The sequence below is a fragment of the Sus scrofa genome, chromosome 14 (genome assembly GCF_054392235.1).
Source record: "Sus scrofa isolate SSC_HxYL_T2T_F1_AM1 chromosome 14, Sscrofa_HxYL_maternal_Yorkshire_Landrace_v2.0, whole genome shotgun sequence".
In the NCBI taxonomy this organism is placed as follows: domain Eukaryota; kingdom Metazoa; phylum Chordata; class Mammalia; order Artiodactyla; family Suidae; genus Sus; species Sus scrofa.
This window is the reverse complement of record NC_139396.1, coordinates 159,961,429-160,032,310: the sequence shown is the minus strand read 5'-3', so window position 1 is coordinate 160,032,310 and position 70,882 is coordinate 159,961,429. Positions and strand designations below refer to the sequence as shown.

Below are 70,882 nucleotides of genomic sequence, written 5' to 3'. Positions count from 1 at the left end.
ATATACGAAGAGACACTGAAATGATTTTGTCTAAAGGAAAAATACTACAGAAGGGAGAATTCATATTACACCTTTCAGACTTTGGGGTTAGGGCTAGAGTTAGAGTTTAGGCTAGAGTTATATGTAATCTATAAAGAAAGAGGGGGGACTCTCTTTAAATCCTTACTCTGGGATGAACAGATAATGACTATTTTCTGGGGGGCAAGGATTATTTTATTTATCCTAAGGGGAAGGAAGGTCACAGAGGGGGGGCAGCCTTGATGCAGCCAGGGCTGGACCAGGGGGGCTGTGCTGCTCCCTCCTCTTCATTTGACCCTGTGCCCTGAGCCCCGAGGATATCAAAGACACCGGAACAGCAGACACGAACAGACAGACAGACCCCAGCTCTCTTGGCTTACCGTCTCCCTGGGGAGACAGAAAACAAGCAGATAAATAAGACAATGCACATCTGATGGCAGAGCAGCAGGGAGAGACAGACAGCCGGGAAGAAGGGGTTCCCTGGGGCAAGGGGGAGGAACTTTAATCGCAGTGATAACTGGGGGAAGGTCCTCAATCTCTCAGAGCCTTTATACATGGTTGGAGACCTCTGGCAGCTCCGTCTCCATGTGTTGGGACCACTGAGCGGTGGCGGGGGACGGAGCAGCAGGGCAGCAGGTGTCCAGCTCAGGAGAGACCTTCAGTAGGACGGTACCTATGGCGTTCAGATCTGCAGAACTGTCCAGGGTATAGCTCACAATTTGGACTCCACCTCTCCCTTTGCACCATCTCACCAGACCCACCCACCCAACGCCCTGGAGCTCAAGGAGCCTTAAGACACCCAAGATAGATGCCAGAGCTGAAGCTTCTGGCTCATGCGTGGACGTGGTCAGCCAGTGATTCAAGTAGGCGGTCAGCTATTCGTCCTAAAGATGTGCATTACACACCACAGGTCAGTTAGGGGACAATCAGTCCAAGTCCAAATCCGTACTATGTTGGAGGTGCTTGGGGACAAAGACTGAAATACAACGTGATGACCAGCGAGCCCAGGGAGGCAGCGTGTCACATAAAGAGCACTTCCTTTTGTCTGGGGAGTCCATGGAAAGTTACCCTCCCCCAAAAAAAAGGCGATACCGGACTTGGGTTTTAAAGGATGAAGAAGAGTTTTTCAGGCCAAGAAGAGATGGAAACTCATTCCGTGAAGGGAGAAGAGCAGATGCAAAGCCACCGGGGGGGCGGGGGACAAACCCGGAATGTCTGAGCAGGGCCACGTTTTTCCGTGTGGCCAGAAGGTGGGGATGTGGGCGGGAGGGACCCAAGAGAAGGTCTGAGAAGGATGTTGGAGGTTCTGTGGTGCCACACGGGGCTGCCGGAGCCAGTCCTGCTTCCCACAAAGACCTTCGACAGGGAGGTGGGAGGGAGGCCGTTGCAACCGTCCAGAGATAAGATGTGAGGCCCACCTCGAGGCAGCGCAGTGGAGTCAGGGGAGGTTGGGGGAGGGGGGCTGGAGAAGCAGGAAGGTTGACTCTGAGACCCTGCCTCACACCGGAAGTGCTTCGTTTTCTATGCCTATGATACCACATCCCCATAAAACCAGCAACTTAAAACACACACCTTTACTCTCTCACAGTTCCAGTGGGTCACGAGTCCAGACCCAGCCTAACTGGGCCCTCTGCCTGGGCCCCAGGAGGCTGCAGGCAAGGAGTTCTCATCTGGTGGTGTGACTGGGGAACGACCAGCTTCCTTGTCGGTTGGATTGAACCCTTGGCAGGATTCAGCTCCTTGGGGCTGGAAAACTGGGTTTCAGGAGGCTGCCCGTCATTTCTGGAAGCGCCCCTAGGAATGCATCATGTAAGGACCCCCACAAAACCTCTTGATTCCTCCCAGCCAATGGGGTGACAGAAGTTCCAGGAAGACTGGCGTTGCAACCTTAGGTCCCAGAACCGTGGTGTCACGACCTTCCCATCACCTTGGCTGCAGTCTGGGGTTGGAAGGAAGCCACAGCCCCCCACCCACACTGCAGGGCCCTGGGGCCAGGGATGGTGGGGCCAGGGATGGCAGGGCCACACCAGAGCCTGCCCACCAAAGGAAGGCCACCAACTCACTGATAATGTGGGGCAGGCGCCAGGCATCACCAGACAGAAGCATCGCTCTTGTTCTAAGTGGAGAGATGGAGAACAGAGAGGGAGCAGAGGGTCCAGAGATGACAGGTGGGAGGAGGGGGCTGGGAGGCCCGCGTGTGGCTGCAGCCGCGTGGGCAGGGGCGGCTCTCCCCTGACCCCAGATACTCTCCAACCACAGATACAAATGGTTTCCTGCCAGGAACCAAGCGGGAGAGTGATCCACGTGGCTGCTGAAACAGACCGCGCACTGCCTGACTCCACGGATGGGAAATGTCCAGAAAAGACAAACCCACGGAGACAGAAAGCAGATGAGGGTGTGCCTGGGGCTGGGGTGGGAGCGGGAGGGACTGCCAAGCCGCCCGAGGGCTCTTCTGGGGTGGATGGAAAGTCCTAAATGTTGGATTGTGATGATGGTTGCACAACCTGATAAATCCACTAAAAATCCCTGACGTGGAAACTGAAAATGCATGCATTTCATGGTGTCTCATTTGTACCTCAGCACAACTGCTGGAAAAACCCAGCTGCTAGAACTGACCCTGTGCAGGCGGGGCAGGGGACACAAGGTGGCTGTACCACCAGGCGGGTGACGCTCTGCCCACAGGGACACAGGCCTGTGCTCCTCCCAGGAAATGCTGAGAGGACGGGGCTGATGTGGCCCCGGGGGCCCCCGTTTCCAGAAAGAGCCGCACTGGATGAAATGCCCCTCAGAGCAGCACCTGTGTCCCCATGTAACCAGCAGCCCCAGCACCGTCCCTGCCCCCAGAGAGCCACGCACACAGAATCCCTCACAAGGACACCACTGCTGCCGTGGAGCCATGTCCCCAGGCAACCACGCCCTGCTGGAAGGTCAGCCCCGGCCTGGGCCACCCCGATCAAGCGGGGGCTCGTCCTGTTCCAGGCGTTGTCTGAGCTTGCGACCATCCTGTGTTAAACCCGCCAAACAAGTGCCGCGCCCAGATGGTCCCCAGATTAAATGTCCAGGAGGTGGGGCCACATCTGCCTCCCCACTGCCCCCCCAACCACCACTGCTGCCCCCTCACTGTCCCCTCCACCGTCTCGTAAGGTGCCTTTGCCCTCCACAGACCAGCTCCCATCTCCAGGCTCCAGTCGGCCAGGAGAACCCGCTCACACGGCGCTTGAAATCAGAAACTTGACCTTGCCCCCAGCACAAGGAAGAGGCTGTGACCAGGGGGATGAGAACGAGCCACAGCGTGTCCTACCATCGGATGCTCGCGTAGCCTCCGTGACCCGGTGTGCTACGAATATTTGCAGTGCGTATATAACATCTTTTACCGTGTTGACTGCTCCTTGCCAGGCCGGAACGGCTGCCCCCATTGCACTGATGAGAAAACCCAGGCTCCGAACCCAGCCCCTCCAGACACGGGCCCACAAGGCCATCTCCAACCGGGATCCCCCAGGGCCCCCCCCCCCACAGCTGGGGCACCTGTCCACGTGCACATGTGAGGCATGTCCCCCACCACAGCCAGCTCACACCTCTGGGTCCCACCAACCTGCTCAATACGCCACTGCCGCCAGCACAGAGAGCGTTGCCACCTTCTGACGTGATCAGCATTTCTAACACGCTCCATGCACCTGTGTCTAGGATTAGAAACAAGTCAGAGCAAGCTGCGAAGCAAACTAAAGGCAGGTTTACAGCTACACGCTCCTGCTAAAGGGGTTTAAGTGGGGCCCAGCCTTCCGAGTCCCAGTGGCGGACGGTGGCAGCTTGGGACTGATGGCTGGGAACTGAATCCCCCCCTCTCCAACCTGGGGGGGGGCCTGGCCCAGCTCATCCAGGGCCCTGATGTGTGGCATGAGAAGCCTGGGCCCCCCACACCGCGTGACCTGCTCAAGGTGACCTGAGGAGTCGTGGAGGCCATGTGGGCCCCAGGCCGGTCCGTCCACTGCTCTACATCTGCCTGATTAACTTGTAGCTGAAGGCGGAGCTGTTTTGCAGACACCTGACAAAAGTCGTTTCCAACTAAGTTCTGTGGAGTCCTTACACATGACCTGTGTACTTTCTCGCCTGGAATTTGATATCTTGGGAAACCTGCCAAGGACCAGCCACCAGGGAGCGTGAGCATGTAAACGGGAAAAGGAGAATCAGAGCGGGGAGCTGCTGGTGCTCACCCCAGGCCGCAGGAGTGTCTCGCCCCGAGCTGGGGACAGGGCCTTGCAATGTCCTTCAGGGTCCCCACATGGCCCAGGACGGAGCTCTGCAGGACTGGCACGGCCCTGCCCCGGGAGGCGGCGGGCCCCGCGCGTGGACGGCCCTGGCTTTGCTGAGGAGCTCCCGTCCGGCCCCACAGAGGCCATCTCTGGCCCTGCCGTCACCTCTGTAGGTTGTTTCTCATGTTGTTTCAGAAGCAAATTTTCTAAACTCATCCATCAGTCAAACTGTGTCCAGAGTGATATTAACAGCAATTATCATTGTCAAAGCTCTTTAATCTTTTTCTGAAGGATGGCTTAATGTATTACACCATAATGGATCGGCATGAGGTCACTGGAAACCACAGGACACGTGTAAAATGACAATAAGATACGAGATGAGGCCTCACCCAGAGTCTAGGACCTACCTACAGCTTGCAACGAGCCTCTCTTCCTCTCTTGTTTGTTCCTGCATCCCTTCCACACACCCTCAGGGGCCCTTGCAAGTTCTGGACCCCGGCAGGTGTACCTGCTGGTACCAGAGATTCGCATTTAGGGTTGGTGTTTGTTGCTCAGCGTGCCTGGTGATCCCTGGTGAGCCACAAGCCCCCCTCCTACCCTCTACACCTTCTAGAAGAAAGCTTGGCGCTTTCCTGGGCAGGGGCGAGGGGTCCTCTCTGCCCACACACAGGGAGGGGCCCAGGGAGCCCCCAGCAGAGAGGAGGGCAGGAAATGGTCCAGAGACAGGTGGGAAGGTTCCCCCCACCCCGCATCCGAATCCAGAGAGGCCAGCTCAGGAGGCCAGACCAGGAGGGAGTGGGCCCTGCCCCGGGGCCTGCAGGCGAAGAGATGGGGCTGGCTCCAGGACCCAAGGAGCCCCGCCTTGTGTCCCGGCTTGGCGTCTGCTGGTCGAGGGGAAGGAGGGCCGGGAGGGCCCGCCCAGCTGAGAGGGAGAACAGGGGGACATGTCCACACTGGCCTGTCCACGTGCTGCCTGGCTGACTCCCCCCTTCCGCTCTCGGGCCCTCTGTGGCTGGCTTTCTTGAGTAAACCTTCCCATCAGAAAACAGCACCATCATAAAGTCATTTCTACGAGGGAGTTCATTTACCGCGGTCCAGCCCAGGCTCAAAGCCCAAGGAGACCCCGCGCTGAGCCTCAGCTCAGATCCAGAGCGTGGGCAAGATCACAGACCCGGCCCTCCCCAGCTTCCCCGAATTAATTTATTCCACGTACAATCTTCTCCTGGTCTAGAGGGAATCCAGTTTCATGGAGGTCCTCTTAGCAGAGGATTTATCAAACCAGAGTATATGCGTGGTATGAACATCAGATCCATTATCTAAGCTGTTGGTTTTAGTCGAAATGTCAAGAAATGATTTAGTATAAAATCCGCCACAAAAGCATTTATTAAAAAATCTTTTGCTGCTCCTCATCTACAAACATTTCCTACCCCGCATACAAATGTCAGCGGTTCAGCCTAATATACTTCTTCATTTATTTACTGTTCCTTCCTGCTGGAGAAAAGCCAACGTCGCCGTCCCTGGCCGACTGCAGCTCGTCACACGTTGGAGACCACTTCTGGCCCCCAACCCCCATGTCAACCAATCCATCTTATTGGGGTGCTGTTCAATATTAAGGTCATGCCTTGTTTGGGGAGTGGGGCCCTCGTCACACAGAGCTTTTACTTCAAGATGCAAGTTGATCAGTGTGTCACCAGGACTTTGCATTCCATGTTGAGTCGACCCAACCGAAGGATGTCAGATGCGCTTTCCTGCAAACATAGAAGGTGTCAAAAACTGACACCACCCCTGCTCGTCCCCTGCCTCAGTCCCCAGACCCTGGCGAGGCCCCCATGATCTCATTTTGTGTGGACCGAATTCTCAAAGCAAAGCCGGTTCCCAGGGACCCACAGAACCCGGCCTGGGATCGGCTCCCTCCCTCGAAGACGAGAACGTGGGGGCCTTGCCAGAGGGCTGTGTAGCCTGTCGAGGTCACGCAGCTGGTTGGTGACAGCATCGGCCCTCCAACCCTGGATTCATGGTTTTAGATTAAACGGGTGTCATTTGGCCCCGCGGCGGGGGAGGGAGCGGGGATTCCAACAGCGGAGAGCGCGGCCAAAATAAGCAAACAAATAGAGGCCACTGAAACTCTGGGGGAGCTTGGATTTCAGAGCCTCCATTGTAAGCACCGAAAACCACATTTCACCTCCAAGTAACCCTCATCTGCTTTCTATCTTCCAAATCTGCGCCCGTCACGTCATCCTTACAACGGGTTATCGAGGCCTTCGTTACGGGACCCGTGTATCCTAAATTGGCAAGACAAACATCCAGCTGTTAAAAACACTCCGAGGAAGGATGGGCTGCGAACATGGGAGGCCGGGAGAGCCGTCCAGACGCCTTGGCCGTGGGGACTCTGGCTGCGGTGCGAGTGCACCCCGAGGGCCAGCTTGGAAATCCAGCCATAAACATGCACACTCGAGCTCCCTGCATTTGGGGTGCCTCCCGCCCTTCTTTGGAGCCCGACAGCACCAGCCCTCGCTCCCCGCTGGTCCCCGGCCAGCAGCGAGGGGCTCACACCAGAGCCTGGCTTGCTCCCACTTGTAAATGCTCTGCAGATAAAGCGGAGAAACGGAACAGAGGGACGGCGAGGGCCAGCGGGGTCCAAGCCATGTCTCTGGCCCCAGAAAGCTGCTTTCATGCTTCCCCCGCTGCACTGGGCTGGGGGGTTGGTGGCTGGGCCTGAGGCAAGCAGCATGTGCCTACATCTTGGTGGGCACAAACCCAGAACCCCCATCTCCCCTCCACTAGCCCTGCGTTTCTACTTAGGTCCCTTTTCCTAATTTCCTATTTTCCTCTCTTTCCTTCTCCCTCCACATGCTGAAGACAACACTGATGATAGCAACGGTAAGAAGAACTCACGTATCGGAAGGACCACGGTAGTAAAAGCTAGCATTCCTTCAGCAGCTCTGGGCACTTTATTAATTTATTCAGTTCCCCCATGGACGCAAGGAAGCAGATACGATTGTTAAGATCTGTTTGTTTTTCCTCGCCAGCACTTCCCAAACTCGTTGGCTCACATCTGCCTCACCACCCGACCCACAAGCTCAGAGAGGCAAGCCTGCTGTGTTCACTGCTGTATCCCAGTGGTGCAAGATTTGAATTGAATGTCGAATTCAACATTTGAATACAACATTTGAAAACATGCAATTCACATGAGGTCCCCTTTTACAGATGGAAGACTGAGGCTCTGAGAAGTGGCGGACCCCAGGTCAAGCCAGGCAGGAGATGGGCATCAGAACCAAACTGCAGTGTGTTTTTCTGCTCCTTTGCTGGACCAGGGCTGTCTGCTTGGCCTCTCAAATGCCACACTGCAGGGCAAGCCCCTTGCGTCGCTTGATGTCTCTGCAGGTAATTTCAAGCGTCTCCAGCTCTGATGGTGAATTTGGTCCATGCCTCTCCCAGTTTATCCTAGAGAGAACGATGCCTGAGATTCAGGCCCGCCCTGCCCCTGCCCCTGCCCCTGCCCCTGTGGGCAGGTGCGATCTCAGGCTGCCCCTGGCCCTTCTCTGAGGGGCTTGGGTGCCTGGACACCCTCGAGCTGCCCTACTCGCAGGAGTTCTTTCCAGCGCGAAATACATTTGTAGCACTTAAAGAGAGCAAGCTCAATTATTTAACTCTACCTAGATTTAGTTCAAATATGAGAGTTCCAGTGTACATCTGAGACTTCTGGGAAATTGATTTTTCTGCTTAAGATCATTTCATAGGGTTTAGCATTTAAACCAAATCGGGCGCAAACTGATCTCTGAGTAGATACTGGGCTTGTTTTTCTTTTGCTAAAGACCAACCCAGTCTCGAGTCCCGCTCTCCGCCCGGGCGCTTGCTATAGGTCCGCTATGATTTTAACAGAGCACGGCGGGCCACCAAAAGCCATCTCTAAAGGAGCCACCTCCGGCTTCTCTCGTCGCAGTGCTGTCGGAGCCGCTGTGCTAAGGGAGGACCCAGGAGCTGGGAACAGCCTTTAGCACGCAGCTGACCTCCCAACCACCTTTCCGGGAGGCCTCCTGGAGCCAAGGGGGCTTTTTCTCTCTCTTTTTTTTTTTTCCTGTTTCTTAGTCATTTTCATTTCTTTAATTTCCTCCTGAGAGTCGAGCACTGATTGGCCAGGGATTTTAACTGAAACCTCTCCCCAGAAAACACCACTGATGGTTCCAGTGATGGAAAAACATCCTGGACGCTTATCTTGAAATCTACAATTCAATTCGTCCGCCTGCCCTCGTCAAAATGCTCTAATATTTAATGTAAACTGTTTTCCGGTTCTTTGGAGGAGAAAGAAACTGTGTGACCACGTGAGGACGAATGGTCTTAAACAAGTTTCCAATAGTGACCGACTGCTTAGAAATGGACACGGTGAGATGTAAAATTAAGAGAATCTGCAAGTCTGTTACCGACAAAAGCAAGACATTGTAATCTACTCTGCTTCATTTAAAAAAAAAAAAGGAACAAATAGCAGGGGTCATGGAGGGGTCAACACCCAGTCACGGAGTCCTGGTGCCACTTTACCGCATGCCAGTCCTGAGTGAGTTTAAAAGGGGAAAAAGTATATATGTTAGGATCCGTCTAAAACGTTATAATTATTCCAGTGAAGACGGAAACGTGAGACTGGGGCGGAGCCTTGGGAAACGAGCTTTAAAGACAGAACAAGGTGGGGGCCTGCGAGCTTAATCCCCAAGGGAGCAGGGCAAACCCCCAAAGAAACCCTTGGTGACCCACGCTTGATTCACGAGGCATTGTATGGGGATGGATCATTCTGGAGACCTTGCAGCAGTGGTCAATGCTACAACTGGGTTTCGCTGCAAGAAAAAATCCGGGACAATTCTAGGCCACAGGAGCCACAGAGAAGAGACAGCTGGAACCCGGGTCCCAATGCCTTTCTTTCTTTCTTTCTTTTTATTTATTATTATTATTTTGTGTCTGTGTGTGTCCTTTTAGGGCCACATCTGTAGTAGCACATGGAAGTTCCCAGGCTAAGGGGTCAAATCAGAGCCACAGCTGCCAGCCTGCACCACAGTCACAGCGACATGGACTCTGAGCTGTGTCTGTGACCTACACCACAGCTCACAGCAATGCCGGATCTCTGACCCACTGAGCAAGGCCAGGAATCGAACCCCTGTCCTCATAGATACTAGTCGGATTCATAACCTCTGCGCCACAATGGGAAGTCCCCAATTCTAACATCTATTTACTCAACTGTTGATGGAATTGTGTCACCCCAAAAATTCAAGTCCTGAGCCCCGGTAACCTGTGACTGTGGCCTTTTTCAGAAACCAAGTCTTTGCAGATGTCATCGAGTGAAGGTGAGGTCAGACAGCAGCGGGCTGGGCCCTGAGCCAGTGCCTTTTCCCTTGAGAAGAGGGGGATTTGGACACCGCGATGCAGGCAGGAGGGGCACCTTGCAAAGAGGATGCAGAGGTTGGAGCGAGGCGGCTGCAAGCCCCGTGATGCAGCCGACAGCAGAAACTCGGAGAGAGACACAGAACAGATCGTCTGAGTCTCTGCCCATCTCTGACGGCAGCCCCGGGCAGCTGCCCCACGGGCTGTAAGCAGAGCCCGAGCAGCACCATCCTGACCCTGCTCTGTCACTGGCCGGGGTTGGGCACTGACCTGGCACCTAGCAGGTGTTCAGTCAATCTCTGTGGAATGGGTGAGTATAAGCGTGTCATTTTGCAGAAAAAGTTGGCCTTAAGAGACGCTTCCCAGGGCAGGTAGCACGAGGGCTGTCCCTGAACCCCTGAGCCTGGACGAAATCCTCGAAGCATCCATCCCCATACAACGCCTCGTGAACCAAGCGTGGGTCACCAAGGGTTTCTTTGGGGGTTTGCCCTGCTCCCTTGGGGATCAAGCTCGCAGGCCCCCACCTTGTTCTGTCTTTAAAGCTCGTTTCCCCAGCCCTCTGCCCCATTTCACCTCTTCTCTACGTCCCCCCACCCCCCATCCAACCACAGTCCTTGCCAGCAGCTGGGCAGAGAGGTTGGTCCAAACCCACTTAGCCGAGTTTAGATCCACAATTCCTTGAACCTACTAACTGTTTAGAGGGGAAGGGGCTAATAGAGAGCCTATTATCCTGTAAGCAAATTCAAATCAGCGCAAAGGGCCTTACTGACTCACTTCTCCAAAAGCAGCCAGGGGGGTTAAGGGCAGCTGGAAAGACCCACGTTAAACTCTCAGGCAGGGAAGCCAGGCTGCAGCCTGCGGGCCAAATCTGGGCACCGTCGGCTTTTGTATGGCCCACAAACTAAGAATGGTTATGACATTTGTAAACGGCTGAAAAAAATCAAAAGAAGAATAATATTTCATGACACATGAAAATGATCTGAAATTCAAATTTCAGTGCCCATAAATAAAGTTTTATTGGAACACAGCCGCCCTTGTTCATTTACATATTGTCTACAGCTGCTTTCGAGGCACAGCGGCAGGATGGCGTGCTTTCGACCGAGACGGGATGGCCTGCAAAGGTCCAGAACGTCTCATCTGGCCCCTTGCAGGAAAGGCCTGCTGATCCCTGCTCTAGACTCTTTGCAGAACCTTCCAGAGTACCCTGGTGGAGCCAGCTACACCTGCCATCCTCAGATGAGGACAGAGGTGTCTGGGGATGAATAAGGAAAGCACAGCAAACATTTTCTGGAGGGTTCTCACATTTTCTGGTACCTCATCCTGTGAAGCTGGTTAAAGAATTTGCACACACACAATAACTCAGCTGCAAAAGAGACCATAAAAACTGTCTTATATCTTGCAAAATATATATAACAAGTAACAAGCAGACACTATCTTAGGGGAAAAAAACAACACAGCTTTGGTACCCTGTCAATGATCATTTCTGTGACAGAGATTTTACTCTCCATTCAAAAGGGGTTTTTTGGGGGGAGGGGCGGGTGTTGGGGCATCACGTGATGCAGCCAAAAATCACTCTGGGCAAAAGACCCAGGGGACTGGCTGGGAAAGGCCAGCAGCCAGCAGGGTCTCCTCTGAGCTCCAGGGCACACCTGCACCTTCACATCTGGCACAACCATGGACCCCCCCAACCCCAACAAAAGAGGCATTGGCAGGAAACATGCATTTTAAAAACAGAAGATGAGTTTTCATCAAAGAGCACAATCTTAGGATGGTCCAGTCAGTGTTTCTTTAAGAGCCTTTATGTTTTGAGCGCCGTAATTGGACCATTAATGTAGAAACGTCCAAAGAGAAAACCCCAGGAGTCAAGTCAGGCAGAGAATAGATCAGCTGTACTTTTCCTCTGCAATCTGCACAAAAGACATTTTCTAACCAAGCCAAATAAGGGGGGAAAGCACGCGTTATACAGATAGATCTAGAAATGCACCCATAAATGTGCTTTGTGCAAAATTTCAAATGGCTTGGTGACAGCTCTGCGAACCTGTCTGGGGATAATTTTATGGAAAAGCAGTCAGAATGAAATCAATTAGAAAAGCAAGAAGGATGTATGTTCTGTCATTTTTAGTGGGAAAATGGCTGCTTGATTCTCCTTGGCGTGCTCCCTCAGAACCACTTTCAAGTCCCGTCAATTGAGCAGGGAAATCCACAGCCTGAAGTTTCCCACACGTGCCTCCCATCCGTTACAAGTTCATCTTTCATCCGTCTACGCGGAGCACAGGTAGTCTGTGTCGACGCCATGCCAGGCAAGGAAAGGCTTGCAGTCTCGCCTTCACCCAGGCGCTCAGGGTATCTCTGAGCAAGTCGCATCCTCTCCTTCCTTGAGCCTCAGTGTTCTCATCTGGGCAATGGGAATGAAACCCGAACCTGCCTTTTCCATCTCGGGTTGTCAAGAGTGTCCTATCGAGGCTGAAGAAGTGAAGGCTGCTCAAGCACTGGAGAATATTCTTACATTCGTCTCTGAGCTGTAACAAAATAAAGACCAGGTTGGGAAAAGCACTTCTGAACATCTACACGAATAGCTTCTCGTTTTCCTCCTCCGTCTAAATGGGGAAATGCATTTACCACCTAGAAAGAAGTAGGCTGACTGCTGAACACACAGAAGGAGCCCCTTCCAGTCACTCTGTAGCCCCCAGCCAAGTGGGAAAGGCCTAGAAGCTGTCAGATTCTGTTTTTCTGCTGCCTCCAACCATAAAATGCTCACAAAACAACAAGAAAACTGTATCGACACAATCCCCCAGATGGATCGGAACAGGAGAGAGATTTTGATGGGGAGACAAGAGCAGAGAGCTGACTCTTCTTAATGATGAGGATTTATATCAACCCAGAGTATCTTAAACATCTCAGCCCTAGAAAACGCCAGATAAAAAGGGCGGCCAAGGCCTTGGATTTGTGGGGGAATTAGAGGGCTCGGCCGTGGCCAAGTTCAACTGAAAAGAGCAGCAACACAGAAGTCTCTTCGGCAACTGCTCTTGTGGACGGGCGTGAGCTAATATCGTATGAATAGAGATGTTTTAAATGTATTAAACATTGGTCCCTTTTTTTTTTTTTAGAAATTACACTGGCTGTGGCTTCCTTAAACATTATTTGAATAAAGCCTCATTACTCACAGTCCAAAGAAGTTCATTAGGAGGCTATCACTTTGGAAAGGAATCAAGAAGCTCGCCTTTCTTCTCAGCAGTGAATTACATTAGCTACTTCCTAGTTATTTAAATCTTGAAATAAAAGATGTAAACGCTACAGTGACATCTTAAGATCATTGGAAAGGCAGGTCTTGCATGCACAAAAATGCCCAGCTGGTCTGCAGATAAAACAGATTGATAATTAGTTGCAAAATGTAACATTTCATCAAGAATATTTTGAATAATCCAATTTATCTTTGTCAGATATGCAGCACATATTTTTCCGGGGAGCAGCTTTGTTCTTTAACATAATATTATAATTTCAGGCTGCTAATGAAGGCGCCCGCCGGCCGGCCGGGCCTTGATGTGCGGCGTGGCGGGGAGCGCGCCGCGGCCCGGGGACCCGAGCGCCCGAGCGCGCCGCGCCCTGCTGCCGCCACCTGCCCGCCGTCGCGCGGGCTGCGGGCCGCAGGCCGCGGGCGATCAAAGGGCCGGCGGGCGGCGGGGAGGGCGCCCCTGGCGGGCGGAGCACAGGCCGGCGGGCGGGGGCCCACCGACTCCGGCTCCTAATTAACCGATGCAAGCGCGAGCTCCCTGCCCCCAGCGGCGACGGCGATGCTACGGCGCAGGCGGGCTCGGGGAACGGCTGCTGGGCTGCTGGGCCGCCGGGCATCCCCAGGGGCGCGCCCCGGGGTGCACCCTGCGTGGCCTTCGCGGGAGCGGGTGGGGGACAAGGAAAGCTGCGGGCCTCCGGATGGCCTGCAGGAGCTGCAACCTCATCTTCCAGGGCCTGACGGACCCCTGGTGCCAGGAGACAATTAGGGCCCACGCGCTGGTTGAGCCTTTCTGGGGGCAATTGATCACTTCTCATAAGGCCTGTTGGAAGCGCCAGGACGCCCGTGTTTACACGGATGAGTGAGAGCTACTTAGCATGCGTCTGGAGAGCCCAGCGCTGGCCCAGGAGGCAGCCTCCTCTTAAGACCAAGAGAGGCCCCTGCGCTCTCCAGGAGACCCTGATTGAGTTGCGCTCAAACTGTAATTTCCTCCAGTGTCCCTGGGGCTCTGTAGCCACCGCATCCCCAGGTCACCCACATTCCAGCAAACGCTGTCAGGGGAGAGGATGCCGCTGGATGAGGGAAAGTGTTGGCAGGAGCCTGGAAATGAACTCACCCTTCCCAAAAGGGGGCGTGGCGTTTGGCAAAGCAGAGAGAATGCCCTCCCAAGGACTACCCTTCCAGGTTGACCTGGGCAAACAGCCCCCTGGCACGTGCTCTACCTGTAAAACCTTTCTTTGCGCGAGTGTTTATTTTAGGGCTACGCCGGTGCCCTGTGGAGGTTCCCAGGCTAGAAGTGGCATCGAAGCTGCAGTTGCCAGCCTGCACCACAGCCACAGCAACGCCAGATCCAAGCTCTGGCTGTGACCTACACCACAGCTCACAGCAACGCCGGATCCTTAACCCACCGAGCAAGGCCAGGGATGAAACCTGTGTCATCCTCATGGATGCTAGTCAAATGCGTTTCCCCTGAGCCCTGACGGGACCCCCTGTAAATGCTTTCCTTCATTTAAAATGTACCCTTTCAGCCCCTGTTTGCAAACCACACGCCTATGCTGTTACACCTACGCTGGCGTTGTTCTATAATATTTGGCATTTTCGAAAACAAAGTCCCCAAGATGAGAGCTGTGTCCCTGAGTGGAAGTCGGGATCCGTGAGGGATGAATGCTCCTTTCCTCACTGTCCACATTGGCAAGGACAGTGCCAGGCGCCTCGAAAATCCTGCAGCACAGATCTGAGGACCCCCAAGGGTCCAGGAGGCAGACCTTCCTTGTGATGCTACCAGATGAGAAAGAGTGACCTGGAGTGGATTCAGCAAATTCAGAGCACTTTGGAAAAGAGACGGAGTTCTCTTAGAAGATTACCCCATAAGGAGGCCTTCTCTTTATTCGGTTATTTCCGCTCCTGTAGTCGGGGACTATTTCAAATACTTGGAAGTCTCAGGGACCACGGTCGGCACGGTAGGCTGAGTCTATTGATCGGAACCTCTCCCGGGACGTACCGCTCTTAAAATACGCTGTGAATGTCATTCAGCCTGGAGAGGGCTGCTCTGGAGAGGGGTCCTGGCCAATCCAGCTGCGCCTTCTTGCTTTTATTTCTGCCAGGCTGGGTGGGTGGCAAGCCTTCCCCAGGAATTATTTATGTTGTCCAGACTCAAAGGTCGGTCCAATGTCATCTCTTGGCCTGGGTAAATTCTGATGCTCCTGATGTTCTCCAGGGTTCTGATCACCGAAGGTTCCCCACGGATTCCGTGTGATCCTCCTGCTGCCTCTCCCTTTTCCGAAGCCGTTGGAGCGGGAGACAACCTGGCCACACTCTGCAGCATGGGCAGCAGGCCAGTGTCTCTCAGGTTTCCTGCCTGTCCCCAGCGGCCCTGCTCTGTCACCTTCCCCTTCCTTCCCCAGGAAGCAGCTCCTCCGAGTCCTATGGAAGGTGGAGGGACAGGGCTCCCACTGGTCACTGTCGCCTTATGTTGGTTCCTAGAGGGGGGCTGGTGTTCGTATCTCCATGAGGCCCTATTCCTGGCATGGAGGCCTCAGGTGACCTACAGGCTACATGAGCTGCTGTGAGTGCCCCTCAGGGGGCGTCTTCCCTAAGCTGCCACCAGGAAGCCCATCGGAAAGGTGGGGGAGGAGTTCCCATTATGGCTCAATGGGTTAAGGACATGACGTCTCTGCGAGGATGCGGGTTCGATCCCTGGCCTCGCTCAGTGAGTTAAAGATCCAGCATTGCCACGAGCTACGGTGTAGGTCACTGACGTGGCTCGGATCCAGTGTTGCTGTGGCTGTGGTGTAGGCTGGCAGCTGCAGCTCCAATTCGACCCCTAGCATGGGAACCTAGGTGTGGCCTTAGAAAGAAAACAGAAGAAAAAGAAAGAAAGGGGAAACCCAGTTTCCACGGCTTTATCTCATGGTTGTTCAGGCCCGCCAACCCCTGGCGAGGTGCCCAGGGCTGCTTCAGCAAACCATGAGAGGGTGACCCTGAAGCCCAGCCCTCATCTTCAGCACAAAGCGGGGACACCGAGGCAGCCCTCCCCTCAGCCTGGGGCCAAGCACCCCCGTGCAGTGTCCCCACTCCGAGGGGCCTGGTTGGCTCTTCTCGGCTCTGTGCCCTGCCCAGCAGGGCATCCCTGGGGCTGGGGCAGGATTCTGTGTGTCTGACCCCCCAGTGCCAGCACCAGCTCAGCCACAGAGCAAAACTCAATGAATGAGGAGTGGCCGGAAGCAGGCTGAGGCCTCCGGGAGCAGCAGACCCATGAGATGGCCAGTTCCCTTCGGACCACCCCAGCGCACACCAAATCCCACTGACCCTTGAGCTCCGGAGAGGAAAGTCTCCCTCACCCCTGCCCAACCCAGCAGACAGAGGAGCCAAACACAGGTCCCTGTCATCAAAGGGCAAAATCCAAAAGTAGGACATGACTGTTCCCGAGAGATTCTGTCCCCCCAGCCCTGAGGCAACCCACCCACATGCAAAGAGCTTCTGGGCCTCCTCGTCCCCCCATGTCTCCTTTCCCCAGACCCCTGTGCTGCTCAGACACCTCCATGGCTCCCAGCCGCTGGCTTTCAAGGCCCCACACTCAGCTGCCCCAGCAAACCTTGCTCCATCGTCTTCCCCGACGTGAACCCTTATTGGAGACGAGCGGCCCACCTCCATCCTGAAGGCCCTCCTCTCCTCTCTCAGCTGAAAGCTCTCCTGCCCGTCCTTGAAAGCCGGGCTCGAACCCTCATCGTTCACACACCTGCAGGTTTGGCCATGATGATGCTGGCCCTGCACCCGGCCTGCCTTGAACTACTCGCCACTGGCCTCACCAGCCCGTGGGCTCCTTCTGCTGGCAGATGGACCTCTCCTCTCCTACCCCCGGAATCTGCACACGGTAGGTCTTCTATAACCATCTGGGAGGGGGTGGGTGGATGGCTGCCCCCTGCGGTATAGACACCAGGAGGCGATGAGCAAGGCCCTGAGCAGTGCGGGTCCTGGTTTGGAAGCCCAGCTCACAGACCTTTCACTTCTCTGTGTGCGTGCATAATCAGACTCTTTGGTCTAGTTTTGTCCCTTTTCTGTTTTTATGTCAGTTGTGTCCCTAAATCAAAGACCTCTCCTATAACCCTCTTCTCAGAGCCCTGCTGGCTCCTGTTTCCTGCCTCCTACTTTTTTTCCTCCAGTCCTGAGGATAAATAAGGCATGGCTGCATCTACAGGGCCATGTCCCAGCAGGGCACTGGGCCCTGCCAAGCTGGCCAGAGCCATCTTTTGAGCCGCATTTGGAGACCAGCCTCCTGGCCTGGCCTTGGCCCTGCTGGGATCCGTCCAGCTCTGCATCTTTTCCCTGCCTCTGCCCCAAGTGCCGTTTTTCTTTTCTCTGCCTCTCGATGCCTTATACATTCTGCAAGAATCGCTCAGGGTGCCCCACAACCACCACCACGTGACCCAGTTGGAATTATCTCCCAGCTTAACCATCGTCATCAGCGATATGGCTCTTTGAAACCATGTCGTGGCTTATCTCTTACTACAGTCGGTTGTGGAATTTGCTCACCCCCCCCCCCACTAGACTGTCAGCTTCATGAAGACAGGGACCAGATGCCCTGCTTACTTAGCATGTCCTAGGCCTCAGTGAAGAGTTGTCTGGATGAAGAAAGGAATGCATCCCACACATTGAAGCCTTCAGATGGGCGCCATGGAAAGGTGTCCAGTATATTAGGTTTGCGTCCAAGAATGCATCTCTAAGCATGAACAAAGAAAGAAGAAGGAAAAAACATTTCAACTTATCACAGAAATAGACATTCGCATGAGTTGGGGGATGAAGGTGAGCTCTAAGGTGATCTAAGGTGAAAATACTTTGTGGGGAATGTCCAGCAGCTCCTCGGGGTTCTCCTTGAAGAGCTTAAGCTAAATACATTAAATACGGAAAAGCAGAGCAAACGCTAGGGACGGGTCCAGTGCTTTCTCTTTCAGGGACATATTTGCTCAAGATGACAGGGTGGTGATGTTGCCCTGTCATACCCGGTCCCACAGACCTTTGTGGAGTGAATGACTGAGTCCCCACAATGGCTATCTGCAGGGCACAGGTGTGACTCAGGGGCACCCACCCTTGCGTGGCAGTGACAGGTCCCATCAGGGTCGCCTGCTCCAAGTCATCCCAGCCTCCTCCTCGGATCCTGATCCCTTTGTGGGCAAGACCCCGAGGAGCCCTAAGGGCAAGGGCATTTATATATAGAGATTTCGTGAGCTGACAGCAGAAAGAGACCCCTCAGCATGGTACAAAGGACTGCAAAGTGTTGAAGGTTCTCGAAAGACTCCAGACAGGTTCAACAATAAGGGCTGCTCCGCACATCACCCTGGAAGAGACCCGGGCAGGTAGCTTCCATCCCCCCTTGTCCCAGGCACACACCCTCCTCTACATCTGCCCTCCGCAGTACCTGCCCTTGCTCTGGAGACCCCCTTCTCCCCAGGGCTCCTTCTACAAATGCCCCTCAGTCTTCAAAGCCTGAATCAGATGGGACCCCGACTGGGGAGGCTTTCCAGACACTTCCAATCACCCTTTCTTGTCTGCACCCCCAAGGAAAGTTGCACCAGAGGCTCACCTGAGCACAGGTACTCATACATGTCAGCCAGGCTCGTCCCAGCAGCTGATGTGTCCATCGCTGTCTCACGAGCCAAATCGTGCTTCCTGAAGAGAGAGCAGCCACATCTTCTGCATCACAGCATCTCCAGGTCTGGCAGCATCTCCGCAGGATCAGGTAGGTACTTGACAGAGGCTTGGGAAAAGAAGGGGAGGGCAGAGGGGCAAGGATTTAAGAGTCATCCATAATAGAGTTTCTTTGTTCCTAAGTTCTTTGTAATTCTTCTATGTCTATGTTTGTCTCTAAGTTTTTTATCTTCATTTTTTTATCTTTTCATCTTATCCAAAGCAAAAAAACAGTTCATAAAGTTCAAGGGTTTTGTTTGTTTTTAATTGAAATATAATTGATCTATAACATTCTATTAGTTTCAGGAGTACACCCTAATGATTCCATATCCGTATACACCGCAAAATAATCCCCACCATGAGTCTGGTTAACATGCATCACCATACACAGGTAGATATTTCTTTCCAGTTATTTTCACTTGGCTGTTTTTTAAAGCACGTGAATATACAGTGAATATTTTCTCCAGGAGAAAGCTATACAAAAGAGGAAAATATTTTAGATTTCTGCCCGCATATCCCCAGCTGCCCTCAAAAAGATCAGACCCAAACATCCAGGCTTGGGATCACAGAAAAGTGAAAAGCAAGACAATGTATTCGGGGGGCTGGAGTACTAGGTATTCTTCTGTTTAGACCAGAGATGGGGGGCACTCAGGCAAGTGACCACTGGCGACCCCGAGTGTGGGAATCATAGAGGAGGACAGCAGCATCGCGCTGCAGCGACCCTGGGGGGCAGGGACCGTCCGCATGAAGCCTGGGGCCCTAAACAATGTGCAGCTGGAGACGACGGACTTTCTTCAGGGCCCCAGCACTGTCGCATGATGACCTGGGATGGGCAGTGGACCTCAGGGTTGGGTTGAACACCACAGAGCCTGTGCTGTAACCAGCCAGGGACACGTGCTCCTGTCCATAGCATCTCCCCAGGATCTTTCCTGTGCCAGAGAAAGGACTGAGTGCCTCTTTGTCTTCCTGTCACCTCCTCCCAGGTTCCGCCTGGAGCAGGGCGCCCCCCCCCCTCTAATAACTCCTTGTAGTTTTTCTTTCTGCCACACAGTGGGTCATTACCTACGCAAAGCATCTCTTTGCTTGTCTCATTTTCTATCTCTCGATGGACTGTCATCCCAAGGGGTGGACATGTCTTGTCTCGTGCACCCCTGTGCCCAGGACCTGACACACTGCTTTGCACATAGTAGGTGCTCAGCCAACAGTCACTGAATGAAGTCCTAGGTCTTGCCAGGGGTTGACATCTCGCTCTGCTCCCTCTGGAGATGGAGGGGCAGCCCCAGGGGAGCCACGACCGCGTCAGGGTTGGGGCGGCGCCTCTGTCGTGCCAGGAAAACGCCTTCAGTGGAGCAGATTCATCCCTCTCCCAGGACCAACGATTTCAGCAGATCCTCAAAATATAATTTTCGAAAGAGAAATTAGTATTGCCACAGACATCCACGCCATCCACTCTCACGTAGGTTGCTCAGAGTTTCGCGAATGCCAAGGAAGGAGCTGATGGGGGCTGCAGGCCCCAGTGGGGGGGGGGGGGACTCTATGGGGAGATTATCAGCCGTGCAGCCCCCCCACCAGGGGGGGAGGAAAATTGCCCTGATTGCCTGGAAAAGTCAGGCCACTGCCAATCTCTGCTCATGTACAGGAATGTATGTCCACAATGTATGGACAGCCCCAAACACCGAAATTAAAGAACGGTTTCTTTCCAACAATTCGGTCTGCAGCTCTGACTATTATCTGGGGATAAATCAATTTGCAGCAGCTGTAGACAGCCATTTCCGTGAGAGTCTTAGGCAGCTTAACCGGAGAAGCGTGTTAAAAGTTAAAGGACCTTCGTCACATTAAGAACATGAATTTTTCTAACCATAAATTTATTTCACTGAATTCCTGAGCTGTAAAGTCACCCTGCACTCTTCCTTGTAAATCAGAGGGGGTGTACCCACTTCCTGATGTTTGCCAATTTGCTATTTTTCCTGTAATTATGAAAAAATGCAATTCACTGAAGTTACAAGCCCAGAGGAGATCGCGGGATTGAGTGGAGTGGTTTCATATCTGCCCGGACTCCGTGCTTTCTAGAGAAGGGGAGTGAAAGGGCAAAATGACAGTATGACCTCAATGCGGGGGCCGTGGTCGCCAGGCTCCTCAGAGCGGCTTTGCTGGTGCTGCATAAATGCACAGGGCCATCGGAGTTCCCATCGCGGCGCAGTGGTTAATGAATCCTACTAAGAACCATGAGGTTGTGGGTTCCATCCCTGGCCTCGCTCAGTGGGTTATGCATCCAGCATGGCCGTGAGCTGTGGGGTAGGTCGCAGATGCGGCTCAGATCCCACATCACTGTGGCTGTGTGGTGTAGGCTGGCAGCTACAGCTTCGATTCGACCCCTAGCCTGGGAATCTCTGTATGCTGCAGGTGTGACCCTGGAAAAGAAGAAAAAAGACAAAAAAAAATTTTTTTAAATAAAAATAAATGCACAGGGCCATCAATTTGTGGCACTTAGTAGTGGAAGGACACAAGGTAGGGAAAATTAACAGAAGATACAAACTAAAAGTACTGGGGAGATCTGTCTGCTTCGAAGTATGTGGGAAGACCGCCGACCAGGACAGCTGATGGGGTACCCCCCCCCCCGGGGCATTGCACCGCCTCCTTCAGAAAGGCCATCTCTTAAGCCTGGCATCCCTACTGTGTAGGAATTAGGCCAAAAACAGAACTGACAGGAGGTCCGCGGCAGCAGGTTCCCGAGTCTCTAATGGCGACTGGAAAAAGGATCCCTTTACCCTTCTGCTTATTTTCTAAAGGATAATGCTTTTCATGCATCTGGTCTTCTTTTTTATCTTTCAGGACTCCTCCTAAATTCCCGTTTGGGGCGACGACTGGTGTCCATCTCAGGAAATGTCCCACCACCCAAGGCCGCTGGCTCCGCAAAGGCACGAGGACAAATCACAGAAACACAGGCAGGTCAATCTCATGCTTTGTTTATCCTACAGATGCTCTTTTATAAAAAGTACCTGCATTGTTTTTGAGAAACACACTGGTATCCATGAGGAAGAGAAATATTAAGGAAAAGGTTAAAAAAGGAAAGTGCTTCCGTGGCAAAAGAGCCCTTTGACAGAGGTCTGGGACATGGTAGAGACTCAATAAACACTTAAAGAATTAACTTTAAATGAAGTGAATCCGACTTTTTTAAAGGGGGCATGTCATTTCAGTCCTATACACATGGAAAACCCCTCCATGTCCAGATTTACCCTTAGAAAAATACAAACAAAAACACAAAAGCCCAATAACTCCCCCTTAATTTTAATCAGAAAATAGGAAAAAAAAGAAAAGAGCCATTTTGTGGAAAATGAAGCGTAAGAGGGTTTCCCAGGACAGGGCGTTTCCCTCCTTCCTTTCCTCCCCACCCCGGGTTCAGCGCCCAACAATCCCAAAGGTGAGACAAACGGACTTCGGATCGCATCGTCCTAATGCCCCCGGCCTTCATGTTTAAAATGTCATCCAGAGACAGTTTCGGGTTGGCAGCCACTGATGGAAAGAGCAATAAATACGCCTTCCATGTGCACACAAGCCCTGCACGCTGAAGCCTCTCGAAATGCGTTTCCACCGAACGCCGTGGGACTCACTCTTGGAAGCCACCCCATCCGGCGCCAGGCACCCCGCACATCAGCCTTTAGGAGGGAATTGACGAGCAGCTTGCCCAATTGGAGCTACAAGGGAATTTCGGAAGACAGAATGTAATTACCTGAACTGGAATCTGGCCAAGGTACTCGGGCTGTTAAAAAAAAAAAAAAAAAAAAGTCAAGGAAAAAAATCACCTTAATTCTCTTAGCTGATAAAAGCCAAACGTGGGCTTCTTTCTGCTTAGGATTTGGCAGCAGAAAGTGTTTAAATCATCACCCGAAAATAAATAAAAATAAAACTTTGCCATTGCTCGCAAGCCCCTCGGTCTCTCTCACACACACACTCACACACACACACACACACACACACACACACACACACACACACAACTGCTCACTGCAGATTCCTTTGTCCCTACGAGGTGGGAACGCGCTCATGGAATCATTTCCTTCTTTCAGGCTCTGAGCTCAGTTTACATGGGAGACCCCACCGCAGGGTCTGCCCACAGGCCGGCCGTGTCACACCTTCCAAAAAGCAGAACCCTATCAAAGGTCACCCAGAGGAGGCCAGGCAGGGATCTGTTTGCAAAGCTGATTTTTCTTTTAAATCTGGGCTTCATTCGGATGAAAAGAAGTGGGTAAAAGAATAGTATGGCATCCGGCGTGTGCAATTTTATAGAGATCTTCAGTTAGGAAGCCTACCTCTCTCTCTCCCTCTGTCTCTCTCTCTTTCTCTCTCTCTCTCCCTCTGTCCCTCTCTCTTTCTCTTCCTCTCTCTCCCTCTCTCTCTCCAAGAAGGAAAGATATGGACAAAGGACGATGGTGAGAATCGGCCTCGCAGGGCCTGGAGGTCGCTGCATGCTTGAAATTTTAATCAGTTGGCTTCGGAACCTGCTCCAGACGACGTGGTGCCGTCACATCCTCAGGATGCGAGCAAGATTTCTGGAGCAAACGTGTCCTGCTCTTCCCTTCGTAAAAAGCAGGCGCGTTTCTGCTGTGGCTCCGAAGCCTCGCCGGCTCTCCGCTCCCTTTCCCCGCTGGAACACAGTCCGTGGCTGGCCATCGGCTCCCGGCGTAATGGCAGGACGTTCGCAACCCGAAAATTCCAGCTGAGCTTAGGGTGGGGGGTGCTCCCTGGAGGGTTGGACAGAGGAGACCAACGGGACACCTCAAACTTTCGGGAGCAGGTGTGACACATTCGTGTGGCCAGTGGACCAGAGGGGTCCTGGTAGAACCTACTGCTCAAAGACGTCCAGTCGACTAGTTCATTTTTAAACTGGAAAGGCCGTTTCTTTTCTATCCTGAAGTCAGCAAACACCAATAAAATGAACGTGGAAAATTCACCGTTTCATCTGATTGTCTAACGTTGCCCTCGTGTCAAAAGCTCCATCATTACAGACCCAGTTTTTGACTGTTTTCCAGAGAGCCAAGACATCTGCACGTATTTTTGCAAGAGAAAAGATATGGAATCCATAAATGTGAAGTGTGAAATGAGTGGGGGCAGGAAGGAACAAAAGCAGACAAACCAGGGGCCCGTCTAAGGCGTCCTGTGAAAACGTCAAGGTCTGGCTCCCTTCCACGGGGAGGCAGGCTCCTAATATCTAGATTAACCCCCCGATTCTCAGTGTGCAGTTTCGCAGAACCAGAAGTATTTCCATGATCCTTGACTGAATTAATTTAAAATGCTTAAAGGGAAATGCCCTCCCTAATACGTTTGTATTTCTACAGATCGGTGCTTCTGAGAACAGGGGAAAGTGGGCTTTGCTCTCGGCTTGGAATCTCAGCGCTCTCCTGTCTAGGGGACGTGGTGTTTCAGGGTGAGCTGCCCAGGACTCTCGCAGATACAATCCCAAGTTCAAGGCTCATGATTGGAGAAGCCACTGCTGCATGAGCCTTGAACCTGTAGGGAAGATCTCACTCACCCAGCAAAGTCATGCCCATTTGGTTTCCAACTGGAACACAAAGCACCCGAACCAACACCACCAGTGACTGCATTTTCCCCTCCAGGGCGTGTTCTTGGTGTTTGGGGTGTGTCTTCTCTTCCAGACACGTGAGCCCCAAACATGGGCCCCCCAACCTTCCCACTTGCATGAAATGAGCAATAAGTGAACAGAACAGGCACCCAACCCACACCCACACCCACACCCATAAAATCAGGGTGGGTAGGAAGCACAGGAGGCAGAGGGGTTTTTATTAATAATTCATCCTGAGCAACCCCTGGAGCAGTTTCACTATGACATGCTCCGCAGAATGCTTCAACACACTAATTAATATTTTCAAAGTGTTCCAGGGGCCCCTTTTAAAAGCACTTTTGCCTTCCATCCAATGTTCTGCATTATAAGCAAAAGATCAGTGCAGTCCTCCAATCCTATTGATGAGCTGTCCCAGCAACGCAGGATGTGACGAGTCCACAGGATTTTTTTTCTCCCTTTAATATCGCTCCCCAAGAATTGGGCTGGAAACTGGTTTCTCTTCTGAGGCCAGCTGTTCCTCCCAAAAGCTGCAGAAAGGACCAAGCTGGCAGGGAGCCCCAGGCGTGAACTGCTCTGAGCGTGGTACCCGGTCCCTGTCTCACATCCCGGGCTGATGCCCAAAACAGAGACCCAAAGGGGAGGTTTGCCCTCCTCTCCAAGGTGCAGCATGGTGGCAAGAAAGTCCCTCAGAAAGTGACCTCGGCCAACAGCTCCTCCTTACAGGGAAGTTTCTGATGGACGAAGCCCAACAGGAGGTCCGGCTCTGCCCGGGTGCTCCGGGGAGTAGTTTCTGCCGGGGGCTCCTCGCGAGCACCAGAGCAGCTGGGCCTCCAGCAGAGTTTCAGGGCACAAGCTTCTGGAAGCAGCCAGGGCCCGGCCGCAGGATCCCACGGAGACAGCCTCTCTGGCCGGCTCGCTCTGACCGCAGGCCCGGCTGGGCCGGCCAAGCCCCGCAGGCGGCGCCCTCGGAGATGGCCACGCGCAAGGCACCCGTCTCCGGGCTTCTCCCTAAATGTCACCCGGAGACTATTTCTCAGTTCCAATCAATTGTGCCCATCGATCCTAGCAATTAAAAGAATAGGAACGGAGTCACTTTGACCCTTTATTATCTCGCTTCAGAAAAGTGATTCCCAGAGTCAGGTGGGTTCACTTGGAAAAACCGCTTTACATGTGGTGAGAATCCTTTCCTCCCGGGAGCCCCGAGGGACGGTCTGTGACATGAGAATGGGGACCAGGCTTCTCGGGGCGCCTGAACAGGTGGGGCCCACCCGGAGGCCCTCAGCCCCGCGGCCCCCTTTACCAGCCCATGAGCCATGCCCACCCCTGAATGGCATTGGCTGGGATTTATTTAGTTACGTTTGCGGTGAAATTCACATGACGTGAAGTGAAGTGTCTTTAAGCGCAAGACTCAAAGGCATTGATTATATTCACAGTGATGAATAATCACCTCTGATTCCCAAATTCACCCTCCGAAATAAAGCCCCCCAGCAGGCTCTCCCAGCCTCCCCACCCCTGGCCCCTAGCAACCAGCAATTTGCTTTCTGCCTCCAGGGATTCGCCTCCTCTGGACCTTTCGCATCAAGTGAGCACACAGTAGGCGGTCTCTTATGGTCTGGCACGTTTTCAAGGTTCCTCCTCTATCAGTGCTTCCTTCCTTTTGACGGCCAAATAATATTCCCTTGCGTGCAGGTACCACATGCTCTTTATCCACTCATCTGTCGGTAGACATTGTGTCCACCTTTTGGCTACTGTGAAGAGTGCTCGGAGTCAGCGACTCCCCCCTCTGTGATCCAGAACCCTCGCATGTATCCTGACCCCAGTGACTGATAGAACAGCCCATAGAACCACCTGGGCCAAGATCTTCAGCCTGCGTTGCCGTTCAGTTTCTGCATCTGCAGAAGATATAATAACACATACCACAGACTAGCGACACCAGCTCGGAAAGTATTTGGTGAACATGTAATGAAAGAAGAGCATTGGAATTCCCTGCTGGCTCAGTGGGTTAAGGATCTAGCATTGTCACTGCAGCGGCTCCAGTCTCGGCTTGGATCCCCAGCTAGAGAACTTCCGCGTGCCGTGGGTGCAGCCGGAAACAGAACGAAGAAAATGGAAAAGCGTGGGTCACCAGCACCAGGCTTGAAACACGGGCACAGCCAACGGGCACCAAGTTCAGTACAACGTCTGCCTCGTGGCGCTTTACCTTATTTGTTTACCGTGGTCGTTCATCAGGATTGTCCTTCCGACGTGATCACGGGCCTCCTCAAAACCACGACCTTGCCTTTGCCTTTCCCCTTGTCCCGCAAGGGCCTAGCCCATGAGATGGTCCGAGAAACGTATCTGTGGATAGAGAAACGAGGGCGTTAACTTACAGAACCGTTCCGTGTGGACGCAGACATCCCAAAGACTCCAGCTGTCACCAGTTCTTCCTTTAGCTATAGTGGCTTCAACAGCTCCCAGGCAGCTGCTCCGTTCTCTCCGGCAGGATGGAGGAGCACAAGGACACGGGTTCCCGCAGCCACCCGTGGACATCTGTGCCTCCAGGGTCCCCACACAGGACCTCGGAACAAAGCAGGGGAGAAGGCAAGACACCTCCACATGCCACGGGACATGCTGGCACCGTTCTACACCCTTCCAAGCCCCCCTCACGAGAGCAAAGGAGAAAGCCCGGGTCACACGATACAGGCCAGGGGAAGGGGGGTGACCTTTCCTTTGGCAACGTACACGAGTCAACTCAGGCGGGAGGGGGTAACCCAAGCAGGGCTGATGGACAGAACGAGGACCCCAGGATTAAGGAGAGGAGGCCTCTTTGTTCATTTATTTATTTTCATTTTATGGCCACGCCCACAGCATATGGAAGTTCCCAGGCCAGGGATTGAATCCGAGCCACAGTTGTGACAAGGAAGCCTATTTAGGGAAAACTGGGCTGCCACTTGCATTGTCAGAGTAAAATGTCCCCACCCCTCCCTATGAAAGGGGTCCAGTCCATCTCATCCCCTCTGCCTCCACCCCTCTGGTGGCCTCTACTCAAAGCTCTTTCTTCGTGGTCCCCCATCGATGCAAATGCAGCCTCCTTGTAATATCTGCCTAAGGGCCAGCTCCGTCCACTGGACCCTCCTGACCAGTCCAGACCACCATACAGCTCTCTCTGGACTTTTTTTTTTTTTTTTTTTTTTTTGTCTTTTTCGGGCCTCAGGTGCAGCATCTGGAAGTTCCCAGGCTAGGGGTTGAATCAGAGCTGCAACTGCCGGCCTACACCATAGCCACAGCAACGTGGGATCTGAGCCTCATTTGCAACCTACACCACAGCTCATGGCAACGCTGGACCCTTAACCCACTGAGCGAGGCCAGGGATTGAACCCAAGTCCTCCTGGATACTAGTCAGGGTCATTACTGCTGAGCCACAACAAGAACTCCACTCTCTGGACTTCTTACCTGTCATAGCTTCCCATAGGTGACCTTGAATCGCCAGGAAGCCCTCAGCATGTCCCTTCCCAAGGTGAGTCTAACCTTCTGAGGGCAGAGGCCATGTCTGATACACGTGGTCCCCCCACAGGACATGGGTCTGAGCTATGGACAATAAGACACACACTCCATCAGTGTCCTATACACTGCAAATGCCCAAGAAATTCCTTTCGGAGGAAGAGAGAAATTAGGGAAGAACAGAGCTGGTAAAGGACCTCAAAGATATGTCTTTCAACCCCTTGTGGCGGCAGTGACCAGGGACCCACAGAGACTCCTAGCAGGGCAGAGGTCGAGCTGGCAGGGGCTGGCCTCTGCCCCCCACCCCCACCCCGCCCAATGCTCTTTGCATAGATAAGGCTCTGAGAAGGCCCGCATTAATGAAACCCGTTCAAATGCATTTGACTCGTGCCTCCCAAATATATTGGATTACGGAACACTCCTCCCACTTCCTTGCAAAACACTTTCTAATATCCTGGAGAAATAACATTCTGCAAACACAATTAAGGCAAAATGCTAGTTAAAATACTATCTCTAATAACATAGAACAAAGTAATAGAACCAGGAGGTAAAATTATGCAGTTTGACAAGAATGCGTTTGGGCTGAATATCAATTCTTAGTTGGTCCAGTGAAGTTGATTATAAAACTAATAGGAAAACTCCTGGGAGATAATTGCATGACATTCTTGAAGGTTAAAAATTTCCCACTGGATCAGAAACAGGGCTTTGAGTCCAGGCCAGGGTGGTAATCCTCACGCAGAAGCTTCTGTGAATTAAATTGTGAGGCTCAAGGCAGCGCCGGGAACCACGGAACCGGATCCGGGAAAGGCTCATTGGAACTCAAGTCCAAGGGAAGGGGAAGCAGAGGAGTAACCTCTGCCCCAGCCGGACTCAGGGGCCCAGTAGATGATCCCACCCGGCCTCTCTGCTTTTCAGATGAGGAGGCTGAGGTCCAGGGCACAGGTACAGACCTGCCCAAGGCCCCACCTCCCAGCGAGCGTGGGTCTCTCTGTGGCAGTGCCCCAGGCGGGGGGCCGGGGCTGGTCCTCTCAGGAGGTGCGCTCAGGGATGCGGGAGGGGAGACTGCCGCGGCCGGCTGTGCACACAGGAGCTCGGCAGCCGGCCAGACGGGAGAGCAGATGCCACCTCCCCCAGGGCTCTGCCTGATCGGGGGCTGCGCCCTCTTCCCAGCTTTGTCCTAAGACACCAAGTCATGCACGACAAGACTCACCTACACTCTGTCCAAACCAGGCACGCCGCCCGTGGCAGAGACAATCCATGAGTGAGGACAGAAAGGGTCCATTGCGCCTTTCGGATCAGCCTGCAGCTGACGCTCAGAGCAGAAAAGGAGCCAGGAGCCCCGTGACCCCCCAGGGGTGGGGGGCGCCTCTGCAGCCACACCGCTGCCGCCCACTCGCTAGTGCGTTCACAGCCCTGGAGTGTTCACGGTGACACCTTGTTCTTCTGGCTCCTTCCATCCGACAGACCTCTCCCTCTGCGCACCCCGCCAGGACCCACCAGCAAGTCTCCAGTTGAGTTAAAACTACTCCAACCTAAGACGCTGTACATGTAGGCGGACTTGACTTGAAGAACACCAGATAAATCGGGCTCGGCACAGCTGTGGGTTTCAGCCCAGTGAAGCTCGGAGAGGTATGTGGCCACGTAAGCAACGTCACACCATGTGGCAGAACCACTTTGGAGCCCAGATGTGAGGGACTGCAAAGCCACGGCTCATTCCAGGGACCCTGCCCCGTGCTGTCCTCCAGGGACAAGGGCTGGTGCTTCCAAACGTGAACTTCAGGGCCTGATGTACACACATCTGTGCATACACACACATTTGTGTGTGTGTGTGTGTGTCTCTGTCTGTCTGTGTCTCTGTGTGTATGTCTGCGTGGGCTAAAATAAAAGTTTCGAGAGATCGTATGTATCCTTATCACATGCCATGCAGTCTGGCATGTCCTCATCTGTTCTAGTGGCCCTGGGCACACCTCCCAGAGAGGAGCTCTCACCGCCCCTCCAGAGGGGGTGCCGGCTTTCGCAGACACCCCGAGCCCCTCTATGGGGAGCCTTCTCCAGCACCAGGTGGGCAAGGGCAGCATCTCCATCAGATCCAGGAACCAAGCCCCGTGGCTCTGGACGGCCTGGCAGTGTTTGGGGGTCAGAGCCAGCTCTTTGGATGGCTTCTGCCCCATTCAGGAAACAAAGCCTGAGATCCTTCCCAGTGCAGCTCTCGGGGGACAGGATGAGGGGGGAGGCTTCCGTGAGGACCGCACTGGCAATTCCTGAGTTTGTCAGCAGCAGCTCCATGAGTGCCTGGGAGCTCTGGCTGTCCAAGGGGATGGTGGGGGCGGGGGGAGCCCACACTGGGGGCGCCAGGAAACGTCCAGGAGGGCCCCAACTCTCCTCCCCTCTTCCTGCCTCCCCCTGAGCCTCTCTGGGAGGAGGTGACTGGGGAAGGTCGGAATGTCACATTTCTGCTCTGTGCACGCAGCTCCTTGGAAAGCCTAAGAGTGCCATCTTGTGCATGGCAGATGCAACGGCCAGGTGCTGGCTTCCAGCGGCTCTGGCAGAAGGGCCAGCCTGCCTTTCTTCCCGTCTTTCTTCCTCTGGCCCAGCCGGCCTTCTTGGCCTCTGCAGAATGCAGGATGCATCACAGCCAAAAGGTGCTCTGGCCTGAAGCAAGGGCACAGGGAGCCCCGCCCCACACCTGCAGCCCCCAGCGCCCCACCTGGGTCCCTCATCACACAGCCTGCGTTCCCAGGCACCCCTGGGATGGCTTTGTGTCCAGTCTCTCTGCACCCCGCTCAGGGCTGGGAAGGTCTCTGTGAACTTCAGGCGACCCTGAAGTGATGAGAAGGTCAGCTGGAAAGAAAGAAAAAAAGTGAGAGAAAGAAGAAGAGGCAAAGAAAGGAAGCGGGGGGAGGAAGGAAGGGGAAAGAACAAAGCCAGACAAAGTGAGACCAACTGGTCGCACTTGGCTTTCAGCTGGTTTCAGCCATAATTTCTAATTCCAAAAAACTCTCTTCCATATTCAGAGTGGTTTTGTTGTTGTTGTTGTCGTTGAGTTTTTTTTTTGTTTGTTTGTTTGTTTTTTTGTCTTTTTGTCTTTTCTAGGGCTGTTCCTGCGGTATATGGAGATTCCCAGGCTAAGGGGCTAATCGGAGCTGTAGCCACCCGCCTACACCACAGCCACAGCAACAAGGGATCCAAGTCGAGTCTGCAACCTACACGACAGCTCACGGCAACGCCAGATCCTTAACCCACTGAACAAGGCCAGGGATCGAACCCGCAACCTCATGGTTCGTTAACCACTGCGCCACGATGGGAACTCCCAGAGTGTTTGAATTGTGGGCGCAGGGAAGCTGGGCACCTTGGGGGTGGGCGCTCTCCCCGTCTCACCTGGGGCCCACACCTCCCCTCAGGGGCCTCGGTCTCTCCATCTGCAAAGTGAGGCCTGTGGTGGCCCCTGAACTCTGCCTCGGTGACCTCCACACAGGGCTTTCGGCCTCCTGCTCACCACGCCGACCTTGTGGCCAACAGGCTTGCCAAGATGCCTACCTGAAATGCCAGCTCTTTTCCAAGTTTCAGATTAAAACGTGTTCACGTAATGGAACAAAAGGAAATAGAACCTGAAAAGGGCAGAAAAGAAGAAACGGGAAGAGGGCCCAAAGGGTGGCCGCTTATAACCAGACGGGGCGCTTCTCCTCTCTTTGGGGGAAAAAAAGCATGAGGAAGACAGCGGGAGTGATGTGAAGACAGCGGGTGTGATATGAAGAGAGCGGGGATGGGGGGGGGTGAGGGACTGTCTCCATCTGACTTTCTCAGTCACAGGACGGACCCACAAAACCATCCAACCCTCCACAAGCCCCAGCCTGGGCTGGGCCTGGAGTAAGACTCTCCGATGGAAGGATCGATGGATACGCTGTCGGCAGCTTCTCATCACTAACAATGGCCACTTAGGTGATATGTGCGCATGTACCAGAAAGGCTTGGGGAGGGAAGGGCTTAAAGCATTTTGTTAACGTTCCCGCTCTGATGAAAAACCACCCAGGACAGAAGAGAGAAGATTTTGGCCGACGGTTCCGAGCACCGAGCCTGGAATCCTGGCTCTGACCGTTGCCCTCCTCTCCCGGCTTCGAAAGTTGCTCCCCTGTAAAAAGGTCAGTTGATGAGAAATGCGCCCAAATGGCCATGAAAGGCAAGATCCGAATTTTGCACAGCGTAGACGAAAACAAGCCTCATCCCGGCTGCCCAGAGAGGTGGACTCACCGCCCTGAACTGCTTCCATGGTGTAAACTCAATTTATTTTTGGAGGAAAAACCAAAAACAGCACCACAGCACAGTGTTACAGAACAGCGCACAAGAAGGGGCTCTTTTCAGCAGATCGGTTAAATGGGTGTTTTTCATGCAAATGAGCTCAAATTGCTATCAAGAGTAATTATTGCGAGACTGGCAGCATTTCCACCATCCTTTCTTCGTTTGGTTCTTCTATAGTCTCTTTTAAATAACTTAGCCATAAAATTTCAATTGACCACTAGAAAAAAGAAAGTGCTATCAGCCATCAGCCATGGGGAGAGAGAAGGTCCAGGTTCGAGTCTGGCGAGGGGGTGAGGATCCCAGCTGCCCCCCAGCGGCTTCCCTGGGCCCCTCAGACTTGCATCAGGATGTCCCACCAGGGGGCCCTGGGGTATGGGCATCGGAGAGGATGGGGCCCCCACCTGCCGACAAGGCACAGACCCCATCCCCGGGTCTCGGGTCACTGTTTGAGCCAATATATTATAATAATATTAGGTAAATCCAGAGGAGCATATGAGGTAGAAAATTGCATCTCATTTGTTCTAAATTTGCCAAATTCCAAATCTTCAGGGAGGTAGTTTTACTTTACATATTTGCTAATGGGGTCTGTTTCTCATTGCCCCAAAATGCTCAATATACAGTAGGAATCAGGGTTTCCTTCTGGCCTTAATTCATCATAGCAACAGAAATAGAGACTTGCTCTCAGACTTCGCTCTGCCTCTCCGTTCATATTCGTGGCATCTCCATCACTAATAGCGTCTGGAGGAGCCCTTTTATTTACCTATTATGGCATCATTTGTAACATAAAACTGTTGTGTTCTCTTTTCATTAACAGATTCAGTTGCAAATGCTGGGGAAAAAAAAATTACAAAGAGCCCCTTTTTAAAATGTGCACATTTATTGGGATTATTAAATCACAGCAGCTAATAGTGGTTGTCACCAACTTAATTTAAAAAGCTGATTATTACTCAAGCCCTATGTATTCCAGGCCTGATACTGTATAATTAGCAGTTGTGATTATTTAGTTAATTTGCAGATTAGGAACAAGTGCCTGTTTTGAAAAATGTGGCCACTCGACCTTCAGCTACAGAGAGGAGGGAGCCAGCCCCTGTTGCAGAAGAACAAAAGTTTCCTGTCAAATCAATGCATTTCGATGTAGGTCAACAGGAGTAGAGGGATGCTTTTCAGATCATCTGCCTGCATCCGTCTGGCCCAAAGTCCAGCGCGAAAGCCACTCCAGACGTGTTTAAATTAGTTCCTTCCCTGGTGGAGCCAAATCAAATCAAAGAGCACACTTGGAGCCTAAACAAGTTAAAAGAGGATCCTTAGTGGGTCCCAGCCACTCAGGCAGTAGTAACTAGACGAAGCCTTCCGAGTGACCCAATGCGCCATAAACGTGGAGCCAAGACCAGTCCGAAGAGGAGCGCCGCTCACTCGGAGTTGGGGACAGACCGCCTCGCACGTGCATTATTTCTAATGCTGCATTTGTCATCAGTCATATGACGGTAATAAAATTTGTAACTGTTTCCCTTATACTCCCGTGCAATTTACCTCATCTAATAGACGATGCAAATGCTAAAAGGCACATATACATCTTCATTACAGAAGCCCCGCGCCTCAGCCATTCTCCTCCAGAGACAGTTTTATTCATTTTTATACAATTTGCCTACTGTACAGTACAGATGGTTTCTATTAAGTAAAATATCTGTTTTCTTCCAAATTTTTCGTTTTCATGATTAAATTACTTTAAAATGATGGTACATTGTATTATCTTCTTTCATGAGTTCATTTAGCTCAAATACTCCCCGCATAAACTGTAAGCCCAGTTTCATCCACTCAGAAAATCGACCACATACTGTGATTTTTCAGAGGGTTATCCCACCCTGGCTGTGATTTCTATGCTTGATCCATTACTGTCACCCGAGTTTAAAACTCTATGGATTATTTTCTAGAGATAACTTTGAATATGAATATACGCGGAAACTCTGGGCTGACATTAAAACAGGATTTCTCCCCTAAATCGTTTCAAATGCGAAATGTCCTTTGTTAACGTGCAAGTTTTTGTTTTTTTGTTTTTTGTTTTTTTCCTGCCAGCGTCTCAGCTACAGAGAGAATGGGTTGCGGTTTGAAATATTCAAAGGTGCTGCCCCCACGTGGCGGCCCTCGGAACGGGCTCCTCTTCCCAGCCGGCATCGTGCAGTGGGTCTGCTCCTTCTGAAGTGGCTGCGGGCAGAGGCCTCCGCTGGCTGCAAGGAGAGCTTGGCTGGGGTGTTCTGTGGCTCCCGGCCCCCTTCCGGGGCTGGGGGTGGTCCTCTGGATCCCATCCCCACCGGATGCTGAGAGCTCCGTTCTGCTGCTTGGAACGCATTCTACTCGTCTGCCCTTATTAGTGGGATCCTAGGCCAAGGGGGGCCCAGGAATGTCTCCCCTTGGGCACTTGGCAAACGTCTTTTACTTCTGCGTTCCGCTCTCCCCACTCTTCCCGATGGAACCCGGCCCGCCATCCAGACCTGCGTTACTTCCTCCGCCCTGGAGCCAGCTCGGCTCAAGCTGGGTTTCACCCCCCTGCCCTCCCCTCCCCGCCAGCTCAGCCCCCCTGACCTTGACCACAAGCCCTCCTTCCCTGGAGCTGAAGTACTGAAGGAGAGAGGGCGCCTTTTCTGGGAGGGAAGTGACAGGTGCTCCGGAGTGGTGGGAGTGGCAGGCCGGGGCCGAGGAAGAGGATGGGCGGCGGAGGAGCACACGATTCTTCCGCTCACTTCCGCGCCCCTGCAACCCGCTCTGCAGAAACCCTCCTGTGACCTGGGCGCGGCCTTGCAGAAATGGCACGGCCGCTGTAGGCGTAACCCTGGGGAACGCTGGGGGCTGCGCGCCTTGGACCACCTTCCTGGCTCCCACCTGCACGCCGGGGGTCCCCCGAGGGGCTTGGCAGTGACCCAGTCCTTCCAGAGATGAGCGCAGGGACGACAGTGGGAGACTCCTGTTTTAGTCCCAGTTCCCACCTGGGACCCCAGACAGGTCAATTCCCCTCTCTGGGACTCAGTGTCCGGGGATGTTATAAAGAACGAATAAAACAGAAGACCTGGAAAGGCCTTGAAATGCTTCAAAGCACATGAACACGTACGAGCGTAACTAATTTCCTTCACTGTATACCTGAAATTAACAGTTTGCAAGTTTGTTGAGTCCACCTTGGCCTGCGATCACACTATACTCAAATCAAATTGTTCTTTTTTTTTTTTTTTTCCTTTTTATGGCCACGCCTGTGGCGTATGCAAGTTCCCAGGCTCAGGGTGGAATCAGAGCTGCAGCTGCCCACGTACACCACAGGGAATGTCTTAAAAAAAAAATCTTTTTTAAAAGAAATGGTTCAAAGTGCTTGAAGACACAGTAATGATTTACCACACAGTTCCCTCTGGGCAATACCACGATTCAGGAGTTCCCATTATGGCCCAGGGGTAACAAACCCGACTAGTATCCATGAGGACACAAGTTCGATCCCTGGCCTTGCTCAGTGGGTTAAAGATCCCGAGTTGTCGTGAGCTGTGGTGTAGGTCGCAGCTGAGGCTTGGATCTGCCCTTGCTGTGGCTATGGTGTAGGCTGGCAGTTGCAGCTATGATTCTGGCAGTTGCAGCTATGACTCAACCCCTTGCCTGGGAACTTCCATATGCCACAGGTGTGGCCCTAAAAAGACTAAAAAAAAAAAAAGCAAGATTCATGAATCCTGCCCTGAACCCACAACAAATGCATCCTGCCCAGGCAATGCCTCTCCAGGCTCCACTCCCGACCAAAAGGCAGTTTGCCAAGGTAGAGAACCCAAGAGACGTGCCACATAGACCTTCACGGGGAGCCCCCGCCTGTGCGCATGCTTTGTGCAGTCTGTGTGCTGTGGCCAAAGTGGCATAAACAGGCACAGAGGTGACGAGACAGAGGGACAAGGAAGTAAGTGATCTTCTCAACCAACAATTCATTTCACAGAACACGGAACGTGGGCGAGACCATCAGCAGCCCCCAGAGGTTCGTCCCCGCCTGCAAAGCTCACCATCCAATACGCGGCCGAGTCTGCTCCCGCAAAAGAGCCGTTAGGACCCGCCAGGCAGGTCTACAGCAATGAAGAGAGCTGGAGGCGGCCGCAAAGCCTGGTTAATGCCACCACCAAGATATCTTTGGTTCCACCTTGGAATCCAGGACAAGGTTAAGGTGGTCCACACAGCATCTTCATTCTCTATTATTACCCTGCGTCCTAGGACCCAGCCCATGCCCCTTCCCAGCTCCTCCTGCCTCCAAAGCCCTCTGATGTTTGTCCTCCAGGTGCTAGAAGCCCAGCTCCACCAAGGGTCTCCCAAGGCATCCACAGCACTGAGATGCAGCCTGGTGCAAGTGAAGAGAGGTCCAGCGACAGTCAAGTTCAGAAAGATGAAGGCTAGACTAACCCACCTGAGAGACTCACATAAGTATTAGAGTCTGGCGACCACATGGCCCCTTGGCCGGGCCACTGGTGCTTCCTCCTCCTGCCCCGTGTCTTCAGAAAATCCCACCTTAAGAGTCCCTTAGGGAGTTCCAGCTGTGGTGCAGTGGGTTAAGAATCTGACTGCAGCAGCTCACGTCCCCACAAAGACACAGGCTCAGTCCTTGGCCCGGGAACTTCCATGTACCATGGGTGTGGCCATTTAAAAAATAAATTAAAAAAAAGTGGGGGGGGGAGTTCTTGGTAACCTAGCGGTTAAGGATTTGGTGCTGCCACTGCTGTGGTTCTGATTTGATCCCTGGCCCGGGAACTTCCAAATGCCGTGGGTAGCGCCAAAAAGGAAAAAGAAAAGCCCACCTTCCCCTGGGAAATCGTGCCACCCCACCCCACAGGCAGTCACCCGGTTCTCAGGGAAATCCAGATAGAGGCAGCTGCAACAGCTCTGCTCTGGGAAGGGGGCCACAGCCCAGCCGGAGGGGTGGAAAAGGGTGCTGGCCCACCTTCCCTGATGTCACTGGTGAAAACGATCAGACGACTTCTCAAGAGCTCTAAGAGTCCCCCCTCCCGCCCCCCCCCCATGCCTGTGCACGGTGGGGAGACCTGGACAACATCCAAACATCACATTATTCAGTGCAAAGGAAAGATTTAACTGTTTCGAAGTCAATTTCAGAATGTAAGAATGACAGGAGGTGATACAATAAAGTCATTCCAAGATCGGGGCAGTTAAACAATGTACTAGAAGACTGCATTATGCCGTCGCGAGGTTCTCCGGAAGAGGGAATTCTTCCCGGCTCAAGAAACGCCATTAGATGGATGAGCTAAAAATACGTATCGTTTGCTCACTGGGCCCGGTCACAGGTCAGCTCCTGGAGGGAAGAGCGTTCTGACTCTGCAGTCCTAACACTTGTGGGTTCCAGATCCAGCTCATCTACAGACTAGCTTTGGCCCAGAAAAGCTATTTAAGTTCACACGAAACTATTTAAGTTCTGTTTCCTCGCAGGCAAAACGAGGGAAACAGAAGAATCCGTCCCATGAAGTTGTGGGGAGGACCCGTGAGTTCCCAGAGGGACGGGGCAATGGCTGGTACCCAGAAGATGCTCCAGAAATGGTGTCCTCCGTTGGCTACCAGGCAGGCACAGAACTCCACCAGTTTCTGCCACCATCTTGCAAGCTAGGGCTGTGGACGGGGGAAGGGGAGTGGGGTTAGAGGGCACTGAGACCTCGAGAGAAAGTTGGAGAACCCAGCAAACAAGTTGGAGATTCTCGAGACACAAGCAAGTCGGATCTCAGGTCTACAAGGATTTGAAGAGGGAAGGTTACATCTGAATGCGCAGAGAGGGTTTATAGGAGGTGGTTTCAAAGAAGCCAGGTCTCCGAGGCACGGAGATGAAGCCAGTCTGCCCCAGAGTCAAGGGTCCAGGGTGTGACGCCCATACCCATGTCCTAAGAGAATGGAAACTGAGGGAAAGCCGGGCAAATAACGCAGGATGCTCCCGTGTGGCAGCTGGTGCTGTGCGGTTTGCAGCTGTCAGGATGAGGGCGGCCTGGGTCCCGTATTGAGTGTTAGTAGGGAGGTTTCCTGAAGATGACAAAGCAATGATGATACACGGTTGTGAGAAAGCACAGGCAATCTGGTGAGAAAAGGCTCTGACAAGTCAGTGAAGGTGTCACACAGGCAAAAGAATGGATCATGGGCCTCTTTTTCACGTCGTAATTTTGTTCCACGACCTCACGAAGCCAAAAGTAGACACAGTGTAAATGCGAATATACAGCATCAAACAGCAAGGTCGGCCTCCCCCAGTTGTTCAGGCTCTCACCGCTGGTGCCTACGGACCCAAAAATCAATTCCAAGAGTGAGTCTATCGTAAGATACCATCAAACAGAACTCCATTCTGATGTCCCTTCCACGTCTTGGACTCGGAAACTTACAAGATCAAGCAATTAATTTCCCAATTGGATTACTTAGACAATCATCTATGAAAGTCTACGGATATTAAAAACTATTAAGAGCATTTTAAAGGCAGCATATGCTAATCGTTTCACAGAAAGGATAAAAAATACAAAGCCATTTGCCTCCTAACCTTTCAGCCCATAAACAAGGAGGAAAATGGAAATTTCCAAATTTGCATGCAAAGAAAAAAAATATTTTAACTTGTGAGGGTTTCTACCTATTCCCTTCCGAGAAGCTCTCTGGGGAATATTTTTCACCACGTGATATTTTGAAGCTACGTTGACCATCTGACTCGCGGCGCAGAATGTCTTTAAATTTTGTCCAAGTTTTAGCACCTTCACAGATAGGGTGTAGAAGTTGGGAATTTTATTAAAGAGACGTTAACTTGGAGTTGCCATCGTGGCTCAGTGGTTGACGAATCCAACTGGGAACCATGAGATTGCGGGTTCGATCCCTGGCCTTGCTCAGTGGGTTAAGGATCCCGAGTTGTCGTGAGCTGTGGTGTAGGTCGCAGATTCGGCTCAAATCCTCTGTTGCTGTGGCTGTGGCATAGGCCAGCAACAACAGCTCTGATTAGACCCCTAGCCTGGGAACCTCCATGTGCCATGGGAGCAGCCCTAGAAAAGGCAAAAACCAAAAAACAAAAAAAAAAAAGAGAGAGAGACGTTATCTGATACGACTTTTGTATTTAATGACAGCAATGATGTTTTGGTGGCTCGAAAGCTGGGTGTCCGAAAGCTGGGTGCTAAAAACAGAATGGGAAACAGAAACAATTTTCTCACATGCAACATTAAACGTGACTTAGTCTAAATGCAGTGTGGCCTCCTAGACTGGACTGTAGGACAGAAGAAGGACATTTGGGGGGAAAAAAACAAAAACAAACAATACAAAACAACAACAGACAAAAAAAACCACTGGGGAAATTTGAATAAAGTCTGTGGTTTAGTTACAGTAATCTCCCAGTGGTAACCTCTTGGTTGTGACAAATGCACACGGTTTCGTAAGATGCCACCAGAGGGGAATGGATGAAGGAACCCTTTCTACTGTCTTTGCCATTTCTTCTGTAAATCTGAAATTATTCCTCCCCAAAAAAGTTTATCTTAAAAGGAAATGTGGCTCCGGAAAGGAAACTCAGGTGCAGTGTTGAAATTTTTATCAAAGAAAAAACCTAAGTCACTTAGAGAAATTCTACCACCACCCATAGTAAACACACTAGGAGACAGACACTGAAGAATTAGGAAAGTGGAGCAATTGCTACTCTATCCCAATGGCTCCTTAAATTGGAAGGATGTCCCTGATGGCATATTGCTTGGGTCACCCCCTAAAGGCAATTCTAGCAGAAGGAAAGCAAAGGCTGGCAACCCTCAGAAGGTGCACCTGCTCAGACCCCAGGTGGTCTTTGGCTCACACTCCTTGCCATCATCTCCATGTAAGCACGCTCTGGGGAGAGTGCAGCCTTCCAGCCTTTTCCAGACAAGTTAGGGGCAAGGAGCACAGCAAGATGCACAGTGTGGCACATCAGGAATGGAGCGTACATCACAGACTCAGGATTTCCCTAAAATCAAGCTAAATCCAGTGCCAAGCATCTCTCCCATCAGGTGGGCAGGAATTCCATCTCAGCCGTATCCTGGGTGCTCCTACCCTCCCTTCAGCCCACATAAGAGTACAGGGGGCTTCTCAGGGGGCTCCTGAAAGTGGGCAAAGTCCTTGCATCCCCAGCCCATCACAGGCGTCATGGATAGCCTCACCACTTGTGCCCAGGGGTTCGTTTGAAGGCAGACTTGGACCAGGAAATCTGGCACTCAGGGTAGTCCCCGTATCAGGGACCAGCCTTCCTCAGTACACCATGGTCACCTGCATCTCTATGGAATCATCACCTTTGTCAGGAATTCCTGACAACTACTCCTTCCCCTGATCCCCAGGTATGAACTCTTTAGGAGCTCAGGTTTTGGAAGACAAAATCCAAGATAGGTAGGATCTGCTGCTAACTTTTCCCTTCGGCAGAAGAAAACATCTGGGGCTTGGGAGAGTAAAACTGCCTGGTATCATTCTGGAGACTCTGGCAAAAAAAAAAAAAAAAAAAAGGTAATTCATAAAAGCATTAATTATCTCACCTAAGATCTCAAGAAGCAGGAACTTCTGAGGATCTTTTGGTAACTCAAAAAAGTCTCCTTCATACCTCCTCACTCATCTTCAGGGAGTTGACCATTTCTCCCCTCTTGGTAGCAAAATGGCTGCTGTGGTGCCGGATTTCACATCTTATGCCACACTGTCCCAAGCAGAAAGGAATTTCTCCTCATTCTCCTCTCTCATTAACAAGGGGAAACCTTCCCAAAAGTTCCTCAAAGATTTCCCATAGCTCTTTTTGGCCTGAGCCAGATCACATGACAACTGAAACACCAAGCACTAGCAAAGGAGAACAAAATTGCCAGGACTGGCTTATCCAAGTCATGAAACTAGGCCCCCCCAAATCAGGGATCTACTAGCCAGGAAGGAGCCAAGGTGCTAGGTCCCCAAAAAGCCTGGCCCGCTCTGGCTTATGCGGCTGCTGGGAGGGCCTAAGCGGGAAAACAGAAGCCAAGCACAAATGAGTATTTCCAGAAACGATCCTGCCACCATGGGTAGAATGAATGATCCTCTAAGTCAAGAGACGTGATGGTTGTGAAAATGTGAGGGAACGAGGGAGTCCGGAAGAGCTGCCACCGAGGGGACAGAACCCTGAGCAGCGAGGAGGGCCTCCAGTCCCAGCTCTTCTTCCCGCAGTCACTCTCCAGGGCAAACACCTGCCCAGGGCTTTTCCGGAGGAGGTTGGGCATGGGTCTAATTCCCGGCAGCCCCTTGAGCCCTCAGGATGCCAGCGCACATCCCCTAGAGGGCGCTCCAGGGGGTCCTGTACGTGGAGCATCTTCAAGGGTGGCCCCTGGGTCCCACAGACCGCAGCCTGGCCCTGCAAGAGCCGCAGGTGCAGTCCTCCTTGGAAACCAGCCTGTTCCCTCCCAGGCCCTCTTTGTGCTTCATTGCGAAAGGAAGGCTGGTTAGACTGAGTCCTCACCCCTCGGATGCTCAGCCCTGCCTTCCCGCAGCTGTCAATGCGCCCACTTGCTGAATGTGATTGACTAAATACCTTCCCCAAAGCTGGCTTTTTAAACCACAAAAGAATTTTTTTTTGTACCTAATCATCATACATTGCCTTAGAATAGAGAAAACATAATTAATAAAAATTCTGTTTCTTCCTGCGTGTGACATGATCCAGGAACCTTACTGGGTCTCGATTTTCACTGGGCAGCCCCAGTTCAGACCTCCCGAGTTCTCGTGATTTTTACCCGTTGTAAGGATTTTGATGTCCCGGCACGCCTGCTCGAAACAATTTTAAACCAAACTCTCTTCTAGCCTCATTCTCACTATTCAGTCCTCATCTATGAACTCTTGGATGTCATGAGTTTCTTTTACTTAGAAGCGATAAAACAAATTCCTAATTATTCGTTTTGGCAGTTTTAAGCTTATATCTCTTTTGAGTTCTGTAAGGTTTTTTTTTAATTGAAATAGAGTTCCTTTTCAATGATGTGTTTAATGTTTTTGATGTACCCCGGCTGAAGGGCCATTCTGTGGGCACCAACAGAACACGTGCCACATCTGGAGAGTGACCTTATGGACGGAGAGTGTAAAACAAGCTTCCAGGGAGATTTCCTGCGTGATGGGGAGGGTGGGGACACTGATGAGTGTGCTAGACCAGAAACAGAGCCCACCGCGTCCCCGCCGTGGCTCAACGGTAATGAACCCGACCAGTATCCATGGGGACGAGGGTTCAATCCCTAGCCTCACTCGGTAGGTTGAGGATCTGGCATTGCCGAGAGCTGCAGCATAGGTTGCAGATGCGGCTGGGATCCTGAGTTGCTGTGGCTGTGGTGTAGGCCCATGGCTGCAGTTCCGATTTGACCCCTAGCCTGGGAACTTGCATTTGCCTGCTGCAGGTGTGGCCCTAAAAGGACCAAAAAAAAAAGCTGCAGGTAGGGATACAGGTAACAAAGAGACAAGAGGAGGTGAGGTAGCGATGTGGCCTGAAGCGAACCCAGCGCTGGGGGTGGGGGCTGGAGAAGACAGGACCCCCGGACAGAACCAGACACAAGGAAGGGTGATCAGCCAGGAGCAGAAACTATTATATCAACAGAACTTCAGAGAGATAAAGGAGCTTTGGGAGAACCCCCAGGCGAGAGGAGAGCCCCACCCAACATCCTGGGGAAACTGAGATTTGTGGGGGAGGGGGGACGCCAGCAGAGCTTCAGGTTATGAGATTTCAAAGAAGAAAGAAGAGCGCCTTGAGCTATCTTCCCAAAAAGTGTGGCCACACAGTGTGAGGAGAGGGAGGCTGTGAAGCATTGAGAAGCCGAATTATTTTTGCTGAGGTCCCTCTAGCTATGACACTATTTAATAGACCATTTAATAGACAATTACAAATCCGGTTGTCTTCATTATAGTAAACAGACAAATGCCCGCACAATGGGTAATTTTGTGGATCAAACGGTTGAGGACAAAAAAGGTGAAATCCTGGAAGCCGGGGACATCTCCTCAGCTCAGCACATCCTTCGCAGCGAAGGTCCGAGGGGCCGCCACCCTCCCCGGAGACCTTAGGACCTTGCCCCGCGTGACAGATTCCGCTCAGTCAGGCACAGTTTAGATCCACCGACGGAGGCTGGGCCAGCGGCTCAGCAGTCACCACACAGAGCTCCCAGCCTTCCTGCTCTGCCTGGCTTTGAGCTCCCACAGAATCCAGCTCTGCTTTTCCTTGTCCCAACCACAGAGGGACGTCTGTGCGCCTTGTGGTCCCAGATCCTAATGGCCGGGTTTGTTTATATCCCCACAATCAGGGGTCCAGGGGAGCCCCCGCCATCCTGAGCCATCCTTGGCCCATACAAATATCCTCAAAGAGTAAGACAATTATAAATATCTGAGATGCAGAAATAACATATAAAGCAAAGACAAATCTCATATTTTTAGTCCCGCATGCTCATCACAAGAGGCCACTTGATTTGTAAATCTGCTCTGGATTAAGGCAAAGTAAAATAAAAGTGAAATTGTTCAGCAGGACCAACGAGGCAGCGGGCAGCCCAGAACGGAGCCAGAAGGAACCACTTCTGTGACGCCGGGTCACGTGCATTCACGGCCACCCCGAATCCAGCCTCCTTCCTAAAACGGAGGGCAGGGTGTACACCCCCTCTGAGGCCTCATGGGGAGGGGGTTTAGCAAACGCTGCCTAAGATCCGTCCGAGCCCTGGCCCCTGCAAGCCAGGCTCCCCTGTCCTGGAAGCGGGAACGCGTTCCTCCGTGGCAGAAATTGTCCTCAGGAGGTTAAATATCCCTGAAGGGACGACAGAGACAGGACTCGTGCCATGCCCAGGGTGACTCCAAACAGTGCTTACCAGAGAGCAGCCTGGCGATTAAACCTCCACCCCACCTGTAGGACCAGCCAGATCCACAGCAAGCGAACCAGCCATTGATCTGATTTTGACCAAGAGTCCAAGCAACCGTCGTATCCTCCATTCGTAACAGAGCTGCCATCCTGTTAACTCACAGCCGTAAACAATCCAGCAAGGAGTCATTCCCACCTAGAAATTATTTATGGAATGAATGTAGCCACCGACTGGGAGGGACAGCACTGTCTGAACCATGACCTCGAAATCACGAGGTTTTCATTTTTCTAAATACGTGCAGAAGCTCACACTTCTCCACAAGGGTTTTCCCTTTTGAAAGCCACCCCCTCGCCGGCCTCTGCGCCAAAGGGGCTCCCTCTGCTCAGGCTGACTTCCGACTCTAACTCTGGAATCGGCTTAGAACCCATTTGCAAGCCCCCAGACATTCAGGTCTCACCTCGTTTTTTGTTTTGTTTTGTTTTGTTTAATTTATAAACAAGATCATTCAAGTCCACGCCCAACTTCAATGGGGCGGCCCTTGGGCTGTTTCACCAAAACAACAGCGACCCTCTAGCTCCAGGCCGCTGAGCCAGAAGGGTACTGACACCAATGACTTTGAAAATGCAACGTGATTTATAAGCGCAGTGCAGTTAAAAACACACAAGCCACGTCTGGAAATTCACCCACACCAGCCCATGCAGTCAGCGCTCGGCTCCTTAAAGCCCCAGTTCAAACGCCGGCTCTGGAATTTTACAGGTCAAAAGCTTTACACCAGCAGTCAAAGCATATCCCCGACTCCAGAGCCATTCTGATAAAAATGTTTTGAGTCCATTCCCCTTGGGTTTAAGTGGGAGATTTTTAGCAGGAAACCTCCTGACCTCGAGTAATGATCTCAAGTGTCTTAGCTCCTCCGCAGTCCCAGTATTCACCCACTCTGTTTGGGAGACGGGAGGTTCTTGCTCTGTTTGAAATCTCAGCCACATGCTTGTTGCTGTCTTCAGGCGCACAATTCACAAAGATCGGAGGTAACAGAAAAAGGAGTTCCCTAGTGTGGTGACCAAATAGGCTATGAATGGCCACCAGCACCCGCGGCCCGCTCTGTAGGAAAACGTTTCCTTAACTGTCTCCTTTGACTTTTATTCTGAAAGGGGGACTTGCTTTGAAAATGAACAACCAGACCCACCCCACCCCCACCCCGCCACCACCTAAAACCATAGACATGTTCTGTGCTGCTGTGATCCCTCCTGCAAAGGAATTTCAAAAAAAAAAAAAGTGCAGTATGGTGTTTTTCTACAGGAAATTAAAGAAATCAAGATTTTTTTTAAAAAAAATCTATGAAATCTAATGGTCTACTGATTTTGACTGTGAAAAGAAAGAAATTCTTTGAATATTTACGTTTTCAAGGGACAAGTTCTTTTTGTTTTTGTTTTTTCGTCTTTTTGCCTTTTCTAGGGCCGCTTCTGCAGCATATGGAGGTTCCCAGGCTAGGGGTCTAATTGGAGCTGTTGCCACCGGCCACAGCCACAGCAACACGGGATCCAAGCCACGTCTGCAACCTACACCACAGCTCACAGCAACACCAGATCCTTAACCCACTGAGCAAGGCCAGGGATCGAACCCATAACCTCATGTTTCCTAGTCTTATTCGTTAACCACTGCGCCCCGACGGGAACTCCAAGTTTTTTTGTTTTTGTTTTTTCCTCACTTTTAGGAAAAAGCAAGCCTGTTTATCATGACTGGAAAAAAAATCCCAGAGGAAGTTTTTGTGAGCAGGTATTTCTGAAAATTGTCTTATCGGTGGCTCAGGCTTTTAGTGACAGCTTTCTATATGTTGGGGATAACACCAGGCATAGATTACCTTTTTAAGAAATCTTGGGGGACCGGGGTGGGGGTCAAATGACAGCAAAGGGGATGCAGGGATTCGGCTTTTTAGAGCCTCAAGCTTGTGTGATTTCCTCTGAATGTGAGTTGAACTTTACGTGTTGCCATTAGAAGCGAGGCCATGTTTTAACCTCAATTTTCTTCCATCCTTTATTTCATTACAAATAAAGGTGCAAATATAGAACTCTATGTAATGAAGGGCTTCATAACACCAAGAGAGAAAATTAAAACAATTATGAAAGTTGTTTCTCATAGTGGCCAATGATGTACAGCTCCAATTTAACTGCTGTCCTATTAGGAGGTGGCATTTATAACTTACCCTTTATTCTCATTTTGTTGTCGAGAGAAACTGTAACGGTTTACGGAAGTGAGAAAACAGAAACCAAAACCAAAAAGTTCTGTCTTGAGAGAGACTTTGCATCTGTGTGATCGCGCGGAAGGCCACGTAAATCAGGCTGAGGACCCACCGCCGGGCCCAGGACCCCCGGGCTGGCTGCCTTCATCCTCAGGAATCAGCTATGATCCCAGGGGATGGCTCACCCACAGGGATTCCAGGTGGCTGCTCAGGCCCAAAAGAGGCCAAGGGGTCTCAGAGTTCGGCCAGCGTAAGACCTATCCAGGGGCAGTTGTGGAAATGCAGACATCAGAAGTAAAGGGAGTCAGGAGTTCCCGTTGTTGGTCAGAGGGTTAAGAACCTGACCAGTATCCATGAGGTTTGATCTCTGGCCTTGCTCAGTGGGTTAAGGATCTGGCATTGCCTCGAGCTACAGTGAGGTTTGGAAATGTGGCTTGGACCTGGTTTGGCTGAGACTGTGGCTGTGGCATAGGCCGCAGCTGTAGCTCTGATTTGACCCCTAGCCTGGGAGCTTCTATATGCTGCAGGTGCAGCCATAAAAAACAAACAAACAAACAAAAACGAAAACAAAAGAAAGAAGGAAGGAAAGAAAGAAAGAAAGAAAGAGAGAGAGAGAGAGAGAGAGAAAGAAAGAAAGGAAGAAATGAAGGGAGTCAGTCCCCAGAGCTCATCAGCGAGAGGACTCCAGACTTGCCATTGGAGCCCAAGACATCCGGGCATGTGGAGGTGCCCACATGCTCAGATGGTGCAGGAGACAGCAATGGATGCCTTTTGCCAAGGGCAGTGGGAGCTGCTCAGAAGAACCAAGCTCTGAGGGACTAGTTACTAGAGCAGGAGGCTTCCCCTCGAGAACGTGGATGTGGGCACCTTAGAGCCTGGACACACGTCTGGGTGGGCTGACCTTTCCCTGCAGACCTCGAAGGGAATCCCTCTCTCCTGACACCCCCAAGCCAGTGCTGGGCCTGCCCCTGCCCCCAGGCGCAAAGGCACCCAAACCCCACCTCCTGCAGGGCTCCGCTTCACCGTCTGCCAGCGACACCTGGCCTCATGGACACACCGTCTGAGCATCTCTGATAAACCAGAAACAGAAAGCTAGAATCTGCTCTAGAAATACCCGTCCCTGGAGTCCTGGTTGTGGAGTTCCCATTAAGGACCCGACATAGTGTCCGTGAGAATGAGGGTTCGATCCCTGGCCTTGCTCAGTAGGTTGAGGATCCGGCGTTGCTACAAGGTGCAGCGCAGGTCACAGATGCAGCTCGGATCTGGCGTTGCTGTGGCTGTGGCGTAGGCCGGCAGCTGCAGCTCCGATTTGACCCCTAGCGTGGGAACTGCCATATGCCTTGGGGGCAGCCTTAAAAAGAAAAGAAGCAAAAGAAAGAGAAAGAAATACCTGTTGCAGGAGCCAACATGTAGCCTAAGCTTGAGTTTTCTCAGTGAAGGACTCACCAAGCTCTGTCTCCACGGAGATCAATCTTAATCCCAGGACAGTGTATCAGGCAAGAGGCCCAGGTCCTTCCTCAGCTAGAAAAAGGGGAAATGTCATCCATTCTACCTCCGTCTCAAATCTGTAAATCTGTTTAATGCAGATCATGAAACCAGCATTGGTTGGCTGGTCGGGTGTTAATTACAGCAGCCGTTGTTCACAGGGTTCCGGGAAGGAGATGTGTTCCCACACGGAGGAGGGCCGACTGTACCCAGAATAGTAATGATGCTTATGTCCTCTGACCCAGGAATTCCATGGCTGTTCTCCAGCCCCAAAGAATAGTCCTAAAGGCAGAAGGAGTTTCCCACCAAAAGATGTCCATTGCGGTGTTATTTATGTTAGAAAAACATTGCAAGTAATGTGTATTCAGTAAGAAGTTAGGAGGGAAGAATGCATTCTAGTAACTCCTCAGCCTGAAACACTTAGAAACAGTCTGACAAATATTTACACTATAAAGTAAACATAGTAGCAAGAGTCATATCTTGAAGCACTTATAAAGAGTCTGATAAAATATTTACAATATAAGATAGAACTAAAGCAGCCAGTAGCTGGGGTGTAGGCTGGCAGCTACAGCTCTGATTCGACCCCTAGCCTGGGAACTTCCATATGCGGTAGGTGTGACCCTAAAAAGACTAGATAAATAAATAGATACCTAATAAAGCAGCAGGATACAGATGTGTATGGACATAGCCTATGGTCATACTGTGTGAAAGAAAAATGATTTAGGGAAAGAGTTGAAAAAAATGACACCAAATGTTAACAGTGTTTACTGCTACAGGAGGGACTGTGAGTGTTTTTTTTTCTTCTATTCTTCCATAGTTTAAAATTTTTATATAACGAGCATGTACTTTAGATGGGAGAATTCAGTAAGTCAGAAATAAAGGGGAAATAGACATGCAGGAAAGGAGAAAGGGGATTAAGAAGGACAAAGAGAAATATTTGTGTCCTGCAAACTGTTGAGGAAGCTCTCACATCATTACTGGAAATTTCATAAAGAAGCAGCTCAAAGCAGACTCTCTGGGAATGTCACCCCAGGATCCTGCCAATCGCCCCTCCTCCTCCAGCCGCCTAAGGACAACTCGATGGTGGTGACAGGACCAAAGGGCCCTATTAGGACCTGCCAGGGTCTTCCCCTACAGAAAACTCTCATTGTCAAAATGCTACCAAATTAGGGAGTTGCCTCTGTGGCTCAGTGGTAATGAACCCAACTAGTGTCCATGAGGACTCCGGTTGGATCCCTGGCCCCACTCAGTGGATTAAAGATCCGGCGTTGCTATGAGCTGCAGTGTAGGTCACAGACATGGCTCAGATCTGGCGTTGCTGTGGCTGTGGTGTAGACCAGCAGCTGCAGCTACAGTTCAACACCTAACCTGGGAACCTCCATATGCTGTGGGTGTAGCCCTAAAAGAAAAAAAAAAATTACTGAATTACACGTGAGCCCCCACTCTTGGGACACAGTGAGCCGGAGCCCCTGGCTCAGTCAGGGAACTCCTCCCCATCAGATCCAAGCCGCCAGTAAGGACACTGAGCTCAGTGTAAGAAAGACAGGCTTTTGATCAATGGCCAGAAAGTGCAGAAGGGGGCTTGTGCTCGGAAAAACTCCTTCTCCCCAATGAGGGGAGAGTTGTTATTGCAGAGGGGCAAAGGAGAGAGATGGAGTGGGGTCTGACCTCCTCTCATTTCTTGGAAAAGGCCAAAAGTTTCAGGAATTGGGTCCACACCTTCTTTATCCATGTAGTTTCTCCACGCCCGTGGGGAGGGGGTCTTAGCCTGGCAATGTGCTATAATGAGCATATCAAGAGAAAAGCAGGCTCCCCCCTGTGGCGCAGTGAGACCAGCAGCATCTCCAAGGCACCAGCACACAGGTTCAATCCCCAGCCCCACAGAGTGGGTTGAAGGATCCAGTGTTGCTGCAGCTACAACAGTGGCTCAGATCTGATCCCTGACCTGGGACCTCCTTATAAGAAAAGCAAAAAGAAAATTTTAGAAAGAGAGAGAGAGAAAAAAAAGCAGTGATCTTAGCCCACTTCCCAGCCATCTTGGAGCTGGTTTTGCCACGGGCAGGTCTGTGTTGCACCCAGTTGATAAGGCGAAACTCTGGTTCGGTCGATGCAGGTTAAGGACACTTTCTGCACCTGGGGCCTGGGCGGCAAAGCTTGGATGAGACAGGGTCTGCTTAAACATTTCCATTTTTCCGGGCCTTGACCCTGGGACAGTACGTCACCCTGAATGTGACACTGACTGTGACAATGATGGCCATCTGAGGTTTTAGACAGCTTCTTTTTCAAACTTATTGAAGGAGAGCTGATTTCCAGTGCCGTGTTAGTTTCCGCTGAACAGCGAAGTGGTTCAGTCATCCATACACACACACAGCCTTTTTCATATTCTTTTCCATCATGTTGCATCCGAGGCTGTTGAAGAGGGTTCCCCAGGCTACACAGCAGGATCTTGTTACACAGGTTTTGATTCCTTAACCCTCAGGCTCAAGGAGCATCTCGCAGTTCTCCCTCTCTCATCCCCACCGCGCCAGCTCCCAAATCTGCTCAATCTCCACCCCGAGGAATTCATCACCCCCAGCCCATTGTTACCTGCCTGTAACCAGGGTAACCGCGGCCCTTGGCTACCACATCACGGAAAGTGTGTCACCCACAGGGTGAGCCCTGCAGGGCAGGGAGAATGCCTCACTCTCTCACAACGAAGAGAGGTTGTTGGAGAAATGAATGGATAACTGAGTGATTCTTTTTCCTGAGCTTCCAATCTTGATTCTAGTTGCTTGTTGGTCTCTCTTATTTTTTTTAACGGCCCCACCTGCGGCATATGGAGGTTCCCAGGGTGGAGGTTGAAACGCAGCCACAGCTGCCAGCCTACACTACAGCCACAGCCACACTGGATCCAAGCCACGCCTGCGACCTACACCACAGCTCACGACAACACCAGATCCTTAACCCACTGAGCGAGGCCAGGGATTGAACCTGCATCTTCATGGATACTAGTGGGGTTTGTTACGTCTGGGCCATATGGGAACTCCTGAATCTCGGTTTTGCTCTTGGTTTTGCCCGGAGTGAACTATGAACTCTGCTTGCTGGTCTTTCTTGAATGTTTAAATTCACAAATACTGAACAAATCAATTGGGTGAGATTTATAATTGAGGAAAATAAACTGTGCAGAATAATACTAGTGTGGCTTCTCCATGCAGCAAACGAAGCATCAAGCCAGACACTCCTCCACGTTTCTACCTGGAGGAGCAGAGAACAGATCTTAAAAGAACTGACATTCGTGCTATTATTTCTGTTGGGTGCATTGTGAGAGATTTTCTTTTTTCTTTTCTTTTTTTTTTTTTTTTTTTTTTTTTTTTTGCTGCACTCACGGCATATGGAAATGCCCAGGCCAGGGATCAAATCTGAGCCACAGCTGCAACCCGAGATGCCACAGAGACAACACTGGAGCCTTAACCCACTGCACCGAAATGGGAACGCTGGGAGATTTCCTTCTAAGAAAACCCTAATCTAAAAAAGGATGCAGGGACACAGACAGCATCTTCAGGCACATGTGGTCAGATGAAGGGACGGCCATCTTTGCTGGCTGCAGAAAGAGGAATCCCCGGGCAAAGCTTTTTTAGTCAGAAAATCCAAAACGAAGTTTTGTGGTCACGTGCCTGGGCATCTTGGTTTAGCCCTTGTCCCATCCCTGGCCGGGTCTGCTCTATGTTAACTAAATCCTTAATGCATCCGTGAGAAAGACCAGGTCTCTCCCGAACAGCGCCTTTGTCTTGGAAATAACTGAGCAGGGGAATGCTTACAGGACCCAACCTGCGACACCGCTCCATGTGCGAGAAATCAGGTAATGGATCGCAGTGCCACGACAGGGGTTATTTTGAATACATTTTTTTGAATAAACATTTCGTTGCATTTTGCAAAAGCATTCCTTCTTTTTTCAGACGGCTAGCTGGACATCATGCACCGTTAATTTCCTCAAAGCCACTGAGGCCTAGAGCTTTGCTATTAGGCTATATTTCCACAAAAGATATTTTGTAAAAAGAAAAAACCAAAAACAGCACTTGCATTTCTGTATTGTGTTGAAATGCATGTGCCCGAGTCCGGATTCTGCTCTCAGATCCCTGAGCTGGGCGTGTAATGCACGGTCACTGGAGATGACAGAACAGAGGGACTGAATCCTGCCAGCACCCTCATCGCGCCTCCTTAATGAGCCCGAGCTAATATGTCACTTAGCCCAGGTGCCCAGATCCTCCCAGCCCTCACAGCATGTCTGCTCTTCCCTTTAGAGGCAGGAGAGCCGAAGCTTCGTGGTTTATCCTCCCTCTAACTTTAGAGGCCTCGCGCTACCACGCAGCCTCAGCCAGGAACACATCAAGCCCAGCCTTGCAGCGGCCGGAAGTTACATTCGTGGCATCCGCACAGGCTCTAGGATGAGACTAAATCACCCTCTGAAAGTGGAATGGGAAGAGTCCCTACTCCCTCCCTTCAAGAAGAGAGCACTCATCCCCAAGGTCACTGGGATTAAAGCCCCGTCCCCTTCTCCCCACTGCCACCACCCCCCGCCCCCAGGTCACCAGCCTCTCCTTTCGTAAGGGCATCGACTTGCCAAACTTCTGGTACCCAATTGACTTGCACACATCCCGCGTTTATTTGTCCCAGTGGTGGTCCGTGAGGCGCTGCCACGTTCCTTAACATCTGGACTCATCTCATCTCTGCTAATGACTCAGTGGTCTGCAGAGAGGCATGCTGAGTGCAGATGTGCCTGTCACCGGGCTTAATGGGATGCAGAGGGGCTGCATCAAAGGGGCGGGTGCTGCGGGCCAGACCCTGCAGGTGCCAGGTCAGGGAGGGTCGGGGGCTCTGGGCTCTGGGCCCTGAAGAAAGACCAAAGCCAGTCCCTTTAGCAGACGGGCGTGAGGAGAGCCCGCACCACAGAGACCAGCTTGAAAAGCCCCGTCCCCCCTGGGCTGGGGGAGGCGACCGAGGTGGAGACCTTTCCGTCAGGGACGCTGTCACAGCCCCACTCAGAGTGAGCAACAGGGTCCGCCCAGCAGGAAGCGGCTTCTGATGTCCCAGCCCCCTTCTTGCCACCCAAGGGGGGCTCTTGGTACCTCCGGAGCCCAAACATGCTGTTCCTTGTGCCCCGCCCCCTTCGCACACACACACCCCCCCGCTCCCCGCTCCCCGCTCCCACAGTGCGTGACTGCAAACCAGCTTTTCCTGCAGATCCCTCCTTTGCCCTGGACATGGAATCTTATTATCTTCCTTAATACTATTTATATTACTTACAAGATTTATTAAATTATTACTATATAAATCTATGAATAATATTGTTCGGTAACATAGATTAAAATGGCATTACCATTTTAAAAATGCTAAAAGCAGGATTCGCTTCTCATGGGGTGCATGCAGCGCGACAGCCTGAAAGGCAGCAGGCAGGGGGCCCCAGCTCTCCCTGGGACCTTGAGTCACCGCACACCATTGAGCGTCCTCAGCGTGAGGCCCAGGGACCACCTGCATCACCATCGTCTGAGAAGCTGCTTCCAGCCCAGGTTCCTGGTCCCACCTAAGGCTTGCAGTGGGGCCGGGGGAGGAATCTGCCTTCGGAGGGAGCTTTCAGATGATCCTTTATACACAGCGGTCTGTGACCCCTCCGTCCTTGACGGATCACCCAGGTCCGACCCCACGCACAGGACCAGTGGGGCCCGGGGGAGCCGGGAAGCATGGAGCGGTGGGCGGGGCTGGATCTCATCACAGCTCCGGGCCCCGCAGCCTCCCTCTCACCCCCTTTCTCGGCAGCCTCGGCACCTCCCTGGTGCACCTGGCCGGTCCTCCCGCCCTCCTGCCACAGCGCCCTCCCTGGGGTCCAGGTGAGCCCCCCGACCCGTGTTGCAGAGCTGAAGCCCCCATACCCCGTAAGCACCTTGAAAATTGAGAGCAACCCTCATCTCTCTCTTCCAGCCCCCAGCACAGTGCCTGACCCGGGATGGGGCGGCTCGATCCACAAGTACCATAAACTGATGAATGGAACCTTTTTTTTTTTTTCAAAAACCAGCCTTGGGGGAACCACAGGGGGTAAGACAAAGGACAAGCCTGGTCAAGATCATGGGCACTGGCGTTGGCCAGACCTGGCGGGATCGGGTACACGGCCCCACCCTGGGGAAAATGTGGGCAAGGAGCCAACCCACCCTGCACCTCGGTTTCCTCCTCTGTAACATGGGGGTGCACGCGGCCCCAGAGGCGGGTGTGAGGACTCAGGGGGGAGCAACTGTGTACAGTAGCCTGTGAAGGGTCCTTGGGGAACGTCAGCTGTCAGCTGGCGGGCAGATGAAGGGGAGGGAGAAAGAGGAGGAGGATGGGGAAACCTAACGCCTGCTTCTCTGGGGACACAGGTATTTAGTTTTAGAACATGGGGCTCGAAAATGTAGAGGCTGTTGTCTGGGCCCTGGAAATACCACCCTTTCTGGGACGGAGAATCATCATCCGGCTTTCTGATCACAAACATACAATCAAACCCCAAAGCCCAAGGAGAACCACTAAATTGACCAATTTCACTTTTTCCTCCAATGAAGAATTTTAGTATTTAAAGTTACTCTCCGAAAGAACTGACTTTAGATGATTTTTTGATCATTTAAAACTTAGGATCTCGGAGTTCCCATCATGGCTCAGTGGTTAACACACCCAGTTAGTTTCTATGAGGTTGCGGGTTCCATCCCCAGCCTTGCTCAGTGGGTTAAGGATCTGGTGTTGCTGTGAGCTGTGGTATAGGTCACAGATGCGGCTCAGATCCTGCGTTGCTGTGGCTGTGGTGTAGGCCGGCAGGTGTATCTCTGATTTGACCACCGGCCTGGGAACTTCCAAATGCTGCAGGTTACAGTCCTTAAAAGACCAAAAAAAAAAAATTAAGATCTCATAACAGTGTAGTAATCTGCAAAAATACTGAATTACTATGCTGCACCCTTCAAACTAATGTAAGTCAACTAGACGCCAATAAGAAATAGATAATAGAGAAATATTTTTTAAATAAATCAAATGTAAAAATGTAGGTCTCCAAGGAAAATGGCAAAGATAACGTGTCGCCCAATAAATTCAAAGGTGTTTGGATTGGAAATGAATTCAGACAGGAAATGGACTTATCCATTCAACAACCACAGCTGAGCCGGGCACTGCCAGGTACCAGGGCTCCAAAGCTGTCCAGGGCAGGGCTGTGGGGGATGGCGGGGCAGGGAGGACAAGGCAGAGCCCTCACCATGTGGTCAGGACAGAACCGAGGATGGTCAGGGGTCTGGGGATGTTCGCATGAAGAACAGCGGGTTCAGCCTTGGAGGGTCCTGGAAGCTCCTCAAGGGAGAAAAAAGATGCTCGGAGGCCCCCCAGGATGTGCTGCCAGGCAGGATGGGGAGAAGCCCAAAGACACCAGAGAAGGGGAAACAGGGCATCTCTGCAGGGCAGGAAACAGGATGCTGGAGAGGCAAGAAGGAGAGAGCTAGCCAGGGCCCTCAGAGGCCACTTTCTGCCATCTATACATTACCTGGGGACTTTGGGACACCCCCAAAATGCTGGGGGGACCAGAATGGGGGTGGAAAGCAGGGAGGCTGGTGGGAATGGGAGCAGAGGGGACAGAGATCCAGGGGACGTGCTGACTGCAGAGGAGGAAAATGAGAGGAGTCCAGCAAGACAGCCAGGCTGGCAGCAGCATTTACCAGGAGAGCCGGAGGGGGTGGGAGGGGCGTGCTGATGTCCCGGCCACCACCACTGTCATCATTTCCGCTTTCTCTGGGGAGGGCGTGATGCACAGAATGTCTGCATTCCCCACCCTCAGTGTCACAGTCACCCGTGCGGTGGTGTCAGGAGATGGGGGCTTTGGGAGGGGATCGGGTCATGACAGGGAGCCCCAGTGAATGGATTTAGCTTCCTCATAAATGAGACCCCACAGTTTGCTCGCTCCTCCTTCCTTGAGGGCGTAGCAAGAACTCGGTCACCTACGAGCCAAGAAGGGACCCTGACCAGACATCAGATGTGCTGGTGCCTTGATCTTGGGCCTTCCAGCCTCCAGACTGTGAGAAAAAAAGTCAGTTGTTGAAGCCACTCTGTGAGTGTGTGTGTGTGGGTGGGTGGTGGGTGTACATGCATGTGTGTGCATGTAAGTTGGAGCATGCATGTGCATGTGTGATACAGAAGGAAGGAGCCAGAACGTGTTGAAATGCTAGTGGGGAACCTCTGGTGTGGAGAGTATGGAGTTACCCCAGGAAGGAGCATCTGGAATCACAGATGATGGAGGTTGCGGGACCGGCAGGGGAGGGGTGGCCCCGGTGGTGGGTAACAGAAGCCGCGGTCCCCAAGTACATGTGGCCACTGGGAGGACGGCAATGAGCTCTTCCAAGCAATGGAAGAAAGAAGTCTTTCCTTCCTGCACAGCCCACCCTTAAACCCCAGGACACGTGGAGAATGCAGATCAGAAGGGCTCGTGTTTCTGGCCAAGTGGCCCCTGGATTCCCCTGCCTCCCCCAGGGCCTGACCTTGAGATGAAGCCTCGTCCTACCTGTTTTCCCGCTCTTCGTTGGGAGCACATTTGAACGGGACAGGAAAAATTCCACAAGTGTGCTGCTATTGAAATTCCCAAAGTCCTACCCTGTTCTTCCAGCCTCTGTGCCAGGATCTGCAGAAGGTCACTGCAGTGATGGTGACAGGAGGTCCAGGAGGGCAGGCTGGCTGCCCTTCTCCCTGAAAGTGCACAGGCCACCAAGCTGTGGACAGAATCTGAGACCAGGTTATCTGCCATTGACCCACTAGCTAGATGACAACCCTCCAGCTCCAGCTCCAGAAACACCGAGGAGCCGCAGGGCCAGGCACCTGGGGACGCCCAACCTTCCTGGCTCCACCAGAGACGGGCCGGCACCGCCACTTCTAGGCCAGGGAGGGCCTCTGGGGGCAGGCGACCCCTCCCAGGGGCGCTGCAAGGACCAACAACCCCCAACCTCCCCTATGACATCCCTCTCACCCAGCGCCCCTAGCACACGCCAGCATAGGCGTGTGCAAAGCTCAGAGTGCAGGCGGCCTTCTGCTGCCCCAAACATACTGTGTATTTTTTTTCTTTTTAGGGCCGCACCTGCAGTGTATGGAAGTTCCCAGGCTGGGTGTTGAGCTGCAGCCTCCAGCCACAGCCATAGCAACGCAGGATCTGAGCCCTGTCTGTGACCTACACCACAGCTCATGGCAATGCCAGATCTTTAACCCACTGAGCGAGGCCAGGGATAGAACATGCGTCCTCATGGATACTAGTCAGGTTCATTACCACTGAGCCTCGGTAGAAATGCCATGCAACCATACTTTTCTCAGGGACTGAGATTCCCACGTTTCCTTAACCCATCTGGTCAAAACACCAGAGTCTACTGTTTAACTGCAAATAAAGAAACAGAAAGGGAAGCTGTCCTGAAACAGTTTGAATATATTTATCAGCACCTCTACCAGGCAGAGACAGAGGAATGGACCTGGGAGGGGCTAGGAGTTATGGGGGTATCCTGGTGTCCCCCAAAACGGGGAGACCCAGAGAGGCTGCCTAAAGCGGGGGGTCAAGGCCACATCTTGTGCTCCCCAGTTTTATCCCATCCAGCTCTCCCTCAAACAGAATTGGGTGCTCGGTCTGATGGCTCAGGACTCCCTCCCTGGGTCCTGGACCAGGCTGGTTGGCAGCTGCACAGGTCACGGTCCACTGCAGAAAGGCACTCTGGGGCTGGATCCCACCAGCCCTGACATCCACCATCCTCTGGGAGCCCCGAGCCTCTGCCTTCAACAGTGCCACCAAGCCATCACTTCCGGAAATGCCCCTCACCTCGTCTTTATGCTAGAAAATTGAGGGTTTTCTTTTTCCTGAGCTAACTAATCATTTGGCCTCAACAGGGACATTTTTCATTTAAGCCTAACAATTTGAAGGGTTTTCTTAGAAAGTAGGAACTACACCTATAAGCCTGATTTCAACATCTGAATCTTCTTAAGTCAGGGTACTGACAGCATATAAAATACGTAGAGCCGGATAACCAAGCTATTAGCCTGGTTAAGTTTTTTTTTTCCTTTTAGATTGCCCAAAAGATTAGATCCCAAAGTGTGGGCACACAGACTTTTTTGATTTGAATTTTAAAGTATTCAAACAAAAGCTAGCGCCCTGCACACAAAAAGCAGACATTTAATGTGTTGCTTTTGCATAGTGTCACCAGGGGTTAAGGGAGCTACTGCCATGGATGCGTAGAGTCCCTTTGCTCTGATTCCCCATTTTAATGAGCACACTACACACGTGTGTGTACGTAGTTACATATGTAAGTTCACCATCCACAGTAGTGCTAGAGCTACATACAGAAACAGACACACACACACCATCTAAACAAAGAAACTGGCAAATTAATTGCCGAATGATTTGGGCATGACCTGTTCAGAAGCATAATTTCTGTCTCGTTTTGGCCTTTCCCACCTATCTGAATGCACACACTTGCAGAGCCACGCAAATAAGCCCATACATCTTTCATTACCCATCGCCGCAAATTCTTACTTCCTAATTCCCTCTTAAACGCCTCTGGTGACTTGGCACTGACAGCAGTTTGTTTAGGACAGATATTTACTGCCGGGTCCCGCAGCCAGGCCCACCTGTCGGGAGGCAGAGGGCAAGGACTCCTGCTCCCTGGGACGGCTCGTGAAGGAGGGCGGGCTTGATGAATGGCGCATGTGCACTTGCACAGCGCCAGCCTCCTCCCAGGCTGGGGTGCCGATGGATGGCAAACCCAGCGTCCAGGCCCCAGTCCCGGTGGCTTCCGGCTGACTGGCGAGGGGGCACCCGATTCCCGGCTGCCGTGGCAGGGTGGAGGTGCCCCAGAGAGTAACACGGAGAGGGTGGCTCCTGCTCCCTCGTCCTGAACACCGCTGTGGTCTTTATTGATTCCTGCAGGCTGGCGGAGGGGGCAGAGCCTCCCAGGAGGCACCCCCAGCCCATTTAATCGGGGCACATTTCCTAAAGATCTGCTTTAGCCATCCTTGTCGGGGGCATTTTCCTAAGTGTATTTGGCTTAAAGTGTCTCTTCCACAACCCAGAGAAGACAGAAGAGCAGGGTTTGTTCCGAGGAGTTTCCGCTGTGGGCTCAGCAAGTTACAAACCCGACTAGTATCCTTGAGGCAGGCAGGTTCGATCCCTGGCCTCACTCCGTGGGTTAAGGATACTGAGTTGCCACAAGCGGTGGTGCAGGTCACAGAGGTGGCTCGGATCTGATGTTGCTGTGGCTGTGACACAGGCCTCGGCTGCAGCTCCATCCAGTTCACCCCCTAGCCTGGGAACTTCCATGCGCCACGGGTGCAGCCTGAAAAAGAAAATAATAAAATAAAATACAGAGATGGTTGCTACCAATGGCCATAATTTTGCTTCTGCCTCCTAAAACCACACAACATAGTCAGAGAGAATACAATGGTAGGAAAAGCGTATAAATTGCCCAGGAGCAGGACGTTGTTGACATGTTGTAATTTTTACTAGGAGGCCCTGTATGGAGAGAAATGAATCCGTAATGAATGAGAGGAGGGAGAAACGAAGGTTTTCACCTTTGCCTGTAATCTTAGCGATGAGGCCCCTCCCCTGGAAAGCTCTGCCTAAACGAAAGGTGATCAGCTCCTCGGGCTGTGCCTTCCCGCCCCTCCAGGCGCCCCTGCCCTCAGGAAGGGAGCAGCACCTGCTCCCCGCCTGTCTCCTGTCTTCTATTCTTCATTACCCAACAGATGACCTATCCGATAGGCGTCCCCTCCTGCAGCTTCCCGCTGCCCGCCTTCAGTGAGAATAAAGCCAGCAACCCTTTTGATCTTCATTCCGCGGCCGTTCCCATCCTCTGGTTTTTTTCTAAAGATCATTTGCCAGCATTGCTTGCTCAGTGGTACCCAGTGGAACAAGCAGTGTCTTCTGAACTGACAATTCTGACTTTTTGCTGCTTGTGATTTTTCTAAAGCATGACAACCACTTGCACGAAGACACGGTAAACCTTTTCAGATAAGGGAGTCGGGAAAAAGAAAAGGGCTTTCAAGAAACAGAAGTAGTTACGGCTGGAGCTGAACAAAACAAGTCTCTTACGTATTAATTTAATTTGGCCATGACTTTCGGGGGGCAAGAGAAATTAGGATCCCGGCATTTGCGAGGGGGTGCGTGGTGTGCACACCCTTTAAAAGAGTGTCGCATGTATAGGACATTAAGAAAATCATTGTCTTCACAACTTAAAAGCAGGTTTTCTCCAGCCTGTATGGATGCACATGCCATAGTGTAAGGTTTTTATATTCACTGCAAGTTGGCCTGATTTGGAAGCCGAAGGAGCCTGCCTTTTCCATACCGTTCTCAATATCCTGCACTCTTTGCCCAAACAGATCAAATCCGAGTGTTGTTCCTTTCCTCAAAGCGCAAAGGAACTTGAGTCTGGGATTTAACACAGAGACGTTACTAAGATTTTCAAGGGGGCTATTCTATTAATTAAGTGCAGTCGTATTTAGAGACCTAGCAGAACACATAACTGTCTCGGAGTCACATCAGTGCAGTGCTACTTCAGGGTACCATCAGCATATTCCTGATATCGTTAGAGGAAGCGGCCACTGCCCGGAACAGTCAATCCCGACACGGTCTCCAGATTCTCCCCAACTTAAAATCCAGCAGGCGTTCCCGCCATGGCTCAGCGGTAGCGAACCAAACTAGAATCCATGAGAACGCAGGTTTGATCCCTGGCCTGGCTCAGTGGGTTAAGGATCTGGCGTTGCTGTGGCTGTGGTGTAGGCCGGCAGCTACAGCACCCATTTCACCCCTAGCATGGAAGCTTCCATATCCCTGCAGGTGGGGCCCTAAAAAGACAAAGCATTATATAATATAATATAATATAATATAATATAATATAATATAATATAATATAATATAGTATAGTATAATATGGTATAATATAATATAAAATCAGACCAACTAGCAAACATCTAATATCTGTTTTTCTCTGCATCCCAGAAAACATTCCTAGGAGCTACTTGGACTTACTGAAAACATTCTAGGAGACAGTGAAATCACTCTTTTATTCCTGATTTCTTTAAAGCATACATATTCTCTGCCCATTTCACTCCGCATTTACATACGAATAGTTATTTTGCCAAATTCTAATCATAGGACTAACTAGCCTTTGCTGAACTTAAGGCACATCACATGTGGCATTTTGATCCCCGGCCAGTGTCACTTTACAGACATCTCACACAGACCTGATGAAGTAAGGACAAGGGTCCCCCAGGCAGAGAAGGAACCCAGGGCTCAGAGGGATTGTTCATTTGTCCGATGGCACCCAGCCAGAGAGTGACCGGGACCAGCCTGGCATCCCGCTGCTTTGTCGCCAGGGCTCTCGACTCCTCTGCCTGGATGTCTCCCCCAAGGCAAAATGCAAATGGTTACCAAGTAAGCAAAGAAAAGCCGCTCTGCTCCGCAAATGCCACCTCTTCCGTGAAGCCCTCCAGGGGCCTCCAAGCAGAACTGGTTTGTAGCTACAGTGGACTGCTGACGGTGCGGTTGTTGGGCCACGGACTTTTGTGTGTGTCCCACTGCCCTTACCACCTGGGGGCAGGAAATACATCCCCCACCCTTCCACCTAGTGTCTGTCAGATTGTGTCCACGTGTTTAATTAAATCAATCTGCTTGTACCTAACAAGCTTTCCTCAAACTCAAGTCTCCCTAAATGACCTATGCTCATTAAAAAAAAGAGAAAAACCACACTGAAAGATGTTCAAGATACGTTGTTAAAGTGAAAACACAGGTTTCAGGATACTGTATCAAGCAGGATAATCTCTTATGTCGCGCACACACACACACACACACACCTAAATACACATACGCAGGAGAAAAGTCCAGAATGATATATGCCAAAATAGTCATAGAGAACAAATTAGGGTTGGTTTTAATTCTTTATCTTTTGTGTAATCTATGTCTTCTTATTTTACTACAAGGACTGTGTATTTCTCTCTGATTTTTTTTTCTGGTTCCCAGGCTAGGGGTCACATTGGAGCAGCAGTTGCCAGCCTGTGGCACAGCCACAGCCACACCAGATCCAAGCTGGATCTGCAACCTATGCTGCAGCTTTCGGCAATGCTAGATCCTTAACCCAGTGAGCGAGGCCAGGAATCAAACCGGCATCCTCATGGATACCAGTCAGATTCTTAACCTGCTGAGCCACAATAAGAACTCCTATTGCTCCTATTATTTAAAAAAAAAAGTATGAAGAACTTATATAGTCAGATGTATTTCCTAAAATCTAAGGACATTCCAGGTTCCCCCCCCCCCCAAAGAAAACACATTTTTTAAATAAAAAACAAATAAAGGGAATTCCCTTGTGGTACAGAAGGTTAAGGACCCTGAGTTGTCACTGCAGTGGCTTGGGTCACTGCTATGGTGCAGGTTTAATCTCTAGCCTAGGAACTTCCCTATGCTGCTGACACAGCCAAAAAAAATTTTTTTTTAAATAAGGACATTCCAGATGGAAGGGCCCAAGCCAGGGGTTCAAGTCCTCAGGTGGGAAAGGAATGGTCCACTGAGGCAGAACTTGTGCCGAGGCCGCCTCCTTGCCCTCAGTTGCAGAGGCCAGGTCTGGGGCAGAGGGACCAGCCCAGGACCTGGGTGAGCTGCTGGGAAGGTGCTGGTGGGGGGCGGGGGGAGCTGGTGAGGGTGTTGCATCACTGCACCAGCAGGGGGAGACAGAGGGCCAGGTGGAGACAGAGGTCCCAAAACGCATCCCTGATGCCAGAAACCCAGGTGAACCCAAGTCAGCAAAGACAGGAGCTCAGCTCCCGTCCAGAAATGCCTGGGGGTGATGGTGACGGAGGGCTGCCGTTCCAGAATTTCTCATGCCATCCGCAGTTGCTTTTGAGTCCGTTCGTGTCCTAGAGCACAGCTCCCTGTGCCCTCAGGCCTGTGGGGATGGCGTTCCTGGAATCAGATCCAGCCTCTCTGTTCTTAGATGGTGGAGCTTGACCCCAAACCCCAGCCGTTGCGGCACAGCCAGCCAAGCCTGGTGCCTGGTGCGGACCCGACTGGCCATAGGGGCAGCTCCCCATCCTCAGCCCCCTGAAATACGAAACAGGTCTGTGTTGCCAGCAGGGCCATGAGGAGTGCCAGCCTCCTCGGTGGGGCAGCACTGTGCTGGGATGTAAGCCTCTCCTAGAGACCCGGTCTCACCAGCCAATGCCAGCTGCAGCCACTCAGGAGAGCGATCACAACACAGATTCCAGCTTAAAGTCCACAGCAAGGAAGGGAGTGCCCGTCGTGGGGCACTTCTCTGTCCGTGCCCCTCGAGTCTGCTATGAACCTCAAACCTAAAAAATAAAGTCGATATTTAGAAGCTCATTCCAGCCACATCACCCTCCTCAAGCCCCACCTGCCAGCCTTTCAGATGCCACCTTCTCCTCTGTTGACTCAAATCCTCACCTCCTGCTCCCCTCCCCCTCCCTGGGGTGTGCCCCAGAGCGTGTGTTTACATGGTCCCGCCGCATCTGTGTGTGTGACACGCACCTCCCTGTGCCTCTTCTCTGTGTGTCACTGTCCTGCCCTTTCCAGGGTCCCCTCACGCCAAAGGACTCCACCATCAAACCTTGACTCGGAACCCCCACCTCCCTCTTCCCACCGGAGGCACCTGCGCTGCCCTGACAGCTGCAGTCTCTCCTGCTGGACCTCGGGGAGCAGGAGGGCAGGGATGCTCGGAGTGGCCGGAACCTTCCAGGGCCCGGAACGCTCCTCAGAAAACAAAACGACGTCTCGGCCTCGGGATGCTTAACGGCCCCTCGCATTGTCTGGGGCCACCTGTCTGCTCCTCGGGGTCAGGCAGAGACAAGGAGGACAAAGAGGCACCCCTAAAATCCTGTACAACCATGGGGTCCAAAATGTGGCCAACCGATTAAGGTCTCCAAGAAAACAATACCCTGGATCTGAACAAAGAAATTCACAAGTGAGAGCGTGAAAGAACGAACAGGTGTGTAAAGCCAAGTCCCCTAAACTGGAAAACAAGAGGATTGTCAAGCCTCAACTTCCCTCGAGTACTTCCTAGAACCTGCCTCTGAGCCCAGGCATCACAACCCGAACCTTTCACCCTGGAGAAAGTGATCAAATGACAAGTTCTTCAGGACTCGATTGGTCAGGCCTGTGCTGAGCCCTTGACTTGCTGGGCCCGAAGGTGCCCTCGCTCCTGAGACCCCGCCCCAGGGACATGGGGCTGGGGGAGCCCGTTACCCCACCGCCCTCCCCGGGAGGCTTTTCTTTCCCTAACGTACTTAACTTATTTGTCTAGTTCAGCCTCAGATCAATTTCAAGGTTGTTGCCAATGTCACTGTCCCGAGGACGTTCATTTTCCAAGCCTGTCAACCAATTTCCGTGCGGGCCGGAGGCTCCAGGCCTCCTCTCACCCAAAAACCTGTCCGGGGCCTCCGTCCTGCTTTGTGAAATGAGCAAAGGTTCCCCTGCCAATGGCACAGCTTCCCGGGGAAGGTGTGAGCTCATTTGGAGCCAGGAGCGGCAGGACTGCGGTCCCAGGACCCTCCAAGCAACTCAAGAAATGAAAGTAATCAGAGCCCCCTCTCCCCCAGCACCCCAGCTCATCAGGGTAGCCCTGCCTTCCTGCCTTCGCAGGCAGAGACAGAACAAAGGGTGAAATCAGAAACTCCCTGTAACCTCAGCGAGAGCATGCTGAGGAGTCAAAGGCCCCTTGACCCCTCTGCTCAGCTCCTGGCAGCTCCCCAGGCTGTGCCCCTCACCCCACCCCCACCCGCTCCCTCTGGCCACCCTGGGCCCAGGGCTCTCTGGGCCGCCGCTTCCCTCCTGCTGCCTGGTTTGTTTCTGGGGCTCCCCGCCCAGGGAGGGACAGGAGCAAGGCTGCTCTGGGTCCTGAGGTCTGACACACTCCGATGGGGGTGTGATTTTTTTTTAAGTTTCCATTTCTCTCTCATGACATCTATACCAGTTTCAGAGTTTTTGGTAAATCTTCGCTAAGCTTGCATACTTTCAGCATCAGTTTCCTCATTTCCAAAATCTGTGTTTACATCCCACCACGACTTCAGCCTCAGGTATTTGTCTGATTAAAAAACAAAAAACCAGAGTTCCCGTCGTGGCGCAGTGGTTAACGAATCCGACTAGGAACCATGAGGTTGCGGGTTCGGTCCCTGCCCTTGCTCGGTGGGTTGACGATCCGGCGTTGCCATGAGCTGTGGTGTAGGTTGCAGACGCGGCTCGGATCCCGCGTTGCTGTGGCTCTGGCGTAGGCCGGTGGCTACAGCTCCGATTCAACCCCTAGCCTGGGAACCTCCATATGCCGCGGGAGCGGCCCAAGAAATAGCAACAACAACAACAACAAAAAGACAAAAGACAAAAGACAAAAAAAAAAAAAAAAAACCACCTGACCTCTTCAAGGGGCAGTGCCCACCCAGCGCCCAGACAGCTGTCCTCCAGCGCAGAGCCTCGCAGGACGCACTCAGCAGGGGGCTCACGCCTCTCCTGTAGCCTCCAGCCATCAGCTGCGTAGCTTCTTTCCCAGGAACCACCCGCTCTCCTCATCCTCATAACACCCCCACCCCCACCCCCACCACCAGGCACCTATCACTTCTCTCCTGGATCACCGCCGTCTTTACCAGATCACCTCCCCGGTGTCCAGAAAGTTCCCTCCACGCCTGTCCACCTGAGCTAACTGGAACCACACGCCAGGCTGCAAGCCCCTGCCTGGCCACCTCCCCTGCCTCCCTGCCCTCTGCCCATCGGAGAACATCTGCGTGGCACTGAGAGGTCTTCTGGGTCTGGATGGGACCACTTGCCCCTCCTCATCTCCAGCCACTCCCCTTAACCGTGACCTAGAACCACACGCAGCAATTGTGTGGTGCTGCTCCCTTCACGCCTGGAAGGCTCAGCTCCCCTGCCTGGGGGACTGCTCCATCGCAGCCCCTGTGAATTGGGACTCCAATAGTCCCTCCATTTTGGAGTCCTCAGCCTGGACCCTGGGCTTGGCTGTGCCAGTGGTTCTAGCCAAAGGGCCAGTAGCAAGGGCAATGGAAGCGGGGGCTTATAGAAGGCTTTCCCGGCAGGTCTTCCTACAGCCCTTACTAGCGCCCTGAGCGGCCACACAGAGCGGGGCAGCCTCTCTGCCGGAGACTCTGCCGAGAAGGACCACATGAAGAGCCACCTGGAAAGAAGATGCTCAGACTTACGCGAGGAGCAAAGGGCTCCAGTGTCCCCGCTGGGTGATCCCTCTCGATGGTCCCGTGTTCCCACCAAGGATCTGACAGCATCTGCCTGAGAGACCCAAGGACCAGCCGGGGACTCAGCCAAGAGAAGGTGGGTGATGAGAGGGCTGTGAGCCTCCACGGTCCACGGTGGTGTGTGGCAGGCACAACACGGGTAACTCAATTAGCCCATCATCACTCAGCTCAGCTCTCAATTCAAGGAGCCCTGCGGACCCCAATATGTGTTCTGCTTTCCTGGTGCGTTTGAGGATCAAGCCCCTCCTCCCAGGAAGCTGCCGCCTGGCTGGACTCTCACACACCCTTCCCACAGTCACTGTTCTCAGGGCCCATGCCCTCTGCCTGCCAGGGTCTCTCGCCTGCCCTCAGCTTGACTTCCACTTGACTCGCTGTTTTCCATTCACGTTCAACCTCCAGGACTGGAATCGGCTGCTCCTCTCAGATGAAAGCATCTCAAGTGCCCCCTGAAGACCCGGAGCTGGAAGCTCACAGGGACCAGGGCAGGCGCTTGGGGAGCCTCAACCCCCTTGGGAGAAACAGCTCCATCTGCTGCAAGTGGGGAGACCAGCCTTCCCCGTGTCTTCCAGGTCAGGGAGGGAAGCATCGCTGCTGGGATTCAGAGACACATCGACTCTTTCCGGTTACCGGGTGGAGCCCAGGAAGATGGCCCCGCGGCAGAGGCTGAGGACTGATGGGCTTTGTTGGCAGGATGCAGCCTTGGGCGCAGACCCCGGCTTTCCAGAAATCCCTTCAGTGTCTAAGGACACAGCTACCCGGGTCCCTGATGTCTGTGAAAAGAGAGGCAGCTTCCCAAGCCCTTCTCTCCTCCTGGGGAGAATCCGATTTCCTTAGGCCAGTGACTGTTCTGGGGTAAAGCCGCCCCCAGTGAGCACAGCCTCCCAAACCACTTCCCCCTGCCGGGCACCTTGTACTGAACTAGGGAACTAAAGACTCACAGCGGATTGTCGCTGGGGCTTTCCTGATGCTCATTATGGGGTGCTGTAAATGGGGAGGGTCTCTCGGGGGCACTGGACTGCGCCTGGAGTGACCACTACGGGGGTGCATGTCCAGGCACAGCGGGCATGGCTTGGGAGGCAGGGACGTGGGCTCCTGTCCCGGCCCTGCTGCAAGTAGCCGTGTGAAGCCAGAAGGTCCGTTGCTCTCAACAGGTTTCATCGGCAAAGCAGACCCATGTCTGACCACGCAACTCTGTGGGCTCGGGGCTCAGGGCTCGGTACTCGGAGCTGGGGACGAGAGGGAAGGGCCTTGCCGAGGAAGGAGGTTCTGGCCCCCACCTCCTCCAACCAATGAATCCTTCCACAGCCTCATTGAGGGAACGGCTCTAAGGCTTTAAAAAAAGGACCAGGAGTTCCCACTGTGGCACAGCGGGTTAAGGATCTGGTGTTGCCACAGCAGGTTGTAATGATGGCTTGGATTTGATCCCTGGCGCAGGAATTTCCATATGCCCCAAGAGCAGCAAAAAAAAAAAATTAACACACCAAAAAACCCCACAGAAACTGATCTTGTCTCACAATCTTCTGAGTCTTCCTAGAGAAAGAATTAAAATATGCAATCTGGTTTCAGAAGTAATCACCTAAGTATCCTTTTTTTTTTTTTGGTCTTTTAGGGCTACACCTGCGGCATATGGAGGCTCCCAGGCTAGGGGTGGAATCAGAGCTGCAGCTGCCGGCCTACTCCACAGCTCACAGCAACGAAGGATCCTTAACCCACTGAGCAAAATCAGGAAATCAAACCCATGTCCCCATGGATACTAGTTGGGCTCCTTCCTTACCGCTGAGCCATGACGGGAACTTCCAAATATCTGCCCTTTGCAAGCACAGTGCCAAGTGCTGCAAGAGAGGCAGACACAGAGGTGGCAAAGCCTCTGCCCACAGGAGCTGGCAGGGGCAACAAGACACACAGATGGTCAGACGGGCAGCCAAGAAAACTGCAGCAACTGAGCTACAAGGCGCTGTGGAGTCACAGAGGCCACGGCACATTCGGAGGATGGACCAGGAACACTGCTGGAGCAGGCGGTGTGTCACGGGGGAGGTTTCTTGCTAAATGTGACAGAAAACCAAATCAAGGCGCCGACAGCGATAAAGACACCTGCAGGCCACACGACCACATGCTGACTCCCACCGCCTCCCTCGGGTTCTAGCTTCTACCCTCCGTACCCTGCGGGGGTAAAGTGGCTCACGTCCATGTTCAAAAGCCAAAGAAGGCACATCCGTTCATGATGAAAACTCTTAAGCTGAGAAGAAACATCCTGAGCCTCGGCTAGTCCGAAAAGCCTAGAGACCGTGTGACGACAGCCACGCGATGTTCCGGAAAGGGCATAATGATGGAGGCAGGAAGAAGATCCATGGTTGCCAGGGGCTGGGGATGGAGGGAGGAAGGAACAGGGGGAGCACAGGGAGGTTTAAGAGATGACGTCACACTGAGTGATGCGAAAATTCTGGCCATGTGCTGTTAGGCATTTGTCAAAACCCGTAGAACCACGCAGCCCCAAACGCGAATCCTAATGTAAACAGTACACTCTAGTTAAAAAAAAATAGATCAATTTTGGTTCATCAGCTGCCACAAATGTATCACACTAACGCAAGAGGGAGGAAACTGCGGCCAGGGTAGGGAGTGGTGCTGGGGAGCTCCGGCTTTCTGCACAAATCTTCAGAAAACTGAAACTTCTCTTAAAAAGTAGAGTCTAGGAGTTCCCATCGTGGCACAGTGGTTAACGAATCCGACTAGGAACCATGAGGTTGCAGGTTCGATCCCTGGCCTTGCTCAGTGGGTTGAGGATCTGGCGTTGCCATGAGCTGTGGTGTAGGTCGCAGACTCGGCTCGGATCCTGCATTGCTGTGGCTCTGGCATAGGCCGGCGGCTACAGTTCTGATTTGACCTCTAACCTGGGAACCTCCATATGCCATGAGAGCAGCCCAATAAATGGAAAAAGACAAAAATACAAAAAGACAAAAAAAAAAAGTAGAGTCTATTAATTTAAAAAACACACAAAACACTTTTGAAAGAAATTTTACAAGATATATTTTTAAACTTTAAAAAAATTTTTTTTAATCTCTTTGCCTTTTCTAGGACCACTCCCATGGCATATGGAGGTTCCCAGGCCAGGGGTCTGATCAGAGCTGCAGCTGCATCCTACGCCAGAGCCACAGCAATGAGGGATCCGAGCCGCATCTGCGACCTACACCACAGCTCACGGCAACGCCAGATCCTCAACCCACTGAGCAAGGCCAGGGATCAAACCCGCAACCTCATGGTTCCTAGTCGGGTTCGTTAACCACTGCACCACGGATGGGAACTCCACAAGATATAAATAAATGGAGAGAAATTCCACGTTCGTAGGAATATGGTTCGTCTTGGTTTCAGAGACTTGTCACACGTGTCAGCGTCCGGAAGGGCGCATCCTCAGTTTTGTTCTTTTTCAAGATTGTTTCGGTTTTCTTGATCCTTCACACAAACTTATGAATTTTAAAAACAGCTTGTCAATTTGTTGTTTAAAAAAAGACAGCCAGGACGTAGGTCCATTTTGCGTTAAGTCTATAGATCTGTGTTGAGAGTGTTTGCACATGTGTGAAATTCTTCTTCCTAAACAGTCACTGATCCTCCTTCTCGTCGTTCCTTGAAATCAGGGTTCTGAACCGGCTTGAAGGCTATTGTCTGGGAACTTCCCAAATGTTCTTTCTCGTTCTGTTCTCTCCCCGAAGGGCCACCCCGTCTCCCGCCTTGCCCGGTCCCCTGGAGAGCCTCGCCCGCCTCTGCTTGACCGGGTGCCCCGCTCCTGCCCACAGGCTCAGCACAGAGGAAAGGAGATGCCTGCCCCGGTGGTCCCTCCACGTTCCCTGAGTCACCACTGTCACCGAGGCCCTTCATTGCCGTCTTTAATAGCTCATGGGTGGCTCCTTCTGGAACAGATGGTGGAGCAGCCCACACCTCGGCTAGTAGGATGCTGAGGCCGCAGTGTTGGCAGGAGCTGCTGGAAAGAGGGCAGCGTGCTTGCTCCCGAGCTGCGCAGTGCTAAGAGCCCACTGGCCTGGGATCCAAGATCTGCGCTTGGGCTGCCTTTGATCTGGCCTGTTGCTGCCAAGTCTCAATTAGACAGCCTGTAATGCAGTGGGTCCTGGCACAGGGGCTGAGAAAAATAAATCAGAGGATTGTCTCAAACAGGAGTGAGTCCCTGACTCACTGTTTGGAGAGGTCACCAGGAGCCACTGCCCTTCACCTGGCCATGGCCATGCCGTGCCCTCAAATGACATCTCCAAAGTGGGTTTGGGGTCTGGATTCCACACATGTAGATCTCGTCTAACAAATGCAAACTGCGCAGACGAAAGGGCGGTGCCAGGCTTTCGAGAGCACCGTGGAGGAAATACTGCCACGGCGCCTTCATCGTTCCAGGAGGAAGGAGCATCTTGGCTGCAGAAGCAGGGGCCGAGCTCCCCCCAAAGCTCCCACTCATGCCAGCTCCTGCTCTCGGGGCCATTCATTCAGATTTTGCAGGATTACATTTATTAGGAATGTGATTCATTTTAAATTCAGCCTTCAGACGGAGGCTGGGGCGGAGAACACGGCTTTTTTGCCTGTGGCCCAGGCAGTTGATGCCAGTGCCAGCCTAACCCTGGGCACCGTTCTCAAGCCTTTCATTCAAGTGGCGCATCACAAAGAGGATGTGATCTAAGGTACTCCAGGGCAGAGGCAACTGTGCAAAAATTCCATTGATTTTGTTTGAAGGAATAGGAAGGCTCTTTCAACCTACTTAGCCTGTTTTAAAGAGTGTTAGTCTAGCTACATTTTCTGCTTCTGTGGCCCTGAGATGCCTATTTTGCTCGCATTTCTAAGAAACACACGGGAAAGGAGGGGCTGGAGGGGCTGGCGGAGCAGGAGCCCGGGGCTGGATTCGAAGGTCGTGAGGAGGTCAGAGCTGGGGACATCCAAGAGTGACCCTACCTTTAAGGCAGCCCCGGAGGATGCATGAGGCAAGAAATAGGACTGCAAAGAAGCGAGGGCCCCAGTATAGGGCGTGGGGATGCCCAGCGATGTCTGAGGGACACAGCCCCGCCACGCTGTGCCATGGGCAGGTTGCCTGGGTCGCCTGTGTTTGCTGTGAAGCTGAGATGCAGAGCGTGGGGTCAAAAACCTGACGGCAGTCACACCCTCACCTCCGCATCTCACACTTGGACGTGGGCCCTTCCGAGCT

At 52.2% G+C, this 70,882-nt stretch overlaps 1 long non-coding RNA gene across 4 annotated transcripts; it reads right to left on the bottom strand.

The window, feature by feature from the left end:
• Nucleotides 1-10,626: 10,626 nt before the first annotated feature.
• On the bottom strand, nucleotides 10,627-44,837 carry LOC110256830 (uncharacterized). 4 transcript variants are annotated; one of them, XR_014827759.1, is made up of 9 exons: nucleotides 28,821-29,077; nucleotides 27,563-27,697; nucleotides 26,331-26,467; nucleotides 22,280-22,309; nucleotides 19,612-19,940; nucleotides 18,446-18,619; nucleotides 17,455-17,584; nucleotides 12,800-12,990; nucleotides 10,627-12,154 (listed from the first exon to the last, which is right to left on the bottom strand). It is a non-coding gene; the product is annotated as an uncharacterized LOC110256830 (long non-coding RNA). The 4 variants fall into 4 exon arrangements; XR_014827758.1 differs by lacking the exons at nucleotides 27,563-27,697; nucleotides 28,821-29,077 and adding an exon at nucleotides 44,639-44,837; XR_002338841.2 differs by lacking the exons at nucleotides 27,563-27,697; nucleotides 28,821-29,077 and adding an exon at nucleotides 43,719-43,884 and having other exon boundaries at nucleotides 19,616-19,940.
• Nucleotides 44,838-70,882: the final 26,045 nt, after the last annotated feature.